General features: G+C 54.1%; 3 protein-coding genes and 1 long non-coding RNA gene across 10 annotated transcripts; 2 read left to right on the forward strand and 2 right to left on the reverse strand.

Moving 5' to 3' along the window:
• Positions 1-7,025: 7,025 nt before the first annotated feature.
• TSKS (testis specific serine kinase substrate) lies at positions 7,026-20,322 on the reverse strand. 5 transcript variants are annotated; one of them, XM_088027206.1, is made up of 12 exons: positions 20,153-20,322; positions 19,538-19,763; positions 12,461-12,588; positions 12,280-12,373; positions 11,995-12,078; positions 11,572-11,655; positions 10,738-11,024; positions 10,007-10,201; positions 9,399-9,572; positions 8,554-8,689; positions 7,302-7,501; positions 7,026-7,205 (listed from the first exon to the last, which is right to left on the reverse strand). In XM_088027206.1, exons 1-12 carry the CDS (start codon positions 20,320-20,322, stop codon positions 7,049-7,051), a joined length of 1,935 nt encoding a protein of 644 aa, XP_087883332.1. In that variant the 3' UTR covers positions 7,026-7,048. The 5 variants fall into 5 exon arrangements, 3 of the variants coding, with proteins under 3 accessions (XP_087883332.1, XP_087883331.1, XP_027947415.2); XM_088027205.1 differs by lacking the exon at positions 12,461-12,588 and adding an exon at positions 8,837-8,923 and having other exon boundaries at positions 12,280-12,375; positions 20,081-20,322; XM_028091614.2 differs by lacking the exon at positions 12,461-12,588 and having other exon boundaries at positions 7,334-7,458; positions 12,280-12,375.
• Positions 10,030-13,466, forward strand: LOC114199630 (uncharacterized). Its single transcript, XR_003607325.2, has 3 exons — positions 10,030-10,215; positions 12,329-12,396; positions 13,265-13,466. It is a non-coding gene; the product is annotated as an uncharacterized LOC114199630 (long non-coding RNA).
• A 5,165-nt stretch (positions 20,323-25,487) lies between the features above and the next one.
• On the forward strand, positions 25,488-56,439 carry AP2A1 (adaptor related protein complex 2 subunit alpha 1). Its single transcript, XM_088027731.1, has 23 exons — positions 25,488-25,683; positions 36,501-36,569; positions 37,393-37,535; positions 37,684-37,877; positions 44,180-44,309; positions 44,739-44,840; positions 46,264-46,372; positions 49,593-49,743; positions 50,077-50,245; positions 50,377-50,514; positions 50,664-50,846; positions 51,350-51,447; positions 51,690-51,921; positions 52,029-52,196; positions 52,277-52,440; positions 53,178-53,234; positions 53,342-53,424; positions 53,544-53,632; positions 54,815-54,939; positions 55,031-55,147; positions 55,250-55,319; positions 55,538-55,672; positions 55,998-56,439. The coding sequence occupies exons 1-23, from the start codon at positions 25,617-25,619 to the stop codon at positions 56,073-56,075; spliced, it is 2,871 nt and encodes a 956-aa protein (XP_087883857.1). The 5' UTR covers positions 25,488-25,616; the 3' UTR covers positions 56,076-56,439.
• On the reverse strand, positions 56,363-60,708 carry FUZ (fuzzy planar cell polarity protein). Of its 3 annotated transcripts, none has more exons than XM_028091420.2 (11): positions 60,378-60,708; positions 59,993-60,114; positions 59,613-59,697; positions 59,426-59,494; positions 59,126-59,230; positions 58,159-58,356; positions 57,933-58,028; positions 57,494-57,600; positions 57,354-57,418; positions 57,198-57,272; positions 56,363-56,698 (listed from the first exon to the last, which is right to left on the reverse strand). In XM_028091420.2, the coding sequence occupies exons 1-11, from the start codon at positions 60,486-60,488 to the stop codon at positions 56,475-56,477; spliced, it is 1,257 nt and encodes a 418-aa protein (XP_027947221.1). In that variant the 5' UTR covers positions 60,489-60,708; the 3' UTR covers positions 56,363-56,474. The 3 variants fall into 3 exon arrangements, 2 of the variants coding, with proteins under 2 accessions (XP_027947221.1, XP_027947220.1); XM_028091419.2 differs by having other exon boundaries at positions 58,159-58,518; XR_003607306.2 differs by lacking the exon at positions 57,494-57,600 and having other exon boundaries at positions 56,614-56,698; positions 58,159-58,518.
• Between the last annotated feature and the right edge of the window lie 240 nt (positions 60,709-60,948).

Below are 60,948 nucleotides of genomic sequence, written 5' to 3' on the forward strand. Positions count from 1 at the left end.
CCCTCCACCCTCTTGTGCTCTCTGTCTCTCATTCTCTCTCTCAAATAAATAAATAAAATCTTAAGAATAAATAAATAAATAAAAGTATATTTGGGCCTTAGGGGTATGGAAATGGATTACTCATAGTCACTGGTCCTTGGCACACGCTACTGTTATGTGTGCCAGTTACTAAGCTATTATCTCTTGGCTTCAAATCCATTCCCCGGTTCTGAGCTTTGTGCAACTGGGATGGCCACTCTTCCTCTTTGCCCATGGGTTGCCGTTGGACACTGCCGATAGGGGGCGCCAGAGAGACTCTGGAAGCCTGGAGGAAGCAGAAGGGACTGTGCTCCTTCCTGTTTGCTCTCTGCTTCTTTCCTGTCCCTTGCTTGTTCCCATCAGCATCAGCATTACCCAGCACAGCTACTTCACCCTGGGGCGAGGCAGTTCCTTCCTGTAGCAGCTGCTGGATAGAGTTTGCAGTTTTTCCAAATCTTGGACACCCTTCAGAGACCAACACCATTTCACCAGCATGCTTTGCAAGAAGGTCCCAGCCCTTAGCGGTCCTCTGAGCTCAGACCTGCCTGCACTACCGAGCAGTGCCCCCTCCTCATTACCTGAATACATCAATCGCCAATGGACCCCTCATCCAGGTCTTTAGTTTCAATAATTCTAAATTTTATCTTCTGTTTTTTCTGTCCCAGGGGCTGTACCATTGGGTTCTCTCCTTGCCTTTCCGTTACCTGCTTTACCAATCCTTTATACCTAAATAACATTTATTTATCTGAAATCATCTCTGTTACAATCACTGGTATGATCTGTCTCCCAAGTATACCTTGACTGGCACCCATATTTGCAACAGGAAGCAGATTCTCAAAGGTAGGATTTTTTTTTTAAACACTTTTATTTATTTATTTGAGAGAGAGAGAGAATGAGAGATAGAGAGCACGAGAGGGAAGAGGGTCAGAGGGAGAAGCAGGCTTCCCGCCGAGCAGGGAGCCCGATGCGGGGCTCGATCCCAGCGACCCTGGGACCACGACCTGAGCCGAAGGCAGTCGCTTAACCAACTGAGCCACCCAGGCGTCACCGTCCTACTTTTCTGCCCTGGCTACCAACTCATTTCTCCACTCCCCTTTGTGGCAGAGGTCATCAAAAGAGTGATCTGTACCTATCATCACTAAATCTTTGCCCCCCATCCTTTCTTAAGCGCAGATTACCTGGGGCGCCTAACGGGCTCAGTCAGTAGAATGTACAATTCTTGATCTCGGAGTTGTGAGTTTGAGCCCCACATTGGGTGTACAGGTTACTTAAAAATAAAATCTTTAAAACAAAACAAAACAAAAACAGAGGTTCCCAACCCCCCCCCCCCCGCCCCACTATCCAAAAGTTCATTTTACGCGACTTCACTTTTACCAAAGACCCACATTGGTACCTACTGACGCTAATCAAAAGACATTCAAAGAGGGTTTTCACTCTTACAAAATGCTAATTGCCTCTATGTTTTACGCCATTTCTGCTCATGAAAGGCTTCACATGAACGCTCTACTTTCAGATAGCAAGGGGAATCTATACACTCTTCCAGACCTTCCCCACCACCACTCCACTGAAACTACTTTTTTCAAAAAATTTTTTAAAGAGTTTATTTATTTATTTGAGAGAGAATGAGGGAGAGAGAGAGAGATCAAGAGCATGGGGGAAGAGTAGAGGGAGAAGCAGACTCCCTGCCAAGCAGGTAGCCTGAGGCAGGACTCGATCCCAGGACCCGGAGATCATGACCTGAGCCAAAGGTAGATGCTTAACTGACTGAGCCACCCAGGCGCCCCTGAAACTACTTTTGTTGCTCAATCCTATGATTGGTTTCTTGGTGCTCACCTTAGCTGGCCTGCAGAAGTATTTGATTACTCTTTCCTTAATGGTAACTTTCTTTTTTAGAAATTTAAAAGATTTTTATTTATTTATTTGAGAGAGAGAGAGAGAGAGAGAGAGAGTAAGCATGGGGTGGGGGAGGGGCAGAAGGAGAATGAGAATCTCAGGCCGACTCCCTCCCCACTGAGCAAGGAGCCAGATCCGGGGCTTGAACTCATGACCCATGAGACCATGACCTGAGCCAAAATCAAGAGTTGGACACTTAACCAACTGAGCCACCCAGGTGCCCCTGATAACTTTCTTCCCTGGCCGCCAGGACATTAGCTTTGGGTTATCTTCCTGCTTCACTGGTTATTCCTTTTCAGTCTTCACTGATAAGTTCCCCTTATCCCAGGCTTCTGAATTTTGGAGTGCTCCAGGGCTGAGGTTTTTGTTGTCTTTCTTATTTAAAAAAAGTGTAGATTGCTTTTTTCCCAATAGTTTTATTTAACTGCTACCTCTATGTCAATAGTTTCCAGATTTATATATCCCAGCCTCTCTGCTTAACCCAAGATCCAGCAGCCAGGGCGCCTGGGTGGCTCAGTTGGTTAAGCATCTGCCTTTAGGTTGGGTCATGATCCCGGGGTCCTGGGATCGAGCCCATGTCTGGCTCCCCATTCAGCGGGGGAGCCTGCTTCTCTCTCTTCCTCTGTCTCTGCCCCTTCTCCCCACTCATGCTCTCTCTCTCAAGTAAATAAAAAAAACAAAATCTTCTAAAAAAAGACTCAATAGCCTACTCAGTGTCTCCTTTTGGATGTCTAGTAAGCATCTCAAACAACATTCACACACCAGTTCTTGTTTGACATCTCATCTATTTCTTTACCTTTTTCATTATCTGCCCTGTACCTCAAGAGGGTGACCCTAGAGGCTCTATTCCCCAGCCCTCCACACCAGCCAGCTTCCGCTGGCTTCAAACAGCGAGAGGCCCTGGCAGGAGAGAGACTGATGTGATGGAGAGATGACAGGACTTTTCTTCTACTCTCTCTCTGCTTCAGGGTGCTTCTCTTGAAGTGGCCGCAGCTCTTACTAGACAGACCTGCTGTGGTTCCTGTTCCATCAGGTGACCTTGGTCCCTGGATATCATCGCTTCCTCCATTCGCCCTTCCAGCCTAGGAGTGGTTGTGGCTTCCTCCCGATGCTGATCTCGGGCTTCCCTCGCCATCCCCTTTTGGCCCCTCAGGTCTTCCATCACCTATGCATCCAACCCCTACGTAAATGTTCAAAGTAGCTGCTGTTTATTGGTTCGTTCTTGATTGCTGTGGTTGTTCTTGGTGTCCAGAGTGGCTTCAGGAAACAGATCCCCCAACTGGGATTCTGGGATTAGGTTGTTCACCCGTGTGAGCTTTAATGAGATAATATCTTTGCAGGTGGAAAAGGGGAGTACAGTCACCTCCAGAATACGTCATCTCTAGGAAGAATGTAGAAGAGGCTTGGGGGTAGACGAATGTGTTGCAATGCAAACAGTTCTTCCACTCATTAACCACGTATCCTTATGTAAATAACATCCTCTCTGGACTTTCTTTTTTTTTAATTTTTTTTTAAGATTTTATTTTTAAGTAATCTCTACACACACAACACAGGGCTCAAACTTACAGCCGTGAGATCCATCGTCACATGCTTTACTGACTGAGCCAGCCAGGCGCCCCTTTGGCCTTACTTCTTCCTCTGTATCTTAGTCAGTTCTGGTTGAGATAACAAAATACGATGGGCCTGGTGGCTTAAATAACAGACATTTATTTCTCACAGTTTGGAGGCTGGGAAGTCCAAGATCAAACTACAGGCAGATTTGATGTCTGCTTTCTGGTTTGCAGACGGTTGCCTTCTTACTGTATCCTCACATGGTACAGAGGGGAGAGAGAGAGGGAGAGAGGAGAGATTGTGTCTCTTCTTAAAAGGGCAGTGGTCCCTGGGCACCTGGCTGGCTCTGTCAGAGGAACGTGCAACTCTTGATCTCAGGGTGGTTGTGGGTTTGAGACCCAAGTTGGGTATAGAGATTGCTTAAAATTAGAATCTTTAACAAATAAAAAAAATAATAAATTTAAAAATACATAAATAAGTAGAGGTACCAACCCCATCATGGGGTTTCACCCTTATGGCCTCATCTAAACCTCCCAATGGCACCATCTCCAAATGCCATCACACTGGGGATTAGGGCTTCAACATACGAATTTTGGTAGATACGAGCATGTAGTTTGTAGCACCCTGTAAAATAAGAATATTCATTCTCTGAAAGTTTTTTTTTTAAAGATTTTTATTTATTTATTCATGAGAGACAGAGAGAGAGAGAGAGAAGCAGAGGGAGAAGCAGGCTCCCCGCTGAGCAGGGAGCCCGATGCGGGACTCGATGCCAGGACCCTGGGATCATGACCTGAGCCGAAGGCAGATGCTTAACCATCTGAGCCACCCAGGCGCCCCATTCTCTGAAAGTTTTTAGACCCCCTAGTTCCCATGATGTTGTGGGTACAAATGAAGCCACATTAATAAATCTCAAATCTGCAAGCACTGAATGCATAAATCAACTGGGGAGAAGTAACATCTTTATAGTAATATCTTATAAGCCATGAATATAACTCCCCATTTATCAAGGTCCTTAACTTTTCTCAATTATGTGTTAGTTTTCTGTAGACATCATGACATACCTTTTGTTAAATTAAAAGATTTTATTCATTTATTTTAGAGAGAGAGCACGAGGCGGGGGGGGGAAGAGCAGCAGGGGAGGGAGAAGAAGGGGGGAAAGAATCTCAAGCAGACCCCACACTGAGTGTGGAGCTGGATGTGGGGCTCGATCTCATGACCCTGAGATCATGACCTGAGCTGAAACCAAGAGTCAGACAATTAACTGACTGAGCCACCCAGCCACCCCAGATTCCTAGAATTTTTTTTTTTTGCTTTATGTTACCTAGAAAGAGTACCTTAAAAATTTTTTTTTTCATTTTCTAACTTTTTATCACTGGTATACAGAAATACATTGATTTTTTTTTAAGTTTGCCTTTTGAAAAAAGATTTATTTATTTTAGAGAGTGGGAGAGAGGTAGAGGGAATGAGAGAGAATCTCAAGCAGACTCCCCACTGAGTGAAGAGCCAGACACAGGGCTCAATCCCATGACCTTGAGATCATAACCTGAGCCGAAGGCAGACGCTCAACCGACTGAGCCACCCAGGCACCCTATTTCACGATAATTCATTATACCCTTTTAATTTGTGAACTTTTCTGTTTATATTATACTTCAATTAAAAGTTTAAAAATAGTATTACTGTGGTGGTTTAAAATATGTCCACAAATTGACATGCTTTCCAAAATATATCTGCAGGGGCACCTGGCTGGCTGGCTCAGTCAGTGAAGTGTGGGATTCTTGATCTTGGGGTTGTAAGTTTGAGCCCCACATTGGGTGTAGAGATTACTTTAAAAAATAAAATAAAATATATATTTTTAAGATTTTATTTATTTGAGAGAGAGCACAAGTGGGTGAGGGGCAGAGGGAGAGGGAGAAGCAGACTCCCTGCTGAGCGGGGAGCCCAACACGGGGCTTGATCCCCAGATCCCGAGATCGACCTGAGCCAAAGGCAGATGCTTAACCAACTGAGCCACCCAGGCACCCCATAAAATACAATCTTTTATTTATTTATTTATTTATTTATTTGAGAGAGAGAGAATGAGAGATAGAGAGCACGAGAGGGAAGAGGATCAGAGGGAGAAGCAGACTCCCTGCTGAGCAGGGAGCCTGATGTGGGACTCGATCCCAGGACTCCAGGATCATGACCTGAGCCGAAGGCAGTCGCTTAACCAACTGAGCCACCCAGGCGCCCAAATAAAATCTTTTTTTTAAGTGTCTGCAAATTCTTTGACATGCCCCTTGAGTATGATTAGGGCTTAGTGACTCAATTCTAATGAATATAAAAAGGGGAAATGATAGTATGCAACTACAGAAACTAGGTCATCAAAGGCACTGTAGCTTCCTGCTTGTTCTCTCTGAGACTGCTTGCTCTTGGGGCAGTTAGCTGCTATGAGAAACTGAGGCCTCCAGCCAACAGACAGCAAGGAACTAAGGCCTCCAAACAAGAGCCATGTTGAGTGTGCCATCTTGAAAGTACAACTTCCAGCCATAGCCAAGTCTTCAAATGACTATGCCCCAGCTGATATACTGATTGCAATCTCATGAGGACCTTGAACCCAAACCATCTGGCTAAGCCACTCCCAGATTCCTGACCCTCACTAATTGTGTGAGATAATATATGTTTATTGTTTTAGCAGCTAAGTTTAGGGAGGGATAATTTTTTACACAGCAGTGGACAATATAATTATCTGGTAAAAAAAAAAATCACTCTAGGGGCATCTGACAGCATGTGACTTTTTTTTAAAGATTTATTTATTTGAGAGAACATGAGCGGGAGGGGCAGAGGGAGAGGCAGAGAGAATCTCAAGCAGACTGCGCTGAGCTCGAAGCCTGGCACAGGGCTCGATCCCATGACCCTGAGATCACGACCTGAACTGAAACCAAGAGTTGGATGCTTAACGGAGTGTACCACCCAGGTGCCCCAAGAGCATGTGTGTCTTGATCTTGGGGTTGTGAGTTTAAGCCCCACCTTGGGTATAGAGATTACTTAAATATATTACTTAAATATTAAATTTAATATATAATGTCATATATAAATTTAATAATTTATAACATAATTTACTACATAATATATATGAATATTATATAATATATAAATCACTCTAAAAACATTTGGATTGAGGCGCCTGGGTGGCTCAGTCGTTAAGCGCCTGCCTTCAGCTCAGGTCATGATCCCAGGGTCCTGGGATTGAGCCCCGCATCAGGCTCCCTGCTCAGCGGGAAGCCTGCTTCTCCCTCTCCCACTCCCCCTGCTTGTGTTCCCTCTCTCGCTGTGTCTCCCTCTGTCAAATAAATAAAATCTTAAAAAATAAATACATAAAAACATCTGGATTGACAGACCCAAACTGTACCACACAACCTTATTTCTACCCCCTCTTGACTTTTCAAAGAACTGTACCATTATCAGCGCCTCTCTAGAAACCAGGACACCCCATTGGCCGAGGATTGAGTCATAACGAGCAGAGGCTGGTGCGTGGTGTGTGTGCACTTTACCAGTCCCCCTTTGGTGCCAAAAACGGGACAGGATTCATGCCAGCATGAGAGGCCATTTATTGTTCAGGGGTTGGGCCCCCACGTTTTGGGGGAGTCCCCCCGCCACTTCCTCCCCCCATTGTCCCCGTGGACCCCTCAAGTGGCAGGTTGCTGAGTTGATCGTGGAGGGAGCACATCTTCAAGTGTAGATAGTCCAGAGCGGCCACCTTCTCCCTGTAAGACAGAGAGTGGGGAGCTGGGGCTGATGAGGCCAGATGCCATGGGACTGGAGTGAAGAGGGTGACTCAGGCCCTTTCCCCAAGACCTCACCCTCCTCCCATGCCCTCAGCCTCCTTCCTCACTCCGGCTTCATCTTGTCCGTCAGCAGCAGGTTCTTGGCCCGCAAGGCTTCGTCTTGGGCCAGCCGAAGGGTGGAGCTCAGGGCCTCTGCCCTGACGTGTTTGGCCAAGGCCTGGCGCTCCAGCTCCTGGGGAGAGGAGTGTAGGCACGGCTGGGCTTGCCGGACTGGGCTGGGGGTGGAGGGGGAGCTGGATCGCAGAGGGCAAGGGGCATGGGGCCCATGGGGCCCATGTTCCTCCCCCAGGGCATCCCATCATACTTCGGGGCCTGCGACTGACCCCAGCATCCCACAATGTGCTGGCTTTTCCAAATTGCCATTGTGTGCTAATCCTGTGTCTGTCCTACTGCGTGTCCCCTAATGTACTGGCTTTCTATGTCCCAGCAAGCACTAAATCAGCACCTAACATGGCCCCTAATGCCCATGAACCGTCATGCGTTTGATATATGTCTGGGCCCCAGTACCCCGTCATATCCCATTATGTGGTGAACTCCTACATAGCCTCATTCGTAAGACCCCACATCTCTTTATCCATTAGACCAGCATCTCAGTTAACAATAGTAGGCCACAGAGCCCTGGTTCCTTATATTCCCCAGCGTGCCAGGCATCATGTCCTCTCATGTGTCAGTCCTATAGCTCTGCCACGTCAGTGTCTGCTCACTTGCTGCATACTTGGACCCCATCATACATGAGGCCAGTACCCCATAATACATTAGATATCTATGTTTCAGAATGTACACAGGCCTCAAGTCCCATCAGCTACTGGGCGTGAGCCTGGGATGCAATGCCTCGTGAAGAGCTATCGCTCCAGTTCCCATAATGCATTAGCTTCTGATGACCTCTCTTTGCTGGGTTCCCTGTCTAACCTCAGTGATCCCATATTGCCTCTCTTAAGGTCTATAGAAAATCAGGCTTATATTCCGTGAGCTATAGACTGGTGTCTATTTCCTGCACCCCACAGTGCACCAGATCCAATGTGTCATCGCGCTTTGGGCCCAAGGCCAACACCCCGGGTTCCATAGTGATTGACCTATGACTTACCACTACACTGCTTCCCCATCCCCCCACCCCAATGCATCAGAGCCAAGTGTGTCCCCAAACACCTGCTGCCCACAGCTTACTGCTTCCCGTCCTGCCACACACCAACAGTATCCTTGTGGCCGGGGCTCCCCTCCCGCTCCCCTGACAGAAAAGTGGGCCATGATGGCCTATGGTTCCTGGTACCAGAATCTTCTTGTGTAGCCTCTGGCAGCTGGGGCAGGCGGGAGCCAGGCCCCTCTGCTTCACCTCGTCCACTAGTGGGGTCAGTGCTCGCTCCAGCAGCTGCTGCAGAGACTCTGTGGACAGCTGTGACCCCTGGCTGAGGGAGGGGCCGTCACCAGGTGTAAGAAGCCTAGTACCAACTCCATTCACAGATGCCCTGCTCCCAGCCGCCCCGCCGCCACCCAGATCCTGCCTCCACTATGCACCCATGCAACCTTCCCGCCATGCACTGGGGCCAACCTACAGTGAGTGCATCAGGTTTCCTTTGTTTTCACAGTGTGAGTTCCTACAATGCCTGGGGATTCCCACTCCCAAAGGGTACCAGACAGCCCTTGGTTCATGAAAAAAAAAAAAAAAAACATTTCCCACAATGAACTAGTTAAACGTGATCCCATATTGTACTGGAAGTCCCTCACTTCCCAATACAGACCAAGCTCGGTACCCCTTGGTTCTCCAACGCACCAAGGTCTCACCTTTCCCACAATGCACGGAGAAACCCTGCCTCCCACCAAGTACCACATCCCAACCTTCCCACAATGTACTGGAAATCCAGGATGCTCGAAATGTATCAAAACTTGTGTTCCAGAAGACACTGACTTCACTTTGTAGGGAGGGGGAAAAGTCTGGCTGCCATAACGCAGCAGAACTAGCCTGTCCTAAAATGCATGGGGATATCCTATAACCTAAAGTGAACTCCGCGCCCCACCCCCCACCTCCACCCCCTACTCTTGGCCAGTGCCCCATCTTCAATGTGCTGTCAACATGACCCAGAAAGCACCAGGCCCCGCCAGGGCCCGTCCCCTTACCTGGCACAGCGGGCACAGGAGCCTTGGGGCGGCCGATCCAGGTTCATGGAGAGGTCAGACCCTCTTCGAGAGCTCTGAAATTGCCGCCCCAGCTCCTCTAGAATAGGTTTCACTGGGCCCAGCCCCTCCAGGTCGCTCCTCAGTGAAGCCACAGACACTGCTGATCGCTCCACCCTGAGGTGTGAGAGTAACCCGTGCTGCGAGGTCGCCTCTCCAACAGTGAAGTCCTCTCCGCACTCCACCCGTTATCAGCCCAGCTCCTCTGTTCGCAACTAGTCTGCAATACTCCCGCCACGCCCGCCCCTCTCTGCTCTGATTGGCCCTTCCTTTGTGTTTTAAGTTCTGGAATGCCCCTCCCTGTTCTCTCATTGGCTTTCCCCGTTCCGGCTTGGCTCCTCCCTTTGTCCTTTTAAGGTATGGAACGAGACCCTTACCTAATCGGCCCCGCCCTTCAGTCCTTATTGGCTATAGCACGCCCCCTACCCTCTAATTAGAGCTTCCTCCTGCCAGTCCACGGTCTCTGCCGCTAGGCCCCAGCTGATTGGCCCATCCCTTTCCTTCAAGGCCCCGCCCCCCACCCCTGGTCGCGCCCTCGCCTTGGTCCTTACAGGGTGCACAGCTCGTCCGCCCGGCCCCGCAGCTCCTGCAGGCCCCGCGCCGCCTGCGCCTGCTCACGCTGCGCCCGCTCCCACTGGCCCAGGAAGCCGTCGAGCCTGCCGCCCAGGCCCCCGAGCAGCCGCAGGGCCTCCTGCACCGCTCCCTCCTCCTGATGCCAGCGGGCAGTCAGCGAGGACACCTCCCTCCTGGAGAGGCAGAGGTAAGGATCCCGTCAAGGCTCAGGTTTGGACACGTCCCCAGCAGCCCCGCCCCGCCCATGGCTCTGGACTCGCCCAGCCCCCAGATTCTCCTGTTCCGTCCATTTCTTGTAATCCTCCCGTGTCCTACAGAACCCTGCCTCTAGCCCCTTATCTGGTGTCCTGGCCCTTCCCCGGTCTTGCCCCCCAGCTCCATATCAGTTCCACCAGACATTGCTTCTTTTAAGGCACCGCTCACCCCAACTTTGTCCCCTTGAAGTTGGAGCCTCCGAGGACCTGTCACCTACCCAAACCCGCCCACCCTACTTTCACCAGACGCGCAGACCTCCCTTTGGCCAACCCTATGCTCAAACTCAGTTCTTTGAAGTCCGGCCTCTCCAGGTCACCATTCCCAACGCACTTCCTCCTAGGCTCTTTGAGGCTCCATCTCCGAGGCCCTGTCCCCTAAGATCTTCGAGGTTCCACCGTCGGACCCACCCATTTTAGCTCCTTGAGGCTTCACACCGCCCCCCTTTCCCACTCGCCTCAGCTCCTCAAGGCCAGCGGAGACCTTCTGTATCTCTTGCTCGCTTATGATGGGGCCCTCCCCTGCCCGGGGCCCCATACCCCAGCCGCCCGGGGCCATGCTGCGTGGTCGTGGGGGTTCGTCGGGGCTCCCTGGAGGGCCAGAGCAGCCAAGGGACTGGGCGGTGGGGCCCAGGCCGTGCCGAGAGAGGCCGGGGTCCAGCTTCTGCTCCAGCTCTTGCAGCTCGGCCTCCTGCCTCCGCGGTGTCTCATCCTGCAGTTGCTGCTGGAGGTAGCGCAGCTTCTCCTGGGCAGGGAAGGAAGGCTGGGTCACAGCGTCTAGCCCCTTGCCTCCCACAGCCACCTCCACCCCCAAAGCTGCCCATTGAATCCCCGAGATTGGAAAGTAAATGGATGTGGAATAGAATATCAGGAAGTCCCGCTTCAAGTCTAAATGGACTCTTGACTGCTGTTACTAGGGAGGCTCGTCCCATTTGAAGCCTAGCTGGAGGCCGATTCACTTTAACCTCCGAATGCCTGCCTCCATGCCTCCATCCAGCCCTCCACCCCGACTCCAGTTCTCCGTGGTGTCAAATTCCAGTCCCTCCTGTTTAGGAAGGACAGTCGAAGCTTTTCCAACATTTTGCTGGGAAGGGAGTGGGAATGTGGGCAGGACAGGCGTCCCTGCTCAAAGTCCGACACGAATCCCTCACCGAATGTGACTGCGTGGAGGAATATGACCATGAATGTGAAGGGGCGAATGTGGTGGTGGGGGTGGCGGGGCGGAAAGTCCCGCCTGAAGTCTACCTCAGGTACCTCGTGCATCTGATCCTCTTTCCCAAAGCCCCCCTCACCTCCAGCAGGGCAGAGTTCTGCTTCAGGACGTTGGTTTTTATTTCAGCATCTTCCACCGACCGGGTCACCTTCCGGCAGTTCTCCTGGGTCAGGACACCAGGGCGGGGGGGCCCTGCCTTCCCATTCCGGTTCCGCCTCCCAACCCCTACCCTCGCTAGTTTAATATAGGCTCCAACCCCTCAGACAAGACACACCCACTTCTTCCCCGGAAGCCTGCCTTCTGCTCATTGATCTGTCCCTCATCCACCTGGTTGCCTTGACCTAAGGGGTGGCTTCCTCCTTAGACCCGCTCCCAGGCTACTTGTCCACTTCCACCTCGCCCCTGTCTATGGCTCCACGCCTCCTCACATTTCTTCCCGCCCTCACTTCTTCCTCCTTCCCCTCCCTGCTCCCCACCCCGCTCTTGCCCACCAGCGACTCACCTTGAGTTGACTACAGTACCCTTCTAGTTCTTCCGCTTCTTGCCGCCTTCTTTCTAGATTCTCGCTCAGCACAGAACACTCACTCTGGCCCACAGAAGGGAGGAGAGGTTAGCCGGGTCACAGGGAATACCCCCTGGGGAGGAGAGGCTGGGCCCGGGGAAGGTCCCTTTCCCTTCTGAGCCTCAACCATCCAACCCGGGCAGTGGGTACCCTGGGTTGGAGGAGAGCTGTAAGAGGGGAACGTGGCTGTGGAGGAAGAAGAGGTGCTGGGGGGGGTCCCCCCACCTGCAGCGTCTGCACGTGCTGGTTAACCCTGGTGGTCTTTTCCTTCAAGCTCGTGATGGAGTCTTTGGCACGGACCAATCCACTGTTGACCCCACTCTGGGGAAAGAAGGAGACAAGGTGGGTCAGTGGGTGTGTGGGAGCAAGAAAAAGGTCCCGAACTGGGAGGCGGCCCGGTTTACACCTCGATTCTGCCCTGGAATGGCTGTGTGACCTCGGGCCAGGGCTGCACCTCTTTGATTCTTGGTATTCCTGCTCCGTAAAACGGGGGGTGGGGTGGGGGGTGGGGGGTGGGGGTGGGCTTGTTTTCTGCTTGGTGGAAAGGAAGGAAGATAAGTAGGATCCAGGAGGGAGTGGGAGGTTGGGTGTGCACTCAGACACGTGGGAGAAGGATGGTCTCAACCAAACAGAGATAAATGCCCCTGGGATCCACAGACATAAATAAGATAAACTCTTAAAACACATGCTGTCTTTCACTCCGGGCACTGGAAAAAAATTTTAAGATAACCCACTTTCCAGATATAAGCACTCACTACGCACCAGGCCAAACACACACATTTTCCCTTTTATTCCTCAAAGCCACACCTCTTGAGGTTATTTGGCCCATTTTGCAAAGGAGGAAAATGAGACTTAGAGAAGCAAGACCCCTTTACACAACACAAGAGATGGCCTTGTCGGAATTGAAACCCAGAGCCTTTGTTTTAAACCATGACACCACACAGCCTCTGATCATCCCCACCTTATATCGCCAGCAAATGCTCTGTGACTCATGCCAAGCAAACGATGGCTCAAGGGGGCTGCATGTGGCAGGATCCACTCTCTGCTCTTTCACGTTTATGGAGGAGTTAGCCAGGCATATGAGTATCCTGCCAAAGACTACATTTCCCAGACTCCCCCGCAAGTAGGTGTGGCCAGATGACAAAGTTTCAGTCAATGGGATGTGAGTAGCAATGATGCAGGCAATTTCTAAGTCATGCCTTTATTAAAGGAAAAGAGGGGAAATGTCCCACTTTCTCTCTTCTTACTGGCTGGAATGCAAAGTTGATGGCTAATGGCTGAGCAACCATCTTGGACCAGTTGGAGGACGCAACAAGATAGAAGCCTGAATCCCCAACACTGTGGAGCCCCTGTACTCAAATCCCAATCACTTGTGAAGACTTACAAGTGAGAGAGAACATTTTCCATCTTGACCGCTGCTATTTTGTGTCTTTTCGTTACGGCAGCCAAACTTGTGACTTAATATCTGAACCACCAGAACACGGGAGCCTGTAACTTGCTGCATTTGAAGAGCAAGCCTGCTATGCTTGTTGAGACTTTTATGTGAGACAAACTGTCTTACTTTAGCCAGTTACTTTGGTTTCCTTCAGAGTTGCTGAACCAATAATACACAAAGAGAAAATTTCCTCCATTGTAAGATAGGGACTGAGTCACGTTTCTGGAATGATTGCTCTGCAGAACAGGTATGAAAAGAAATATGGTATTAAGGTGATGTAAGTAAAATAGCAGAACCCCAAAATTCCACCCCCCCATAAAAACAATGAAAAAACTGCCCAAACCTGTAAGAGTCAAGTAATTGAGAAGACACAACCGTCATAAATATATATTCACCAAACGGAGCTTTAAAATGCATGAAAAAGGGGCACCTGGGTGGCTCAAGCAGTTAAGCGTCCAACTCGTGGTTTTGGCTCAGATAATGATCTTATGGGTGGTGAGATCAAGCCCTGTGTCAGGCTCTGCACTCAATGGGGAGTCTGCTTGAAGATTCTCTCCCCTGCCCCCCACCCCTGTGCACACACGCACACGCTCTCTTTCTCTCAAATAAATCTTTAAAAAAAAAAATTTTCTCCCTCTTACTCTGCCCTTCTCCCCGGGTCTGTCTCTCTCTAAAAGAAAATCTTAAAAATAAGTCAATACAGAAAGAAATTTGGGGAACTAACAAATCTAGGGAAACTAAACACACTCATAAACAACCAATGAGTAGAAAAATCAAAGAAAAAATATTAAACAGTTTGGGATAAGGGAAAGTGAAAACACAACATCCAAAAACTTATGGATGCAGTGAAAGCAGTACTTTGAGGGAAATTTAGAGCTCTAAACACCGTCAAAAAGGAAGAAAGAACTCAGAGCCAATAACCTAACTTTCCTCCTTAAGCAACTAGAAAAAGAAGAGCAAGACAAACCCAAAGCTAGCAGAAGGAAGCAATAAAGACTGGAGTGCACAAACACTGAAATCGAGAATAGATGAAATCAACAAAACTGGAAGTTGGTTTTTGAAAAGATTAACACAACTGACGGATCTATAGCAAGACTGACCACGGAAGAGAAGACTCAAATTAATAAAATCAGGAAGGAAAGAGGGGACATTGCTACCAAGATAGGGAAAGAAAAAGGACTCTAAGAGAATACTATGAACAGGGCACCTGGCTGGCTCAGTCAGTGGAGTGTGCAACTCTTGATCTGGTGGTTGTGAGTTCAAGCCCCCATGTTGGGTATAGAGATTGCTTAAAAAGAAAATATTTTATTTTATTTTTTTTTATTTTAGAGAGAGAGAGCACAGTGGGGAGAGGAGCAGAGAGAGAGGGACAAGCAGACTCCGTGTTGAGCATGGAGCCCGACGTGGGCCTCGATCCCACAACCCTGAGATCATGACCTGAGCCAAAATCAAGAGTTGGACGCTTAACCGACTGAGCCACCCAGGCACCCCAAAATATTTTTTTAAAAAGGGACTACTATGAACACTTGTGTACCATCAGATTTGATTATTTTGATGAAACAAGGAAATTCCTAGAAACACACAAACCATTAAAAGAGATTCAAAGAGAACTCGGACATCTGAATAGACCATTAAGTAAAGAAATTGAGTTAGTTCCAACAAAGAAAAGCCCAGTACCAGATGGCTTCACTAGTGAATTCTACCAGTCATTTAGGAAAGAACTGCTATCAATGCAACTCCAACTCTTCAAAAACAAAATTAGAAGAGGAGGGCTCAGTTCCTAACTCATTCTATGTGGTCAGTGTTACCCTAGTACCAGAACCAAAGACATTCCAAGAAAATAAAACGAGAACCCAATATCCCTTCTGAATACAGCCACAAAATCCTCAACAAAAGACTAGCAAACCAAATCCAGCAGCATAAAAACAAGAATTTACACCATGACCAAGTAGGATTTATCCTATGAACGCAAGTTTGGTTAACATATGAAAATAAATGTTTATTTTTATTTTTTTTAAAGATTTCATTTATTTGAAAGAGAGAGAGAGATAGTGAGAGAGAGAACACAAGCAGGGGGAGTGGGAGAGGGAGAAGCAGGCTCCCCGCTGAGCAGGGAGCCTAATGCGGGGCTCGATCCCAGGACCCTGGGATCATGACCTGAGCCGAAGGGAGACGCTTAACGACTGAGCTACCCAGGCACCCGAAAATAAATTTTTAAATCCATATGAAAATCAATGTAATATATCAATAGAATAAAAGAAAACACACATAGTCGTGTCAATGGGAAAAGCATTTGACAAAATCCAACACTTTCATAATAAAAACACTCATCAACCGGAAATAGAAGGGGACTTCCTCATCCTGATGAGTGGCTTGTACAAATAACCCCCCACAAAATACTGTGTTTTGAAATATGTCCACAAATTCTTTGACACCCCTTTGAAATGAGGAGCCTTATCCCCCTCACTTGAGTGTGAGCTGGACTTAGTGACTCTCACACCTAGTAAACAGAATCAGGCAGAAGTGATGGTGTGTGATTTAAGAGAAGAGTTCATAAAAGGAACTGTGGCTTCCTGCTTGCCCTCTCTTGCTCTGGGGAGTAAGTATGCCATGTCATAAGCAGCCACTTGTGGGGAAGCCCATGGGGCCAGGAAATGAGTCTGCCACTAAGAGCCGTGTGAATGTGGATGAGCAACCTCCAGCCCCAGTCAAGCCTTCAGATGACTGCAGCCCCTACCGAAAGTTTGACTCCAACCTCCTGAGGGATCCTGAGCCAGAACCACCCAGCCAAGCCATTTCAGGTTGGTTGGTTGAAGTTTGGGGATAATTTGTTTCACAGTGATAGCTAACCAATACACAAAGTGATCTTTTTAACCGAAGACCCAGAGGGTCTTGAGTTTCTTGTAGCCATTCTGGGAAACAAGGAAAGCAGGTCCTGGGGTCAACTCAGTTCTCCCACTTAGTACTTGTAGGACCTCAGGGAGGGGGCTTCACCTCTCTGTGCCTCTCTTACCCTCCCTGTCACATGGAGATGAGGCTAATAGCTAACCTCCCAGGGCTGCTGTTGGAAGGAAAACAGGCTGGCTCAGAAAGGCTCTTAGTCAACACTTCTTGAGAAGGGGTAGTTTGGGTCCCTGGAAGTGATTTTCCGCTTCACTGAGAGTAGATCAGGGTGGTGAAGGCAGAGCCTGTCAGCCCTGGCTGAGAAGTGAATGGCATGATGGTGAGGGGGGAGCCAGAGAGGGGGACAAATCCCTCCATGGCCACCTGTAGGCTGTATCTCAGCAATCTAACACCCCACTCTGAGCCTGCTTCAGTTTCCTTTCTCATAAAATGGGAATGATGATACCTTGGCTCAGATGGCAGTGAGGAAGGGTCAACAAGATGGTATGATCGATAAGGCAAGCTCAGTGATTAGTGTCAGAGTTGTTAAAAATAATGACAGCAGGGCAGGAATTCCAGGAAAGGGCTTAGCACCAAGATTTTACAGCAGCTTCCAGGAATTCTGCAGAGAGCAAGAGAAGTCCCAAGCAGAGGTCAAAAGCCCTGCCCCGTGCATCTTTGCTTTGATTCACTGACCTTCTCAAAAAGCAATACCACCATCTCAGTTCCTCCTCTGGCCTCATAAATGTGTCAAAGCTTAAGACAGGAGCCAAAGCCGTCTGCTTCGTGTTCTCCTGCTGTTCTCTGTCCAGTCTGGGACTTGTCATCTCAACCACGGTCCCCAGGCATCCAGTTCTCTTCCCTCTCTCTAGTTCTCTGTCCCATGTCTCTCTGGATCTTTGTACCCCTCCCTCTGGTCTCTGCCTCGCCTCCCAGGTCTTTGTATCCCCCCCCCGCCCCGGTCTCTACCCCCCTCTCCCTGGGTTTCTGCCCCCTCCTCTCTGCCCGTCTCCAGCGTTCTCTCCTGATGTGGCTCAGGTGCCGACTGCCAGGATGGGCTCTTGCTGTCCACACTCTCCCTGCTCTGCACATACGCCTGGGTGTTAGCCATCATTACTTTTCCATTTCACAGAGAAGGAACCTGAACCCCCTTGGAGACTGATGCATCCCGGCAGCCCCAAAGCGAGCTCTCCCCTGGGTGTCACGATCCACTGGGGAACATGACTCAGAAACAGCTCTGGTGGGAGGCAGACTTCTGCAGGTACTGTCTGAGCAATGCTCACAGAGAGGGAGGACACTGTTCTGGCGGGGGGGAGATGTCTCTCTGCCCTATTCTCTCCATCTGGCCCTTCTATCCTGGATCCTAGCACAGTCTCCTGTCCCGCCTCCCTGCCTCCCTGCCTCCAGCCTCCGTCTTCCAAACATCCCCACACTAGCTGCAGAAGAGTCTTCTAGGGAAAGGAAGGACCTTTGCTCTTACATCACCTGGCTTCTAGTCCTCTCCCTGTCTCTCACAGGCTCTCCTACCTTGCAAAGATCACTCCAACTCTCTGTGTCTGTTATTTTTGTTTTCATCTTAAAACTGGTAATTACGCCAGTTCCCTGGCAGAACTTCCAAGGGAAGAAAAAGAGACCCTCACCACGGGGACGTGACACAGTGTCTGGCACATGGTGTGTGCTTAGTAAATGCGACTGGGGTCAAAACTCCCAAACTGCCCAGGAACCCTCAGTGGCCCCCATTGCCCTCAGGCATGCACCCACATTTCTCAGCCCGTATGGCCTCTGCCTTCCCCACTCAAGCCTTGTCTCTCTCACACACCACACTCCAGCCCCAGAGACCAGTTTGTAGTTACTCCCATTCTCCAGGCTCTTTTAAACCCCTGTCCTTTTGCACTTAACTGTTCCAGCTAGCTAGAACACCATTCCTTGTCCTCTGCTTGGGGAATGCCTGCCTTATCTTCAAGATCCAGACTATGTGTTGCCTTTTCTGGAAAGCCTCCCTTGGTCATGGCCAACTGGGCCAAGGCCACCCTCTTTAGTGCTCCCACAGTGATCTCTGCTGCCCCCCAGAAGCACCCAGGGTGCCCCCCCAACTCCTAAGTCTGCCTCCACTCCTTATAAGCTGCGTGACCTTGGCTGTGCTATTCAACCTTTCTTAGGCCTCAATATCTTCGTCTGTGAAATGGGGATAAATAAAAAACAATAAGCAACACTTCTTCTGGTCTCACTGCCGGCTACTGTGCTAAATAAACATTTTACATGAAGGAACGCCACTTCATTGTCATGACAACCTCATGAAGTGGGTGTGGTTACATCCAGAACTCTGTCTTGCTCCATTTCCTGCTCCTACACCAGGGCCCGGCGCATCGTAGGTATTCAAGACATATTTGTCGGAGGAACAAACATATGCATTTCTGTGTTACAGATAGGGAAACTGAGGCTCCCAGAACATAGAAAGTGCTCAGTAAATGCTACTGAATCTTATTAGCATCGTTATGACCATGGTTATTTTTCGTGTAATTCTCAGAGTCGGTGTCAAGTCCAGTTCAGGGCCTGGCTCAGCGGAAGCCTGGCTGCAATAGAGGTTGGCAGGGAAGGTAAAGGATCAAACCGTAGCACTCCATGCTCTAGCCAGGAATTCTCTAAGTTCCCCCTAGATCTTGCTCACCTCCCAGTTTTGCCTCAGATGCTTAGGTGATCCCCTCAGAGAACTCTGACTGCACCATCAAAGCCCAGGTCCCACACTGCTTCCTCCAGGAAGCATTCTCTGATACTCCCAGCCTGGTTTGAGTGGCCCTTCTCTGGGACACCCAGTGTTACCTCAATTATGGAAATTTATCACCCCAGTCTGTCTCTGTCACCCCCACCAGACCAGGACCTCCCCAAGTTTGGGAACCTGGCCTGACTCCTATCTATGGCCCCAGCCTCACCCAGGACCTGTGGAAAGGAGTGGATGAACTAAAGACCAATTCCTAGGCAACGAGCATCATTCCACCCAGGATGGAACTGAGCCATGGCTGGCCGTTCAGGGAGAAGGAGGCAGTCCCTGAGGGTCACCAGAACCTTCTCATTCCAAGGCAAGAAGACACCCCTCCCCCCCCCATCCTCAGTATTTGCCCACCACCAGGGTGAAGACCCTCGTCTTCCCCAGCCAGGGCCCCTCACCAGTATTTCCGTGATGTCTGGGTCATCTGAAGCCCAGGGTGGGGTGGGGGAGACAGGGGGCACCGGCAGCGCAAGCAGGCCGCTGTCTTCCGTAGTTGAGTCGGTCCCTGAGGAGTCCACGGGCTCCGTGGCAGCCAGGTTGAGCAGTGACACGTTGGTGCAGGCTGAGGACCGTTTGAGGTTCAGGCACCAGTGCATTGGCCCGTGGGACATCCGAGGCTCCACCCTGGGGAGGAGAAGCAGGCAGGGGGCTCAAGGTGCAGGCCCTGGGGCTACGGCCCCTCCCGCCTCCCTGTCTCCACACCCCTTGCTCTGACTCCTACCTCACCACCCACTTTCTTCTTCCTCTGTCCCCCCTGCCTAATGCCTTCTTCCTTCTCCAGCCATTAGTCCTCCCTCCTTCTCCTGAGTTATGCCTTCCCCACGGATCTTTTCCTCCCTCTCTTCATCCCCACTACCTTCTTTCTGTCTGCCTCCCACGCTCTGCTGCCACGCTCTTGTCTGCCCTTCCTCTGCTTCCCCTCCCCTTCCTCCAGCACCCACGGTGCGACTCGTGCTCTGTTGGAGGCAGTGATGAGCGCCAGGACCGTCCCTGACAGGGTGCGACAAACCCACCCGTGGAACGACACAGCCTTCTTTTTCTTCGTGATCCCCTTGGCTGGGGTGGTCACCCCCCCAGGAGCCTCGGGGACCAGCTGGGAGCGGCTCTCGACCCCTGCAGGGGGGTCCCCAGCCTCATGGATCTCTTGGGACTGCCAGATTGTCTTCACCACCACGCTCGCCATGGCGTGTGGGGGGCCCCTGCTCCCAGGGGCTCCTTTCTCTGAGACTCTCCACCCACTCTGACTGGGGACCCTCAAAGTCCCTGTCCCCACAGCCTGCCTCATAAAGGACCCAACCACTAGGCCCCAGGAAGGGGGGGTGCGTAGGAGTAGAAAAAGGTATTGGCTAGCGCATTCCCCCAAGGGGTTTCTGGGAACACCTACTAGTTCTTTTTTTTTTTTTAATATTTATTTATTTGACAGAGAAAGAGAGAGAGAGAGAGAGCACAGGCAGGTGGAGCGTTAGGCAGAGGGAGAGGGAGAAGCAGGCTCCCTGCTGAGCAGGGAGCTCAACAGGGTGCTCGATCCCAGGACCCTGGGATTATGACCTGAGCCGAAGGCGGATGCTTAACGTACTGAGCCACCTAGGTGCCCCAAACACCTCCTAGTTCTACCAAATATGTCCCTTCCATTAGAATTGCAATGCATGTATTCATTCTAGTCCAGAACTTACAATGGATGGGCCCGCTGGTTCTTGGGAGGAGTTTAACTTCCCTTCCCCTGAGACTGTGGGGTCACCCAACCCCCATTCCCCCAGTCATACTTGATTCTTCATGCAATATCCTAGACTTGGCACTTTCTGGGACCTGGGGAGAACATGGCGAATGAGGATTGAGTCCCAGTGCTGGAGGATCCAACATTTTGGGTTGGGGGCGGGGAGCAGGCAGGCAACCGACAGAAACAAACCGAAACACCAGATGTTGGTAAGTGATACAAGGAGAGTCAACACCAGGGGATGGTGGTGCTGTGCTCGTGGAAGCCCATCGATTTGCCCACTTGGAATGTGAGCCTTCTATTGCATGTGGCTCTTGCCTAACTAAACAGACATTGAACTATAGTCAATGATAGGCATTTTGAAGCATTTGGGGTTGTAGCTGTTTCCTGGGGCTGCCATAACAAAGTCCCACAGACTAAACAATAGACATTTATTGTCTCCCAGTTCCGGAGGCCAGGAGTCCAAGATCAAGGTGTCGGCAGGTGGCTTCCATCTGAAGCTGTGTGGGGGCATCTGTTCCAAGCCTCTCTCCTTGCTTCTGGTAGCTCAGGCATGACTTGGCTTATAGATGTTCATTTCCTATGTCTTCACCTTGTCTTCTGTCTGTCTATGTCTATCTCTGCATCTAAGCTTCCCCCATTTTAAGGACATGGTCTTGGGGGCGCCTGGGTCAGTTAAGCACTTGACTTCGACTCAGGTCATGATTTCAGGGCCCTGGGATTGAGGTCCGCTTTGGGCTCCACGTTCAACAGGGAGTCTGCTTCTCCCTGCGCCCCCCCCCCCTGCTCGTGCACATGGGCTCTCTCACTAAAATAAATACATAAAATCTTAAAAAAAATAATAAGGACATGGTTGTGGTGCCTGGCTGGCTCAGTAGGAGAAGCATGTGACTCTTGATCTCAGGGTCATGAGTTTGAGCCCCATGTTGGGTGTAGGGATTACGTAAATGCATGAATAAATAAACTTAAGAAAAAATAAGGACATGGTCATCTTGGATTAGGGCCCGCTCACATCACCTCAACTTAACCTGATCATCTACAAAGACCCTATGTCAAAATAGTCAAATTCACAAGTCCTGCGGGTTTAGGACTTCGACATGGAGACAGGATGATGTTAGGACGCAACTCAACCCACAACAGAGATGAGCTGCATTGATGTCTGGAACTTATTTTTTGTATGCATCAAAACACAAAATGGACCGATGGAAGGAAGGAAGGCCAGATGGAGAAATATGTGCTAGATCAAGTGGAGTACGATGTTAATAACAGAACAGAGGTCGAGAGGGAGGTTATATGCGTGTTCACTGTACAGATGTTTCAACTCTCTGAATATTTAGAAGTTTCCATAATAAAATATTGAGGTAGAAACTTGGTGATGGGCATGAAATGGTCTGATGAGGACAGCTTGCTTTAAAATAATCCAGTAGGGGGGTGCCTGGGAGGCTCAGTCGGTTAAGCCTCTGCCTTCGGATCAGGTCATGATCCCAGGGACCTGGGATCAAGCCCCACATCCGACTCCCTGCCCAGCGGGGAGCCTGCTTCTCCCTCTCTCTCTGCCTGCTGCTCTGCCTACTTGTGTTCTCTTTCTTTGACAAATAAATAAAATCTTAAAAAAAAAAGAAAAAAAATTAAAAGTGCCCTGGTGTGTGGGGGGGATGGACTGTGCGTGGCCAGGATGGAAGCAGGGAGAGTCGTGAGGGACATCACTGCAAGATTCCGGGTAAGAGATGTTGGTGATGGTGGTCTGCATGGGGTGAGAGAGTGATGACAGGGGGAGCTGGCTGGCTTCAGATGTGTTCTACCCTTAGTTTGGGGTGAAGGACAGGGAGGACTTCTGGCAAGAGTGCCTGGGGGAATGATGGAGGGCCCATTTGCCCAAATGGGAAGACTGGGGATGAATCCAGTTTTTCTGGAGAAAATCAAGAGTTGGTTTGCTGAGGCCAGATTCTTAGAAGTTATTGCTGGTTCAATCCATGAGATCCTTGAGGGCCCCTGGGGTTTCCTCTTAATGCTCCATCTTAAAGCCAAAAAGGGTCTGCTCAAAGCTCACTGGACTCCCCAAATGTGGACTTGTTCGTAGTCTGGTCTTAAAACCTAACAGTGGGTAAGCCTCTGAGCCCCTGAACCCCATCGCGATCTTGCTCAAATCAGCCCTGTAATTGTTTTTAATTTTTTAAAAAAGATTTTATTTATTTATTTGGCAGGGAGAGACAGAGCGAGAGAGGGAACACAGCGGGGGGAGTGGGAGAGGGAGAAGCAGGCTTCCCGCTGAGCAGGGAGCCCGATGCGGGGCTCGATCCCAGGACCCTGGGATCATGACCTGAGCCAAAGGCAGACCCTTAAGGACTGAGCCACCCAGGCGCCCCTGTTTTTAATTTTTTTTTCTCTCCTATAATTCTATGCTGTCCAAGTTCACAACCATGATCAATGGCCTGTGGCTACTAAGTGCTACAATGTGGTGAGTCTCAACCAAGATGTGCGATAAGTAGAAAACACAGATTTCAAAGATTTAGGAAAATTAGGGACACCTGGGGGGCTCAGTCAGTTAAGCGTCTGCCTTTGGCTCGGGTCATGATCCCAGGATCCTGGGATCGAGTCCCGCATCGGGGTCCCTGCTTGGCGAGGAGCCTGCTTCTCCCTCTGGCCCTCCCCCTTTCGTGTACTCTCTCTTTCTCATTCTCGCTCTCTCAAATAAATAAATCTTTAAGAAAATAAAATAAATAAAACAGCTGAGCATGTCCTTCCTCCTAGAACCCAAAATGATTTCCCCAAGGCCCAGGGAAACCCAAATGGACAACTGATCCATTAAACCCGGAAGGCACGCCTCAGCTCTTGTCCTGGTCCCCATCCGGTCCCTACCCTCCCCACTCCGGGATTCAGAGTGGAAGTTCACAGGATCCAGGACACTCCCTTAAGGCTCGTTCCAATACTAGACTTCTGAGATTAGAAAAGTGATGTGGGGGGGCGCCTGGGTGGCTCAGATGGTTAAGCGTCTGCCTTCGGCTCAGGTCATGATCCCAGGGTCCTGGGATCGAGTCCCACATCGGGCTCCCTGCTCCTTGGGAGCCTGCTTCTCCCTCTGCCTCTCTCTCTCTCTCTCCGTCTCTCATGAATAAATAAATAAAATCTTAGAAAAGTGATGTGGCGTTTAGTCCCTCTAAATGACAGAAATGGACTCAAGTTCCCTTTGCCCCAAATTTCTCAATAGCCGGGGGCATCATAGTTCCTGAGGCTTTGCCTTCCCCAAAATCAGTCAATCAAAGAGGGTCTCGGGGTGCTAAGGGTGGTGGTCCGGCCAAACCAAATAGATTCATCTATTCCTTCTTTTTAACCAGCGTTCTTCAGTACCAGGTCCCATTTTTTTTTTTTTAAGATTTTATTTATTCATTTGAGACACAGAGATAGAGCGAAAGAGAGAGAGAGAGAGAGAGAACATGAGCAGGGTGAGAAGCAGAGGGAGAGGGAGAAGCAGGCTCCCCACCGGGCCAGGAGCCCGATGTGGGGCTCCATGTGGGGCTCCATGTGGGGCCCCATGTGGGGCCATATCCCAGGACGCTGGGATCACGACCTGAGCCAAAGGCAGACGCCTAACCATCTGAGCCACTCAGGTGCCCTACCAGGTCCCATTCTTGCTCAGGAGGACCTCCAAGTTTGGTGGAGGAGCGATTCACGATTTTGATTTGACAACTGTAGTATGCCGTTATGGTTGCCAAAAAACAAAACAAAAAACACTGTATATTGGAAAGTGGTTAAAAAACAAAATATAGTTTAAACCCCCGCTCTGTTAGTCTGAGCTGTGTGACCTTGGGCAAGTCATGCAACCTCTCTCGACCTCAAGTTTAAGGTCTGCCTAATGGGGCTAGATTTAAATTACTGTTTCCTCGGTTCTGAGAAATTAGGTTTCGATATCTCAGCCGCTAGACATGGGAGGGGGAGGGGTAAGAGAAGACTTCCTGTAAGATTTAAGGAGTCGGGGATGGAAGAGTGGAGAGAGAAAGGGAAACAGGGGGACGCTTGCGCAGTAAACACCTCACATTTTTCTTGCCCCTCCCCACCACTTCTCTGCAGCAGGGAATTGCAGGCGACGCTCCACCTATCCTAGCCCAGCTGAGTGACAACCCCCGTTTCCCTTCCTTCTCTACCTATGATTGCTCTTCTCCCGCCCCCACAACGGCCCAGTCGGGGGCGGGAATAGGGCAAATCTGACGAATCTGCGGCGCCTGCGTGGGCGATCTGCCCGCTCATTGGTCATGATCAACGCAAGTCCCGCCCGCCCGAGCCCACTCCTCCGCCTTCCTTCATGTCAATCCCTTCCTTCGCCGGATCCAATTAGCATCGGACCCGGCCGCACGGAGGGGGCGGTCCCACCGCACGTACCCGAACTCCTCCCGCCTCTCGGGCAACGCCCCTTCCCCCCCCTTCCTACGAACGGAAATAGCGGGCCACTGGGCCAATCGTAGCGGCGTGCCTTTGTCCAGCGACCAATGAGAGAGGAAGCGGGGGGTGAGCCCGAGTCTGAGCGGCAGTAATCCGAGCCAATGGGAGGCTGATAGCTCAGGATGGCGGACGGGAGGGGAGGGGCCGGGGGCGGAGCCGCGGCCTGCCGCCCGCCCGCCCGCCCGCCCGCCCGCCCGCCAGCCCTCCCCCCTGGCCGGCTCGGCTCCTCCGCGCTGCTTGGGGTCCTTTCCTCCCGGTCCCCGCCTGCCAGCCCCCGCCGCGCTGTGTCCTGCCCGGCCAGGCCTGGAGCCGACACCACCGCCATCATGCCGGCCGTCTCCAAGGGCGATGGGATGCGGGGGCTCGCGGTGTTCATCTCCGACATCCGGAACTGTGAGAGCGCGGCCGGGAGACACTGGAGGGAGGGGGAGCGTGGAATTGAGGGGCTCGAGGGTTACAGAGGGGCCCGGGGCATAGAAAGCCATTACGGTCGTAGAGGGAGAGGATAGAGAGGCTCCGGGGGGAACTTTAGGGTGGGGGGAATGGAGGGACTTAGGGTGTCATAGAGAGCCTCTTGAGGTGACGACACGGAGTGGCTAGAGGCGTCCGGGAGGTTCTTAAAGGAGAGGAGGCTAGTACAGTCTCGGGGCTGGGGACATAGAGGTATCCCCTGGGAATGATAGAAAGGCTTGGGGAACCTAGTAGCGACGGGGTTAGAGAAATCCCTGATGTCGATAGAAAGGGAAGGAGGTGCATGGGTGCGGGGGTACCCTGTGGAGCGATAGAGTGGGAGAGAGCCAGAGGGGACCGGGAGAACCTAAAACACAGGAAGCATAATGGGGCCAGGCTTTGAGGGCATGGCTGAGGGGGTGTCAGAGAAGGGAAGGGGCCAGGTAGGTCACTGAGGCTCCTGGCTAGTGCACAGAGAGGGCCTGGGAGTAATAGAAAGTTCCGGGGGGTTGGGGAGGAGAGATGGGAAGGTGGGGGACTATAGCCGGACCCTGATGAGGGACAGAGGGGTTCTAGGATGGAGGATGGCTTAGGAGACATGGAGGGCAGTGGAGAGTGGGCTAGAAGGGTCGCTAAGGGGAGAGGAGGAGTCAAGGAATACAGAGGAGAGGTGCTGCAGGTGGAGGGTCTTGGGAAAACCTGAGACAGGAAGCTGGAGGCCTGGAAAGAAGAGGTTATAAAGTGGGGGTTTGGGGAATGTGCCAGAAGGGGGAAAGCCCGGAGCTCAAAGAAGGGACCAGGGAGCCTTAGGTATTTGCGGGGAAGAGATCTGGAAAGCTGGGGGTTGGGGAAGCCTGGTCCCAGAGAGAGGTCAGAGGTCAGGGATCACGCCAATCTGAATCTGGAGCCCTCTCCCATCTGACCACATCAATATGGGGACAGTGATCATCAGCAGGAAGGATTGTCGTGACGAGGAGAGACCTGGTGCCAAGTCAGCTCCCAACTCCTGGGAGTGGGTGTTGGTGTTTCGAGCTGCCAAGAGCTTCAGAAGCTATATCCGCATGGGCTCTAGGGTCAGCAAGACCTGGGTTTGAGTTTGGGCACTGTCACTCCCTAGCCATGTGACCTTGAATGGGGGACTTCACCTCTTGATTTCCTCATCTGTCAGGAGGGACTGCCGATTGCACCTTCCTGATGAGGTTGTTGTGATAATGTATGTGACTGAGGCCTTCTGCACATTCCAGGCACTGGACGGTCTTGGCTGTTGTTTTTGTCATTCGCTGGATTCGACACATGGCCTCTGTTAGATGCCCAGAGATTATCTTAGAATTTAGTAGGTCTGAAAGGACCTGGCACGTAGTAGGTGCTCAGTGAACAAGAGGGGTGGAAGCCGTTGGGTATCAGGTGGAGGAGAGATGTTATGGTTTTTATGGAAAGAGGTGAGCAAGGAGGGGCTGTGGGTTAGGTGGGGGGCCAGCTGTTAGGGAGTAGGTGTGCCTTGCCCCTGATGCCTACCAGCAATGTGAAGCAGTGTGACTCTGGGCAAGTCATTTAACCTCTCTGAGGCTCAGTTTTCTCTCTCTTTCTTTTTTTTTTTAAGATTTATTTATTTAGATCACGAGTGGGAGGGGCAGAGGCAGAGGGGGAGGGAGAGAGAGAATCTCAAGCGACCCTGCACTGAGCACAGACCCTGACGCGGGACTCAGTCTCACAACCCTGAGGTCATGACCCGAGCGGAAATCAGGAATCAGGAGTTGGCTGTTCAACCCAGGCACCCCTGAGCCTCAGAGTTCTTGTCTGCAAACTCCCCTGATAATAGCGTCTTGTCTCTGAAGGTTCATTCATTCATTCAACAAATAGTTTTTGATCACTACTTTTTGACACTGTACCCTGGGCTGGGCTACAAGAGTGAACAAGAATCCCTGGCTTGGGAACACCCAGGTCATGAGGGACATAGAAAATAAACACAGAACTACAATAAATGATACCATGTCAGAGGGTGACTGGTAGTGTGAAGGAAAGGAAGGAAGGAAAGATGAGGGATCAGGATTGAGATGGTGCTTGGGTAGGCCCTCACCAAGGAGGTGACATGTGAGTAGATATTTTGAGTTAAGTGAGGGAACAGGCCCTGCAGATTTTGGAGGGAAGGGCGGTCCAGGCAGAGGAATGGTATGTTCAAAGGTCCTGGGGTTGCAGCGTGTTTGGCGTGTGTTCCGGTAAGAGCCAGGGGACCCGTGTGGCTGGAGCTGAGGTGGAGAGGGCAGGAGATGAGGACAGAGAGGGGACAGGGATGGTGAAGGGCTTTATGGGCCTTAGAGAGCACTCTGGCCTTTCTCTGGGTGAAATGAGAGCGGCAGGAAGGTTTAGAGCACAGGAGGGACGTGAGCTGATTGATGTTTTAAAATAATTTCTCTGCTGGGGCGCCTGGGTGGCTCAGTCATTAAACGTCTGCCTTCGGCTCAGGTCATGGTCCCAGGGTCCTGAGATCGAGCCCCCTGTTGGGCTCCACGCTCAGCGGGGAGTCTGCTTCTTCCTCTCCCTCTGCCCCACCCCCTGCTTGTGCTCTGTCTCTCTCTCTCTCAGATAAATAAATAACATGTTTAAAAAGCCAGGGCAGGGGGGTGCATCCTGGGTCATCCTCAGTCAGTTAAGCTTCTGACTTTGGCTCAGGTCATGATCCTGGAGTCCCGAGACAAGTCCTGTGTGAGGCTCCCTGCTCAGCAGGGAGTCTGCTTCTCCCTCTGCCTCAGCTCCTACCCCCTGCTTGTGCTCTCTCTCTCAAATAAAATTAAACAAAAACAAAAACAAAAAAAACACTGGGAAAAAAAAAAAAGAATGACACACGCTACAACATGGATGAACTGTGGCGAAAGCCTCGTTCTAAGTGAAAGGAGCCAGACACAAAAGGCCACATACATGATTTCATTTGTATGAGATGTCCAGAACAGGCAAATCCATAGGGATAGAAAGTAGGTTAGTGGCCACCTAGGGCTGGGTAAGGGGTGGTGGAATGTGGAGAGACTGCCAGTGAGTGTAGGGTTTCTTTTTGGGGTGATGAGAATGTTCTGGAAGTAGATCATGATGATTGTTGCACGAAACTGTGGATATCCCGAAGACCACCGAATTGCACACTTTAGAATGGTGAACTTCATGGTATGTGAATTGTATCTCAATTTTTTGTTGTAAGCGGAAAAAAACTTGTAGCTGTCCTAAGTCCAGTGAAAGAGAAGGCCACAGTGTTGAGAGAATGAAGACTCTGTCTGGTTGTATTGCTCAGACAATGCAGCAGAGTTTGCCAGGCCAGGGGAGGTGGGGAAGAGCTGCAAAGGCAGAGGGACAGCCATGCAAAGGTCCTGAGGCCCAGCGGAGACTGAGCTGAGGCCTATGTGCCTGGTGCACAGGAGGTTGGGGTGGGATCTGATGTCAGGCGGGTGGGCAGAGGCCAGGTTGGTGTTTGTCCTGAAAACACTAGGGAGGGTTTCAAGCAGGAGCGAGGGAAAAGAAGGCCTGAAAGATGTGGGTGAGCCAGCGCTCAGAGATGAGCAGGTGGAGGAAGGGGAGGGTTGTGGAGACATCTCGCTGGAGAATATGAAGGCATAGTGGAGTTCAGAGGGAAGACTGTAGAAGGAGGTGAAAAGCAGGCTTTGAGAAGGAGGGCAAGGAAGGGCAAATTCTGCAGATAAGAAGGGGAAAGGTTTGGGCTGAGCCCAGCCTGAGGGCATGGTCCTGTGCTGTCTTGAGTGGGGAATCTGCTTCCTAATCACTTAATCTGACCGGGAGCTTCCAGGGCCCAGGCTGGGGCTGTCTGGCTGTCTCCTCTCTAGGGCCCCAGCCCCCCGCAGGCCTGAGGAGAGTTTGCGAGGGAGTGAACAGGAAGGGGGGTGCTGGGTTGCCAAAGTGCCCTGAGCTCGTCCATTGGGGTACATCCTACTCCGAATTGGGACCCATTCCTTTTGTGACTTCTCCCCCAGGCCCGCGACATCCCTGCCTGGGTCCCCAGGTCGGCGGACAGTGGGACCTGGCCCACGGGAATCCTCAGGAGACGTTTGCCAGTTGCAAGAATAAGTGAATGAATGAATGAATGAATGAGCAAACAAACCAGTCTTTACTGATGCGCACTGATTGAGTGCTAGGCACTGCTCTAAGTAATGGGATTGCCAACAGTGAACAAAAGTCCCTCTCAGTGGTGCTCATATTCTAAGGGGAAACGGATCAGTACACAAGTAAATATATAGTATTCAGATGTACAGACAGGTGGTAGGGGCGGGGGGAGTTGAGAGGAAATAAAGCAGGAAAGGGGTATGGGGACAAAGTTAGGGCTAGTGCTGTTCTGTAAGCTGGTCAGAGAGTCTCTTGCTGAAAAGGTGACATTGGAGCAAAGAATCAAATTTGGTGGGTGAATTAGGCCTGCACAGATCTGGAGGAGGACATTCTTGGCAGTCTGTGCAAAGGCCCTGAGGCAGGACTGTGCTAAGAGGAATTTGAGGAGGCGGAGCAGGAAGAGGAGGCCGCTGATGACGGGGAGGGTAGGAGTTGTGGTCAGAGAGGGAACTAGTGGATTTCTAGGGCCTGGAGGATGACAGTGAGGACTTCGCTTTTAGTCTGATGGGAGCCATGGAGGGATTTGGAGAACAAGAAGGGACAGGATCCCTCTGGCCGCTGTGGAGAGACCAAAAAGAATGAGTCTCACTTCAGTGGTTCCCCAACATTAGTGTGCCCCTGGGGGGCCCCCCCCACCCTGCCCCAGGCCCTGCACTTTAAGGAACGGGCTTTAGGTTGTGAGTGTCCACTAGGTGCTGATGACAGACAGCCCCAGGTCTGGCCTCACCCCCTTCTGTGTCATGTAGTGCACCCGCTCCACAGTCTGCATTCAGCATCTCCCCTGTGCCAGGACTGTTCTGATGCCCCCTGGGAATGAAGCAGCCACACCTCGCTGCCCTGGGGGTGCTGCATTCTGATCCTGACCGGAGGCCAGACCGGAGGGTTGACGAATCAGCACGTGCACCCTTCCCTTCACCCTTAAGGTGGCAGGCCGCCGCTCAGGGATGGTCTTCGTGGCTGCGTTCATTTTGCAGCTGGTTGTTCCAGGAGACTATTTTCTCTCTCAAGGGTGGTGATGACTTTGATAGCATGAGCACCATCTAACCCAGCAAGCCGGATATAGAAGCTTAAATTCTCCAGTAGCCGCATTATGAAAGTAAAACCGGTGAAATCAATTTGAATCTATTTTATTTACACTAGTACATTCACCATCTTATTTGTGTAATCAATATTTTCACAAATTATTCATGAGACAGTTTATGTGCCTTTCTCAATGAAGCCGCATTTTCATTGGAAACACTTGCTCTGTATTTAAGAGTTCGCAAACTTAAGGAGTTAAAAAAGCAGATTCGCAAAGTACTTGGGTTGTTCCAAACATACCTTGCGGTGACTGAACTGAGAATTGGTTTTTAATTTTAAATTTATGGAAGATACAAATTTCATCCCTCAGTAGCACCAACTGTGTGTCAGGTGCCTAGGAGCCCCCTGTGGCCCGTGGCTCCTGCATTGGCCAGTGCAGGGCCATTGTGTTCTGGATTTTATAGTGGTCCAGAGTTAATAGGCATCAGCTTCCAGAACTCTCTTTGAGTACTCTGGGCTGTTGGGACTCCTGTGGGAGACACAGCACGGGGGGCGGGGGGGGTCGGTCCTAGAAGAGAGCAACATTTGTCACCTTGCCCTGAGGTAGGGCAGGTCCTTGCTCAGCCATTCCTTGCCCTAGCCTGCAGCAAGCCCTCTTTTCTACCCGCATGCTCCTCACAACCACAGCTACCAGCAGAAGGGGGCCTGCAGCCTCCCATGGCTCCCCAGCCCTCTGAGAAAAACCAGAAGAGGTCTGGGGCCTGCCTGCTGTGCTAGTTTCCGGGCCTTTGCACGGCCTGGAGCACATTTCCCCTTATTTCTGCTTGGTCCAGTGCCGCTCCGAATGTTGATCCTCAAATCCCGGGAGCTGTGTACCAGGAAGACTTCCCCCCCTGGTCTGATTCCAGCCTCCCAGCCCCCATCACATTTGCCTCTGTCAAAGTACTTGCTTGTCCCTGTCAGCCTCCTTTCCGATCCAGGAGCTCCCCCAGTGCAGGGCTTGTGTGACTCATCCCTGAGCCTGGCCCAGGGAATGTTTGAGGATAAGAAATCCCTTTAAAATGCCCAGACATGCTTGCATGCCTCCCGTGATGGTGAGCTCATCCCCCTATCGCTGGCTGGCCCTGAGTTCCTTCCATTAGACCAGTTCTGTCCCAGCTGCCCTCAGCCTCTTGCTTCCATGTGTTATCCTCAGTAACACCCATGTACTATCTCTGGACACCCAGGCTATTACTTGCCTCTAGATCTCTGCAGAGACTGTGCCCTCTGCTGGGATGCCCTCCCTCAAGGCTACAGCCCCTTCTCTTCTGGAGACCTGATGCTTTCTTCTCTCTGTGAATTCTTTTTTTTTTTTTTTTTAAGATTATTTATTTATTTATTTGAGAGAGCACAAGCAGGGGTTGGGGGGAGCAGCAGAGGGAGAGAGAAAAGCGGACTCCCCACTGAGCAGGGAACCCGACGCAGGACTCAATCCCAGGACCGTGGGATCATGACCTCAGCCGAAGGCAGACGCTTCGCCGACTGAGCCACCCAGGCACCCCTCTGAATTCCTTTTTTTTTTTTTAAGATTTTATTTATTTGACAGAGAGAGACACAACGAGAGAAGGAACACAAGCAGGGGGAGTGGGAGAGGGAGAAGCAGGCTTCCCGCGGAGCAGGGAGCCCGATGTGGGGCTCGATCCCAGGATCCTGGGATCATGACCTGAGCCGAAGGCAGAGGCTTAACCGACTGAGCCACCCAGGCGCCCCTGGATTCTTTTTTTTTTTTTTTAAGATTTTATTTATTTGACAGAGGGAGACACAGTGAGAGAGGAAACACAAGCAGGGGGAGTGGGAGAGGGAGAAGCAGGCCGCCCGCGGAGCAGGGAGCCCGATGCGGGGCTCGATCCCAGGACCCTGGGATCATGACCCGAGCCAAAGGCAGACACTTAATGACTGAGCCACCCAGGCGCCCCCCCCCCGAATTCTTTTTTGTAGTAAAGTGAATTAGTTGTGCAGGAAGCAATATCAAATAGGTATGGACAATTAAAGACTTTTTTTAAGATTTTATTTATTTGTCAGAGAGAGAGGGAGAGAGGGAGAGATCGAGCACAAGCAGGGGGAGCGGCAAGCAGAAGGAGAAGCAGGGTCCCTGTGTAGCAAGGACCCCGATGCGGGACTCGATCCCGGAACCCTGGAATCATGACCTGAGCTGAAGGTAGCCGCTTAGCTGACTGAGCCACTCAGGCGTCCTTAATTAAAGACTCTTTAAAGACAAAATATACACACACATACATATATTCTCTAAATATTCCTTAAATTGTCCCTATCTGCTTGATAATAGTCTTTTGCATAGCTGATTGCTTCTCTATGAACATATACGTAATTTCGTATGCAAGTATAATAACTCACGTCTGTAATCGTACACATACGGAGATAGTGTATGTATGTAAAAGCCCATAGATCCTGAGTGTCAGGCTTGATGAACGTTTCCTGACTGAACACGGTTGCAGAATCGGCCCCCGGCGACAGACGCGACATCCCCGACTCCTCAGCACCCTCCTTGTGCACCCTCCCAGGCCCCTGTCCTCCCTGCCAAGGATAACCTTGGCTCCATCATCCAACACCATAGGTTAGTTTGCCTGCATCTTGAAGCTTTTAATGTGGTTTAAACGAAATCCAGAGAGTGCTCTAGCCTCACATTCAGTTGCTGTTCACATGTCTGTGTCTCTGCAATGAAGTTTAAGCAGGTGCTATGGTCCATTTGTAATAGAGGATTTTTTTTTTTTTGGTCTGGTCCCTACACGACAGTTTTAAGGCGAGCGCTTGAAGCAGTTGTGGCCATCCTCAGGAATAGACCAGAGCGTGCACACTGGTTCCCAGGGCCCGCCTTGCACCCTTGCCTGTCCTGGGCTGGCCCCCAGAGGGAGGCGCTGCCATGTCCCATGTCCCAACCCCCACCCCACCCCACCCCCGCCACCACCCTCACGCAGGCCGTCCTCAGCAGTGTGGCTTCCTTCTGGCCGTCCTCACCCGGTGAACTGCTCCTGAACCCTCCTCACCTTTCAGAGCCCTCCTCAAATGTCCCCTCCTCCTGGCCGCCACCACTGAGGCCCCCGGTAGCCTGTCTCTGTGCCTCTCACTCAGGTGTGGGGACAGGGCTCATTGCCTGTACCTTCTCAGGCCAGGAACCCCTGGGGGCAGATCAGAAGTGCTGGGTTGCGTGGATTCTGGGTGCCCAGCGTCACCCCCACTAGGGCCTGGCCCATGGGGCTTGGGAAATGTGTCATTAATAAAAGATCAGGTGGCCTCTGGGGCCACACAGGCCAATTCAAGCTCATCCCTGAGGAACTGGCCCTTCCTGGCCTGGGTCCCAGAGACCCTCTCCCACCCCCATCCCCGGGCCCTCCACCCCCTTCCTGAGGACGGAGAGCTGGTCACTCTGCACACTCTGCACAGGCCCCTGTTCACATCTTCCTGCCTTTTCTGCGCTTGGCACTTGGTAGGCCCTTGGAATATGGACTTGCTACCCAGAAAAGTGGCAAATGGTGGCCCTGCCCTCTAGGGGCTCCTTGTGTGATCTGGGGGACAGGGGCAGACCCCGACACCCACAGCAGGTGCTCTGCTGGAGGGGACACACACCACGTGGGAACCACATGTGTGGTTTTAACTTTAACCGTAGCCACATTGTTTGTAAATGGAGAAAGCAACTGGAAAACTTAATTTGACTAACATGTTTCCATAATCTAATACACCAAAATGTTGTCGTTTCGACACGTCATCAGTGTTTTTAAGTTTTCGATGAGATATTTTACGTTCTTTTTTTCCCCTCCTTGGTTTTCCAAATCCAACGTGTCTTTGCCGCCTAAACCCCATCTCAGTTCGGGGCAGCCATATTTCAGGTGCTCCACAGCTGGCTGGCTGGTGGCTGCTGTATCGGACAGTGCAGCTCAGGGCCCGCTTGGCACCGGTCAGAAGGTACTAATCAGAGGGGGCTTCCTGGAGGAGAAGCTTGTGGCAGCTTCCCTGGAAGTTGGGAGTTGGAGGTGAGGCAGGATTTCTAAAGACGAGGAGAGCTCATACCCTCGCCTGTTTGCTCATTTGTTCATTGCACACGGCCTCCCAGGTGCCTGGCCACATGCTCGGGGATGCAGGTGACATGGCCATGGGTCTGAGCAGGCCTCTGCCCTTCAGATGACCAGACATTTTTTAAGCGCTTGCTGTATGCCAGGCACTGTGCTAGAAGCTCCCTTGTGATGCTTGTAATCTGAAGTGGGAGCCAAGGTTGGACAGTAAATTAAATAAAATAGTTACAGGGTGTGAAATGTACCAGGGAGGACTTTTTTTCTTTCTTTTAATGGTGGAAACAAGTATAAGGCATTGGCTTGAAAGAACTCGTCAGAAAAGGCCTCTTGGAGGAGGTGACAAGAGCTGAGACCCAAGTGACAAGGAGATAACTTGAGAAATGGGCCCAGGTGGAGGGTGCAGCACCTACGAGGCCCTCCCTGAGATAGGAAGGAACGCGGAGTGTCCGTGGAGGTGGTGGAGGCCAGGGGGCCAGAACACACAGTGATGTAGGGAGAGGGGGGTGATGGTGGGGTGGCCAGGGCAGGGCCAGAGGGCTTGGTAGCCATGGTGTGGGCTCCCCCCGAACAGGGAGGTGGAGAGGTCAGAAAAGAGGCCGCTGCAGTGTTCTGGGTGAGAAGGTTGCGGTGATGGTCCCGGTGTTCTGAAGGTCAAGCCGAGGGGACATGGGGGCGGCCGGAGTGAGGGGGTGGAGCGCCCGGGGTTCTGTTTGGACGAGAGTGAGCCGGTCAAGGACGAGATGGTGAAGTCGGGCTCCAGTGGAAGTGGGGGGCGTGGGGAGGGACACAGCAAGCTGGGAGGGTGCCTGAGACCTGGTCACCATCCAGTCAGATCGCCCTGGTGGAGGTGTCTGGGCATCAAAGAGCACCGGGGGCCCAGGACCCGGCCCGTGCGGTCAGGGAAATCCCTCTAGACTCATCCCTTAAGTAGATCTTGTCAGAAGTGTAGGAATGTCGCAGATGAGTTCGGGAGAGGTTGGCAGCCAGGAGATGGAAGAAGTGGGTCTGTGGGCCTAGCGGCCGAGGCCTGAAGGATGTAAGGAGGGATAGGAAGAGAGGGGGCGAGTTCACCCAAAGGTCTGGCCTGGCGACTTCATAACGCTGGAGAGGGTCAGTGGGGATGTCGTAGGGGTGAGAGTCCTGGGGGACAGCTAGAAGGCAGCTGAGCTCTTCCTTCCTGCCTCCCTCCCTCCCTCCCTCCCTCCCTCCCTTGACACATATTTCTTGCCAGGCCAGTTCTGGGGGCTGGTGGTGGAGGCGTAACCAGAGCTGTGGGTGGAGACAGGAGCCCCCAGGGCCAGTACAGTTCAGGGACCACAGTGAGAGGAGGAAGGAGGGAGCAAGTCAGGGATCACCTGATAGTGTGTGCCAGCCATCTCTGGGTTGGAAAGACCAATGAGCCATGGTTGTCACCTCTGTGAAGCTCCCAGCTAGAGATGGGGCCCAGGCTTGGCCTCAGCCCCAGGGTGGAGGGAGTATGCCCTTCCAGCTGGGAGAGGCCTTGCCAAGGAAAGACAGCACAGGTAGTTCAACTGTCTGGGACCCTGATCACCTGCCCCGCCTTCTCCTCCCCAGGTAAGAGCAAAGAGGCAGAGATTAAGAGAATCAACAAGGAACTGGCCAATATCCGCTCGAAGTTCAAAGGTAGGCTGGGGGCCTGGAGTCCTGGGTCAGAGGGAGGAGGAGCTGGGGGCCTGGACCCCTGGGTCTGAGGGAGGAGGGGCTGGGGGCCTGGAGTCCTGGGTCAGAGGGAGGAGGAGTTGGGGGCCTGGACCCCTGGGCCTGAGGGAGGAAGGGCTGGGGGCCTGGAGTCCTGGGTCAGAGGGAGGAGGGGCTGGGGGCCCGGACCCCTGGGCCTGAGGGAGGAGGGGCTGGGGGCCTGGAGTCCTGGGGCTGAGGGAGGAGGGGCTGGGGGCCTGGAGTCCTGGGTCTGAGGGAGGAGGAACTGGGGCCCTGGACCCCTGGGTCTGAGGGAGGAGGGGCTGGGGGCCTGGAGTCCTGGGTCAGAGGGAGGAGGAGTTGGGGGCCTGGACCCCTGGGCCTGAGGGAGGAAGGGCTGGGGGCCTGGAGTCCTGGATCTGAGGGAGGAGGAACTGGGGCCCTTGACCCCTGGGTCTGAGGGAGGAGGGGCTGGGGGCCTGGAGTCCTGGGGCTGAGGGAGGAGGAACTGGGGCCCTGGACCCCTGGGTCTGAGGGAGGAGGGGCTGGGGGCCTGGAGTCCTGGGTCTGAGGGAGGAGGAACTGGGGGCCTGGACCCCTGGGTCGGAGGGAGGAGGGGCTGGGAGCCTGGACTCCTGGGTCTGAAGGAAGAGGGTCTGGGGGCAGGACTCCTGGGTCTGAGGGAGGAGGGGCTGGGGGCAGGACCCCTGGGTCTGAGGGAGGAGGGGCTGGGAACTGGGATACTTGAGACTTACAGGTATGATCCTTCCTCATTCTGTCTCCCCTTTCCTCCTTCCTCTGGCCCTAGGGGACAAAGCCTTGGATGGCTACAGTAAGAAAAAATATGTGTGTAAACTGCTGTTCATCTTCCTGCTTGGCCACGACATTGACTTTGGGCACATGGAGGCCGTGAACCTGCTCAGCTCCAACAAGTACACGGAGAAGCAGATAGTGAGTCTGGGGAGGAAGGGCCGGGGGCCTGCACTCCTGGGTCCGAGGGAGGATGGGGCTGGACGTACAGACTCCAGGGTGGGAGGATTGGGGCCTACGACCCATTAACCACAAGGCCCCCAGCCCCCTAACCTCCTCTCTCACCCAGGGTTACCTCTTCATCTCGGTTCTGGTGAACTCAAACTCCGAGCTGATCCGGCTCATCAACAATGCCATCAAGAACGACCTGGCCAGCCGCAACCCGACCTTCATGTGCCTGGCCCTGCACTGCATCGCCAATGTGGGCAGCCGTGAGATGGGCGAGGCCTTTGCTGCTGACATCCCACGCATCCTGGTGGCTGGGTGAGGCACTGGGGACCCAGGTGGGGTGGGGTTTGGGATGGAATAGACGAGGCCTAGCCAAGCGCGAGGGTCAGAAGATTGCGTCACCTGCCCAAGGTCTGTAGCCAGGATGTGGGGATAATACGGGGCTTAGATTCTGTTGGCAGCCCTGTGGTTCTTTCTCCTCTCTCCGACCCGACTCAGTGGTGTGACGCAGCCCCCAGAAGATCCAATGGGGTGTCTGTCGGATTAACTGACCTTGAAGATCTAGTATAAAAGAGGTGATAACCGTAAGTTCTGGCAACAGCCCTCTGGAACTTCTGCATCTTGAGTCATTCACTCAAACATTTGTTGAGCATCTGTTGTGTGCAAAGTGTTGTGCCGATTGCTAGGAATATAGTCATGACCAGAAATGGACATGGTCATTGTCTTGCCAAGCATTCATGGTCCAGAGTGGGAAATAAACATCGACTGAATAATTGCAGGGTGAAATATACAGTTCCTCTTGGAACCATGACGTGGGGCACAGGAGCCCATAAGGACATTTAGTTGGATGCCTGACCTAGTCTGGGGGATCAGGGAGAGCTTCCAAGAGGAAGCGGCATCAGGCTGAGACCTGGGTGAGGAGGAGTCGGCTGTGGGGAGGGCAAAGGCATGGAAGGCACTGGGGCCAGCCTGTGTGATCATCCTGAGGCAGGAGGTCATTCATCAAATATTTTTTGAGTACCTGCAGTGTGCTGGGCACTCTCATGGGTTTGGGGAGGCAGGAGAGAGAAGCAAGGACTATTGTGCCCACCGTCAGGAAGCTTACATCTTACAGGAAGCTTACATGAGAGGATACCCAAAGAGCAAACATATACATAAAAAGTAAGATGAGTTCAGATACGAATAAATGCTATGAAGAAAACAAAACTGGGTAGTGGGGGGCAACGGGGTGAGAGGTGGTAGAAGCTACTTGAATACACTCATCAGGGAGGGTCTCTCCAAGAAGGTGACTTGTAATTGAGACTGGAATGATGAGAAGATAGTTATTTTAAAATGTTGGAGAGTGTCCCAAGCAAAAGGAGCAACAAGTGCAAAGGCCCTGAGGCATGAGCTTTCTATATTCAAGGAAACAAGAGATACTCTGTGGCTGGAAGGCAGTGAACAAGAGACAGAGTAAGGGGAGTTTGGATTTTATCGTAGTTGAAATGGGAGGAGTTGGTGTGTTTTAAGTAGGCACGTGACATGATTGGCTTCGTATTATTTATTTATTTATTTTTAAAGATTTTATTTATTTATTTAATTGACAGAGGGGGAACACAAGCAGGGGAAGTGAGAGAGGGAGAAGCAGGCTTCCCGCCAAGCAGGGAGCCTGATCCAGGGCTCGATCCCAGGACCCTGGGATCATGACCTGAGCTGAAGGCAGTCGCTTAACCGGCTGAGCCACCCAGGTGCCCTGGCTTTGTATTTTTAAAAGATCACTCAGCTTGGTATGGGAGAAGGCATGACTTATATTTCTGGCAACATGGTGGACTAGATTCCTGACTAACGCTCTCACTGAAACCTAACAATATAGGATAAAAGAGGAAAGAAAGTATTCTTCAGTGTATTCATGAGCTAGTGAGAGAATTAGGAGCATACAGGCTGCAAGCTAAGAGGGGCCTGGCACCTGGGGAGATGGGCAGAGGGCCAAAGCCAGATTTTGCTTAGAGGGTGAACCTAGATATTGGTTTGGGGGCCCTGCAGCCTCTGGGAACAGGATACAAAGCTTGTCTGAGGAGAGGCTCCAGAAACCACACTTCAAAGTGAGGGTGACCTAGAAATAAATCCCCTTGGGGACTATAAGCAAAATTACCTGTTTCAAACCTTGGCACAGAGCAGCAGCCCACACACTGGTTTTCAGCCTGATTTTTCCCTACCTGGGTTAATCTACAAATTCTTTTTTTTTTTTTTTTTTTGAAGATTTTATTTATTTATTTGACAGAGAGATAGACAGAGGAGCACAAGCAGAGGGAATGGCAGAGGGAGAAGCAGGCTCTGCACTGAGCAGGGAGTCCGATGCGGGACTCAATCCCAGGACCCTGGGATCATGACCTGAGCCGGAGGCAGACGCTTAACCGTCTGAGCCACCCAGGCACCCTAAGCTACAAATTCTTAAGCCAAACTTTAGTTGAAAGTGATTTAAGCTGGTAGTAGCCCAGTGCCTGACAGAAGCAAACAAGCCTTTTCTGGAGAAGCCTGCCTTCACCACAGATGAAGCTCTAAGTTACCTGAGTAACGCTCAGTCAAAAATCACTAAACACAGGCCACACAACACCATGAGGGAGAACCAGCAGAAAGGAAACTGAGCGTAACAGTTGAATTGGAATATTCATATATGATGTAAAATAAATATGTTTAATATGTTTCAGTAACTGAGAAAACTTAAAAATAGAAGTGTAAGCAGATTTGAAAAAGAAATGGAGAAATTTATTTAAGCGGTCTGGCTTAGCAGCAGGATAGACAGAGCCAAAGCAGAGTAGTAAACAGGAGGTAGAACTGAAGAAAGGAATGAGAATGCAGCCCAGAGAAACAGAGATGGAACATTCCAAGAGAGATTAAGAGTCATGGAAGATGGAGAAGGTCTAACGTAACACTATTTAGGGCTTTAGAGGGACGCCTGGCTGGCTCAGTCAGTAGGATGGGCGACTCTTGATCTCAGGGTCGTGAGTTCAAGTCCCATTTTGGGTGTAGGGATTACTCAAAAAACTTTTTAGAGCTCTAGGAAGAGAGAATGTGATAGAGGCGTTGTTTGAACGGATAACGCCTGAGAATATTCCAGAACCAGTGAAAGAGGCTGATCCTCGGAATCAAGTAGCTCAGGTAGAACTGGAGACTGGGGTGGGGATGGCGGCAGGGAGACCACTGAGACGTCCGCTGCCGTCCAGGTCAGAGCTGACAGTGGCTGGGACCAGGGTTGTAGCCGTAGAGGTCGTCACTGGGTACGTTTCAGGAGAGAAGCCGACGGGGCAGATTACAGGGGGTGGGAAAGCAAGAGAGGGTGAGCTCGAATGGGCGGATGATGAAGCCTGGGGAGAAGCAGGGAAGTGAGAGGCACGCCCTGAGCCAGGTTTGGCCACGCTGGATATGAGGTGCCTGGTGGACATGTGGGCAGAAACGTCCAGTAGGCGGCTGGACGGCAGGGAGTTGGGGCCGCAGAGGGAGTGTGGGAGAGACGGGCACAGAGTGCTAAAAATAGAACTCGAGCCACACACACTCTCCACAGTTCTGGTCGCCACATCAGACAAAGTAAAAACAAACGGGTGAAACTTCTTTTAATATTTTAATTTAACCCGGTCCATCTAAAATATTTTCATTTTGACACTGGATCAACGTGAAAATTGTCCAGTGATTGTTCATGTCATCACCACATGTGAGTGTAACGTACACACACGTTATCTCTCAGTTTGGATTGGCCTCGAGTCCCGCGTCCAGTAGCCATGTGTGGCTGGGGCCACCATACGGGACAGCGTGGGATGGATGGTAATAAAGCCGCAGCCGGAGGAAGTCCCTCGGGGAAGACATGAGAAGGGATGAGAAGTGACCTGAGGCTAAGCCGCGGGGTGGCCCAGGGTGTCCAGGTCTGGCCAGGGAGATGGGAGGGAAATGCAGAGTGGGCTGTGGCTCGGAACCCGAAGAAACTCCGAGGACAGAGTGGTCAGTCGTGGCAAAGCTGCCGGCCACCCTGAGCAGGGAGAAGCCAAGAAGGAGGCCAGTGTGACAGACTCATCTGAGCAGAGGTGACACCCAGTTTCACACCAGGGAATGGATGCTGAGGGCTTGTGCCCTGCCAGAATCGGGGGCCAGGCTGGGGTTGTCTGAGCGCTCTGCTGGCCTCTCGACACCTGAAACTTGGCCTTGATGGTGACTGGGGCACAGAGCAATATATATTCTTTTTAGGTAGATTTTTTTTTTTTTTAATTATGATAAAATTCACATGACATCAAGTTCACTGTGTCAACAGTTTACAGTGTACAATTCAATGGTCTTTAGTATGTTCACAGTGTTGTGCAGCCACCACCACTAATCACCCCAAAAAGAAGCCCATACTCATTAGTAGCTCACTCCCCATTGCCTTTCCCTCTAGCTCCAGACAGCCACTCATCTGCTTTGTGTTTTGTCGGTTTTGCCTATTCTGGACATTACAGATAAATGGAAGCCTGCGATACGTGGCCTTTTGTGTCTGGCTTTTCACTCGGCATAACGTTTTCGAGGTTCTTCCATGTTGTATGGAGCTGTACTTCTGTCCTTTTTTATGGCCTGGTAATAATATTCTGCTGTCTGGAGGGACTGTGTTTTAGTTATCCACTCATCAGAAAAGTTCCTTTTGACTCTTGTGAGTGATGTACAAATACATCGTGTGAACTTTGTTTTCAGTTCTTATGGGTAGATGCCTGTGCGTGGAATTGCTGGGTCATGTGGTATCACAGATTTTTTTTTTTTTTTAAGAAAGGAAATAGTTGAATTCCCCCGTCCCGTCCCCCACATCATCTCCATCTTCCCCTCCCTCCCCGTGCCCTGCATTCGATGGTCATTATTCCCACGTACCTCCCTGTCCTTTTGTACTTGGGCACACGCCCTGCGTTCCGTAGTTTACCTAAATAGTTGCTCAGTCTCTGGTTAAGTTAACCAAGGTGATAAATAGCCCTTATTCCTCCATTTGGTGTACGGTGGGCGTTTCCTCACCCATAGCTGGAGGTGAGGGTAGGGGTCACCTCCCTCAAGGGCTGGAGAAACACCTAGAACAGAGCATGGCCCAGGGTCAGGACTCGTGCCATGAGCTGTGACGATGGTGAAGACCATTAATGCGGCACCATTCCGCTGGTCTCGGACAGACCTTCCACTCGTTTTGGTTTTAAGTTGATGACGGTCAGTCAGCAAACGTTCTCGCACCGTCACCTTCAACACGCACGCCTGCCCACCCCCAGGGTGGGTGTCCAGGAGCAGCCTCGCTGGGCTTGGTCCACACCACTCCCAGCGGCACGCCAACCCGGGGTAGCCCCGCTCCTCTTCTGAGGGCCTGTCCCCGCGTCTGCTCGAGGGCGGCTGTATCCGAGGCCTGGCTGGCTTGTGTCTGCCTGGCTGGCGGGAGGAAACAGCACTGCCTTGTCGCCACTCGTGTTTCTCCTGCACATCCAGCGAAACGGCTTTTCACCTGGCCTTTGACTTGTGGCGGTCACTCCTCCTGGGACTTCCCTCTGTGTCCTTTGCCCAGGCTCTGGTTGGGTCCTCTCCGGGAAACCCTTGACCTGGAGGCTGCAGCCTGGGTGGTCAGGACAGCTCCCCGTGCCCCCTCTGTGTCCGAGGCCATGCCAGCTTCCGGTCCACAGTGTCCTTTCTTCACCCCCCCAAATCCTCCTGAGGAGGAAACCGCCCATTGGAGAGAATCAGCGGCTCCCCCCGCAGCATGCCCCACCAGTCAGGACCTCAAACCCACGCGTCTGGCCCCGGTTCCTCGGTTTGTCGTGAAGAGATCAATGAGTTCGTCCCGGAGGGTGCCTGGCTCAGTGCTGGTGCTTTTCCTGCTGTCACCCCAGCGTTGGTGCTTCCCTGCTCGTCGCCGGCAGTGGCTCCATCTCCCCCTGGGTAAAAGCAGGGCCGTCGCCATGGCCCTCGATGCCCAGTCTGGCCCCCTGTCCCCTTGCCCAGTCTCCCGGCTTCTCCCCTCCACTGCTCGCTCACTCACGGCAGCCACACACAGGCCCGTGGCCGCCTCGGGGCCTCCACACAGGCTGTGCCTTCTCCCTGGGATGTTTCGGGCAGAGATTTTTGGGGTTTTCTCATTAAACTCAGTTTTCCATTCACCTGCCACCTCATCAGAGAGGCCTTCTTGCAAAACAGCGTGCCTAGTGCTCCTTGCACCTGCGCTCATTGGCGCCATAGCACTGAAGCCGGACAGGGTCTGGTGTGTGTGCTGGGATATGGGCTGGCTGGCTAGAAGGTAAGCTCTGTGAGGACAGACATTTGGACCAGTCTGTCCACCCCTCTATCCACAGCGCCTCCAGCAGAGCCTGCTGCCCAGAGGCGCTCAGGAAAGTGCTTGGTAAATGAATGAAGGTGCACAGGCAGGCTTGACACTTTGTGTAGTTCTGCCAGTCACCCAAAGGTTACTGAGATGGAACCCATTTTGCAGATTAAAAAACCTGAGGCTTGGTGGGTGATGAGGCAGACTGGATCCCTGGTCTCTCTGGCTCTCTCCACCTGCTGCTAGCCGCCCTTCCTGGGAGGAGTGGTAGAAGAGGGAAGGTCTCTGTGGGGCTGGGGTCGCGCTGACCTCCCCCCACCCAATTGTGTCCCCACAGGGACAGCATGGACAGCGTGAAACAGAGCGCGGCCCTGTGCCTACTACGGCTGTACAAGGCCTCACCCGACTTAGTGCCCATGGGCGAGTGGACGGCCCGGGTGGTGCACCTGCTCAACGACCAGCACATGGTGAGCCCTGGGCCTGGCGCCCAGAGACCCCGGGCTGCTGCCTCCCAGAGCCACCCCCACCAATTCACCCAGAGACCCTTCTGCCTTGGACGCTCATGTGGAAGCCCAGGGAGTGTCCCACCCCCGCCCTGATTCCCACCTGGATGCCCAGGGCCCCCCACCTCTGTCCCTGCCTTTATTCAGGCACCTAGAGATCTTGGGCCAGTGTCCTGAGTACCTGTCACCCCCCCCCAAGTATCCAGAAACCCCCATGTCCACCCCTGATTACCCCCCCCCAGCCCCGACTGCCCAGGGATCGTGTCCGTTGTCCCCAACACCCATCACCCACCCAGCCCTTGAGTCTCTGCTTTCAGATCTGCAGCCTGGACACTTGTCTCCAGGCTGACCCTCCCCCCACAGCCCTGACCCGCCACTTGTCTGCCTCTGCAGGGTGTGGTCACGGCCGCTGTCAGTCTCATCACCTGTCTCTGCAAGAAGAACCCGGACGACTTCAAGACGTGCATCTCCCTGGCTGTGTCTCGCCTGAGCCGGGTGGGTGTGGTCTTGTCATAGGCTGTGGGAGATGGCCCTGGCATCTCTGTCCCCTGGAACGCCTCCCTGGTCCCCCTCACTCTCCTTCAGAGGCAGCCCCGCACAGTGGTTATGAACTCAGCCTCTGAGCTGGGCTCATCCTGGCTCTGCCACTTCCTGGCTGTGTGGCCCCAGACAAGTGGCTTCACTTCTCTGGGCCTCACTGATGCCATCTGTTCAATGGGGGCGATGCCAGTGCCCAGCTCACAGTGTAGCTGCTGGCAATCAGTCTGTATGATGTCAGTATGGGCCTGGGTGTCATGAGCACCCAGCAGGTGAGGGGGGCTGTCCTGATCTCCCCCTTACCTCACTGTCTCTTGCTTCCTCCTGCATTCCCTGCTGTTCCTCCTGCGCCTCTTTCTCAAACCTTTCCCTTCTGTCCTTCCTTCTGCTCCTCTTACCACCTTCGCCCCTTGGGAACAAACCCTGAGGCCGCCTGTGTACCAGGCTCTGGGGACACAGATGAGTCAGACCTGAGCCCTCCAGGAGCTCCCTGTCCTGTTCGGGGGGAGGGAGATGCGGCAGGGCAGGCCGACTGGCAAAGCTTTTCATAAAACGGATGATCTGGGATGTCACGGAGGTAGTACGGGGCATTGTAGACCCCAAAGGAGGCACTTACCCCAGCCTGGAAGTCTAGGAAGGCTTCCTGGCAGAGGTGATTCCTGAATGGAGACTCGGAGTGAGTATAAACACTTCCTGGGAGGGTCAGGAGAGGCCTGGATTCGCAAGCAAAAAGAACAAACCCCAGCTCATTCAGTCGCTTTGTCGTCCATTCACCATACAGCTGAATGCTCCTGCGTGCCGGGCTGGTCGGGGAGACGCGGACAGGGACCCTGGGGGCCGGCACACGCCATCGTGGCCATGGTACATGGGAATGCTTCCTGGAGGAGGGATTCCCCAGCTTCAGCAGGAGTTTTGCATAAGGAAAAAAGTCCCGCACTCTCCTGCTAAGTCCCCACCTCTTTCCCGAGCCTTTCTTACGTCCGATCTTGCACTAGGCCTAGGAACCCAGAAAAGGGTCAGAGCCAGTTCCTAACCCCTGAGCTGCTTCCAGCTGTGGGGCGACCGCTACAGCGACACAAGTCTGCAGTGAGCTGGTGTGATCTGTGTTCTGTGGAGGAGCCCAGAGCGTTGCGAGGCTCCTGCTTGGAGTAAGGGGCTCACAGAAGGGACTCGGGTTGGCAGAGACTTCCCCTCCTGACAGCAGCATTACATGCAAAAGTCGGGAGCCCTGGCTTAGGTCGCTCGCTGTGTGCTCCAGGCCTCCTCACTCCCCTCCCCGGGCCTCAGATTCCTGCACGCCCTTCGGAATACAGTGTGGCTCTGCCCTGCCCCTGCCCCATGCCCTTCCCTGTCCATGCCTCACCCCCTCTTCCGCCCCCAGATCGTCTCCTCGGCCTCCACCGACCTCCAGGACTACACCTACTACTTCGTCCCGGCGCCCTGGCTCTCGGTGAAACTCCTGCGACTGTTACAGTGCTACCCACCGCCAGGTACCGCCGAGCCCACCCGGCCTGGGGCCTGGGGCCTGTCAGGGTTTCTGTGAGGCTGTAGGTGTTGGGGGGCAGCGCAAAGAATCAGACAGATCATCGTGCTTCATGGATCTGCTGTGGGCCAGGGTCCCTGTGAAGCCACGCTTGTGTTTGCTCCAGCCCTGTAACATAGGGGCTTTTGTCACACCTGCCTTATAGACGACAAAACCAAGGCTGGGGGAGGGGAGGTCCTTGCCCAGGGTCCCCGAGATCCCCAGCAGATCAAGGGATGATTCCAGGCTGTGCTGTTTGAATGAGCATAGCTCTGTGCGAGATTTTCATGACCTTATTGCTCAAGGTCACAGCCATTCGTGGGGATGATGAGCCTAGCGTGAGCCAGGTAACACACCGGGGGTGTCTGTGCCCTCCCGACAGGGCTAGTGAGGGGGAGCCATCCCTGTAATATGCAGACAGGGAGCCTGAGGCTTGGAGATGAGACGTCACGTTTCCAGACCCAGGCAGCGACTAAGAGATGGAGCCTGATGCCAGCATCTGGCTCCAAGTCCCTCCCTCTACCCCATAGGCCCGGGCTCCCCCTGAGCTCCCATTTCCTCAGCCGTCTGACCTCACAGAGCAGTTTGGAGGGACCCCGTGCTGAGGTGCTCAGCGCACAGTAGGTGATTGATAAACCAGCTCCCTTCAAGTTCAGCCAGGGTACCGAGCACCTGCTGTGGTCAGGGACTGAGGTGTGGCCCTGAGTGTTCACAGGCACCTGTGCACGAGTGTGTGTGTGTGTGTGCACACGTGCGTATCTGTGAACGCATGACTGCGTGTGCACGTCTGTGTGTGCACGTGTGCCAGTGTGTGTGCACGTGCACACACTAATGGACTGTATAATGGAAGTGACACCAGAGGCCCTTCCCAGCCTGTGAAAGCCAGCGGTGAATTTTGTCACGTGGCCTCGGGAGAGCCTTGTTCCCCTTCTGGGCCTCTTTCTTATCCTGTAGGGAAGAGCTCAGGCACATCTCTCAGCTCACTTCCATCCCACGAGTCCCGCCTCATCATTTTGGGTTGTGCCCAGAGCAGGCACCTCGCCTACTCTCAGCCTCTGCGTCAGGAATTATAGCTGTGGCCCCGAGCAAACAGTGCTGGCCCAGCGAGGCCACCTCCGATTTATCTACGAGAAATTTTTCCGATGCTGTATGATGAAAAATTCTCTAACGCCCAGACAAGTAGAGCGCACCCATCATCCAGACTTCACATTTTGCTGTGCATGCATGCTCTCAGTTTGCTTTTTTTCTGAAGTATTTAAAAATGAGTTAGAGACATCATGATGTTTTCATCTTTGAATACCTTGTTGCACATTTCTAAAAACTATGGGCGCTTTTATTCACAGCAGCAATTCTGTGGTCATGCTTGAAGCTCACAACAGCTCCCCAGTGGTCTCGAAGATCCACTGTGGATTTTCCTAATTAGCCCTGAAATACTCACAGGCTGTTCAGACTGGGATCCAATCAAGATACAAGTATTTTTTTAATGTTTTTTTTTTTTAAAGATTTATTTACTTATTTTAGAGGGAGCAGGGGGAGGGGCAGAAGGAGAGAGAGAGAGAGAGAGAGAAGCCGACTCCCTGCTGAGTGCGGACCCCAATGCAGGGCTTGATATCATGACCCCGAGACCATGACCTGAGCTGAAATCAAGAGGCAAACGCCTAACCAACTGAGCCATCCAGGCACCCCTCAAGATACAAGTATTGAGGGAGGCTTGGCTGGCTCAGTCAGTGGAGCACCCATCTCTTGATCTCAGGGTCACGGGTTCGATCCCCACATTGGGCACAGAGATTAGTTAAAAATAAAAATTAAAGAAAAAAGAAGAAGAAAAAGAAAGATACAAGTGTCGAATTTAATTATTTCTCATAAAGCTCTGTCTTAATCTGGAAGAATTGCCCCTTTATTCTGTGCCATTGGCTTTCACCCCACTTTTTTTTTTTTAAAGATTTTATTTATTTATTTTGACAGAGAGAGAGAGAGACAGTGAGAGAGGGAACACAAGCAAGGGGAGAGGGAGAAGCAGGCTTCCCGCTGAGCAGGGAGCCCGATGCGGGGCTCGATCCCAGGACCCTGGGATCATGACCTGAGCCGAAGGCAGACGCTTAACGACTGAGCCACCCAGGCGCCCCTCACCCCACCTTTTTATTATGAAAAATTTCAAACAGATCACTTGCAAGAACAGTGTCATGAACACGCAAGGCCCCTGAGACCCCGCGGAGACCATGAGTGCTGCTCTTGGCACCCCGGTTGGCTTGCTGTCTCAGACACACACTTACTTGCTCACTTACTTGACATAAGTTGCAGACATCATAATGCTCCGCCCACCTAAAATACACCCACACACATTTCATGAGACGCAAGAATACTGCACAAAACCACAGTGCCCTTGTCACACCTGAGAAGAGTCAAGATCACAGTGTCATCTGCTGTCCAGGCACCGTCCACACCCCGCTCACTGTCCACAGCTTTATTTTTATGGCTTAAACAAAATACAGTACAATTGAGGGCCACGACTTAGATTTCATTATGTCTTTGTCCCTTTTGGGGGGTCTGGAATAGTCCTCCCAACCCCCCACCCCACTACCTGTTTTTGAAGAAACTGGAACAGTTTGGCGTTACAAGCGTGTCCCGTATTCTGGATTTGGCTCAGAGCTGCCTTGTGTCCTGTAGTTTCTCCCTCTACCCCGAGAGCCGCCTGATACATCCGGGTGTGACATTTTCCTCTAGAACACTTGACAGCCGTTCTAGGCACATGTTGTTACCTCGCACCCCACGGAATGGCAGTTATGGGTGTTGGTGTGAGCCCCTGGTTGGCGTGTATCTGTCTCAGGTGCTCAGACTGCTCCTCGGGGAGACCCAGGTTTCACAGCGTCTCTGGGGAAGGTTTCTTTGCTCTGTGAGAAACCTAAAGGGTATCAGTGCTGCAGAAGGGGAAACTGAGGCTCACAGGTGGGAGTCAGCACTGAGCAGGACAAGAGCCGAGGTCTGGAGTGTTCTCTTCTGTTGGCCTGCTGCCGCCTCCCCCAGTCACCGAGAGACCGAGGATGAGCTTGAAGGATCAGAGACCCCAGCCCACAGCTGCAGGGCCCACACTTCCTGTGGAAGATGAGAGCCCTGGGGTGGCCCCTTGCCCCGCACATGGGCAGGGCTGACAGAGAGCTTATCCTGGAACATGCCCTCCATTTCCCCAGAGGATGCTGCCGTGAAGGGGCGGCTGGTGGAGTGTCTGGAGACCGTGCTCAACAAGGCCCAGGAGCCCCCCAAGTCCAAGAAGGTCCAGCACTCCAACGCCAAGAACGCCATCCTCTTCGAGACCATCAGCCTCATCATCCACTATGACAGGTGCCTGCCTTGGGGGGGCGCTGGGGCCTGGGGACCTGGACTCCTGCATCCTAGGAGAATAGTGCTGGGAATCGTGACTGCGAGATAGGAGGACAGTGAAGCTGTGAACTGTTACCTCCCCAGAGTGGTGCTGGACCCCTCCTGGAAAAAGCAGAATTCCCGACTCTCTTCACTTGGGCCCAACGGCCCAGATGTCTGGGTGGCCAGGAATGGTCGTGATGGGAATGGAGGGCAAGAGTTAAGACCCAGGTCGTGAAGGTGGTGTGGGATGGGTCAGCTGGGCCCACGTCCTCCACCTTCTCACGTCCCCCCGTTTCTGCTGCTTGTTGGCAGTGAGCCCAACCTCCTGGTGCGGGCCTGTAACCAGCTGGGCCAGTTCCTGCAGCACCGGGAGACCAACCTGCGCTACCTGGCCCTGGAGAGCATGTGCACGCTGGCCAGCTCCGAGTTCTCCCACGAGGCGGTCAAGACCCACATCGACACCGTCATCAACGCCCTCAAGGTATGCCACTTTGGAGCCTGCCCCAGGCCAGGCGCTGTGCGCTGGCCTGTGTCTCTGCTCCCTCGGAGAGGTGCAGGGCTCAGAGGCCATTGCAGAGCCTAGGACATACTGCATCTGCTCTCCTCCCTCAGACGGAGCGGGACGTCAGTGTACGACAGCGGGCTGCTGACCTCCTCTATGCCATGTGTGATCGGAGCAACGCCAAGCAGATCGTGTCAGAAATGCTTCGGTACCTGGAGACGGCTGACTATGCCATCCGTGAAGAGATTGTAAGTTCCGGGAGGAGCTGAGCACCTGGACTTCTGGGTCTGAGGGAGGAGGGGCTGGGGGCCGAGCCCCGTGGGGTCTCCACATGGGGACGGTGGTGAGCCCAGATCTGGTTATTTCGGTTTGACTGTCCTCCCTCCCCGGCTGGCAGGTTCTGAAGGTGGCCATCCTGGCCGAGAAGTACGCAGTAGACTATAGCTGGTACGTGGACACCATCCTCAACCTCATCCGCATTGCGGGCGACTACGTGAGCGAGGAGGTGTGGTACCGTGTGCTGCAGATCGTCACCAACCGCGATGACGTCCAGGGCTACGCTGCCAAGACCGTCTTTGAGGTCAGCACCCCCACCTCACCCCCACTTCACCCCCACAGCGGGACAATGAGGCAGAGCCAGGACAGCTGGGGCTGTGGGGCCAGCCCACTGTGGCCACCGTCCTGCTCCCTCCTCCTCAGAGCAGTGCCTTGGCCTCCCTGGGCCACCAAGGGACCCGGGGGCCGGGTCCTCACAGGCCAGCGTGAGGGTCAGCAGGCCGTGGGTGTGGGCCGTCCAGTGCGTAGTCACTGATCTGCCTGTCCCGGTGGTTTCCCACTCCTTCTGCCCCAGGAAAGGGGGCCTCGTGCCGCCGATTTTACCACCTGTGTGAGCAGAGGCCAGTCACTTGACTGGTCCGTGCCTCAGTTTCCCCACCTATTATTCCACCCACATCATAGCATTCATGAGAGTTCCACAGGTTAATGGGCGTCACAGGCTGAGCCCTGCACCTGGCACCCCTGAGCAATCCTAAGTCAGGGCACACCGCTCCCTGCTGCCCTCACCCGCCCTGTCCCTGCCTCCAGGCGCTCCAGGCCCCCGCCTGCCATGAGAACATGGTGAAGGTCGGCGGCTACATCCTCGGGGAGTTTGGGAATCTGATTGCTGGGGACCCCCGCTCCAGGTGAGGTGGTAAACACATGCACTTCTGAAGGGTGCGGGGCTGGGGGTGACGGGGCCCCCGGGGATCCTCTCAGCCCCTCACACAACCATCCAGTTGTTGCAAGACAACGCAGCTCCCAGGAGCCTCCAGGAGCTCCTAGGACAGAGCATTGCAATGGCCACCGCCCTGGGTGGCCTCTGCCGGGGTGGCACTCCCGGGAGGAGGCAGGGGAGCCACATGCTGATGCCCCCCGCCCTCCCCAGCCCCCCGGTGCAGTTCTCTCTGCTGCACTCCAAGTTCCACCTGTGCAGCGTGGCCACCCGGGCCCTGCTGCTCTCCACCTACATCAAGTTCATCAACCTCTTCCCGGAGACCAAGGCCACCATCCAGGGCGTGCTGCGGGCCGGCTCCCAGCTGCGCAACGCTGACGTGGAGCTGCAGCAGCGCGCCGTCGAATACCTCACGCTCAGCTCAGTGGCCAGCACGGATGTCCTGGTCAGCGCTGCGGCCCCCGCGTGCCCCTCCTCCACCCCTGCACCTGGGCCGCCCTCTCCCCTGCCACCAAGCTGCCCCCGACCTGCTCTCGCCCTCTGACCCCACAGGCCACAGTGCTGGAGGAGATGCCGCCCTTCCCAGAGCGAGAGTCGTCCATCCTGGCCAAGCTGAAGCGCAAGAAGGGGCCCGGGGCCGGCAGCGCCCTGGATGATGGCCGGAGGGACCCCAGCAGCAATGACATCAATGGGGGCGTGGAGCCCACCCCTAGCACTGTGGTGAGTCCCAGGGGCTGGGCCATCGGGGCTGGGGCTGCTGGGTGCTGCCCCTTCTCACCTCCTCCTGCACCTCCCTGCAGTCGACGCCCTCGCCCTCTGCCGACCTCCTGGGGCTGCGGGCAGCCCCTCCCCCAGCCGCACCCCCAGCGACCTCGGGTGCAGGGAACCTCCTGGTGGATGTCTTCTCCGACGGCCCGGCTGCCCAGCCCAGCCTGGGGCCCACCCCCGAGGAGGCCTTCCTCAGGTACCGCCGGCCCGGGCCCCTGGGCTGACCCTTCTCCATCTGCCCCCTCACAGCCCCCTCCTCCCTCCCTGTCCCTGTGCCTCTGTCGCCGTGGCTGCCACTTCCCCTGGCCTCCTCTCTCCCTCTGGCCACTCTGGACTCTTGGCTGACCCTGGCCACCCTGTGTTGTCCTTCCCCCATCGCCACGTCTCAGCCTGCTTTTCCTTCTCTCTCTCCCTCCTCCCTCTTTCTCTCCCCCCCACCCCCCCTCCCCGCCCTCTGCTGCCTCTCTGGGATTGGCTGCCTGCCACGCCTGTCTTCTCTTGTCTGCTCTGGGATTGGATGGCCCAGCGAGCTGGAGCCGCCTGCCCCTGAGAGCCCCATGGCTTTGCTGGCTGACCCAGCTCCAGCTGCTGAGTAAGGGGTGGCCTCAGGGTTGGGGGGGGCAGATCTGTGTCCCTAGGGAGGGTTAGGGGACTTCAAGCTCTTATCAAGGGGTTCCTGACGAGCTGCAGAGGCAAAGATTTGGAGGGGAGTGAAAGTCGGGGCCCCTCTGACATGGGGCAGGGGTGGTGGCACACACCAGGGTCCTGTTCCCATTACAGGCAGTCGCCAGTCTGATTCTGGGGTTCTTTGTGGGAATTTGGGTCTGTGGATTCTGGGGTTCTGTCCTTTGAGGGGTTACTGTCTTCCACCTTTAGCTTGGGTCTTCTCTAGCCCCCCAACTTCTTCCCATCTCACTGCTTTCCCCACTGCAGCCCAGGTCCTGAGGACATCGGGCCGCCCATCCCAGAAGCCGATGAGCTGCTGAATAAGTGAGTCATGGGAAAGATCAGGGAGGGAATGGGGACAGGTGGCGAGCACTGAGACGGGCCCAGACAGGCACCCCGGGCATCCTGAGCTCCCTGCCGCCCCCACCCAGGTTCGTGTGCAAGAATAATGGGGTCCTGTTTGAGAACCAGCTGTTGCAGATTGGAGTCAAGTCGGAGTTCCGGCAGAACTTGGGTGCGTCCAGAGGGGGGTGGTGTGGGGATAGGGTTTCGGGGACACCTGGGTTTGGGTGGCATCTGGAGAGGAGGTTGAAGGAAGTCAGACGGAGCCCTGCCCTTCCCCACCCTCTGCAGGCCGCATGTATCTCTTCTATGGCAACAAGACGTCCGTGCAGTTCCAGAACTTCTCACCCACTGTCGTCCACCCTGGAGACCTCCAGACTCATATCCTCCCGGCCTGGCCCAGCCCCCTCGCCCGAACCCTGACCCTCCCGGTCTGCCTTCCTGGCCACTGGGACGCAGATGGACCCAGGTCCAGACCCCTGTTCAGTCTTCTTGAGAACCTGCGTTACTTGTTTGAGATTTAGTGTCGTCTGTGAGACAGGGGTGGGCCTCTTCTCCCCAGGATGGCCTGAGGACAGTGAGGTGATGGGATAGGTGTGCCTCAGTTTGTCCCTGTCAGGCCTCTTCCGTGCCCTGACCTTGCCCTCCCACGGGGCTTCACACCCACGATTCCAGTGCCTTCTGCATTCAAGAGCCAGGCCTGCAGGTCTGGATGCTGAGCAGGGCCTTCTGTGTGATCTGAGCCAGTCACTTGACCTCTCTGAGCCTTCCTGTTCCCTGTCTGAAGTGCAGATCCTCTTCCCTCTTATAGCAGTGTTGTGAAGGTCAGTGTAGTTGGAAAACTCTGGAAGGGTGGCTGGCATAGAGGAAGGTGTCAGTTCTCCTTTCCCTGTCATTTCACGCCCACAAAATGACAGGGGCTAGGCGCCAAAGCTTTGAGGACCTTTTCAGTTCTCAGCCTCCTTCAGCCAGCCTTCATCAACATCTCCAGAACCCTAGGCGGGCTCAGCTCTGTGCTGGGCATGGGTGGGGGACAGGGGCGGGAGATGCCTAAGACCCCGTCCTTGCCAACTTGAAGGTAGATGTGATAACGCTGCCGCCATTTTTGGTGCCCTGACCATGTGCCAGACACACGGACAAGTGAGCGTGCTGAATTATTTCACTGAATGCTGAGGACACTGTGTCCATTTTGCAGCTGAGGCTAAGAGGTAAAGTAGCTTGCCCAGAGTCCCCGAGGTGGTAAGATCCAGGATTCAAACTCGAGTCAGCCATCCCAGCCCCGGAAGGGCTTCTGCCCTAATATGGTGCGACATGTGCCATAATGGAGGTCCCTGAGCCCACCATGAAAGGCCAGAGTAGGCACCCAGGGCGGGTGGCCGGAGGTCTCACTTAAGAAGGGCTTTGAAGTTTGGGCCTTGCAGGATGCGCCCGGGATGGCAGGCCCGGCTCCTCAGTGGCCTGCAGGCTGGGGTTCGGAACCAGCCAGGGGGTTCATGGCCACGACCGCGGCGGGGGGTAGCGGGGGCGCCGCCTCGTTCTGGCTTCCTTGACCCCGGCGGCTACAGCTAGCAGTGCAGACCAAGCGCGTGGCCGCACAGGTGGACGGCGGGGCGCAGGTGCAGCAGGTGCTCAACATCGAGTGTCTGCGGGACTTCCTGACGCCCCCGCTCCTGTCCGTGCGCTTCCGGTGAGTCGGGCGGGGCCCTGCCGAGCGGCCGCGGTCTCCTAAATGGGGGCCGGGCTCTGATGGAGCCTCCTTGCTCCCGTCCCCATGCCAGGTACGGGGGCGCCCCCCAGTCCCTCACCCTGAAGCTCCCGGTGACCATCAACAAGTTCTTCCAGCCCACGGAGATGGCGGCCCAGGATTTCTTCCAGCGTTGGAAGCAGCTGAGCCTGTGAGCAGCGAGGGGGGGCTGAGCCGCAGCTGCGCTTGGGGGGGGTGGGGGGGTGGCGCGGGGCCTTCCAAGCACCTGACCCGAACCTTTCCCCACCTCCAGCCCCCAACAGGAGGCGCAGAAAATCTTCAAAGCCAACCACCCCATGGATGCAGAAGTCACTAAGGCAAAAGTGAGTGACCACTGGGTGAGACAGGAGAGGGGTCCCTGGACTCCCAGCCCAGGCCGACCTATCCCTAACTGGGGTTTGGGGAGCGGTACCCATTGTTCCGTGCCTCTGCTTTCCCATCTGTAAAAGGGGAACTGCAAGGGTTTCGGGGGAGCCCCGGTTTGCTACTGCCCGGTGGCTCCCAGATCTGGCACCCTCTGACGGCTGCCCTTCTTCCCCAGCTCCTGGGGTTTGGCTCTGCTCTCCTGGACAATGTGGACCCCAACCCTGAGAACTTTGTGGGGGCTGGAATCATCCAGACTAAAGCCCTGCAGGTGGGCTGTCTGCTCCGGCTGGAGCCCAACGCCCAGGCTCAGGTGAGTGGTGGTCTGGGAGGCGCCCCTGAGACTGACAGGTTACCCCCTGCCTCAGTGTGTTCCTTTTTAATCCTGCCCTTCTGCTCTTTGTCCCCGTGTCCTCTGTCTACTGTCTTCCTCGCCACATCCTCGCGACCCTTCTGGGTCTCACTTTTACCCTTCACCCTTTCCCTCCTGTTGTTTTTATTCCTGCCTCCTGTCCCCTCCATCACCTTTCTGATCCCTTTCTCCCTTTTTCTCCTTTATCTCCCTGTATCATCCTCTCCCGGGCTCTCTGTCCGCTCTGCCTCCTCCCTGAGTCTGCACCGCCATGTCCCCCTCCCAGATGTACCGGCTGACCCTGCGCACCAGCAAGGAACCCGTCTCCCGTCACCTGTGTGAGCTGCTGGCCCAGCAGTTCTGAGCCCTGGACTCTGCCCCCCGGGGATGTGGCCGGCGCCGGGCAGCCCCTAGGACTGAGGCAGCTTTGGTGGATGGGGCAGCGAGGGGACCTCCACTGGTGACAGGGAAGACCCCCAGGGGTGGGGGGACGCCTGGAACCTTCCTCCGGCCTTTTGTATTTTTATTTTTGTTCATCTGCTGCTGTTTACATTCTGGGGGGTAAGGGGGAGCCCCCTCCCTCCCTTTCCCCCTTAAGCACAGAGGGGAGAGGGGCCAGGGAAGTGGGCGCCTCCTCCCCTCCCACCCCACCCCATCGTAGCCCCTCCTGCCCCCTCCCCATCCAGGGGCTGTGTATTATTGTGAGCGAATAAACAGAGAGACGCTAAGAGCTGTGTGTGTGGGACCGGCTCACGGCCAGGGGTCAGAGGAGTGGGGTGAGGGCATGCAGAGTGTGGGTGGCCAAGCCCCGCAGCGCGTGGGTGGGACTCTGGGCGGACAGCAGTAGCAGCCGCCGGGGCCCCGACTGCAGAGCCACCAGCCGCCATCCCGTGCCTGGCCCCTCGGGCCCGGACACCAGGTAGCAGGCTCTCGGCACCTGGCTCCTCTGGGCCGCATCCTCCACCTTCTCCTCTGGTGACCCCGGCTCTGGAGGAAGGACAGGAAGGGCGAAGGTGACCAGTGGGGCCCAGACAACTAGAATGCCAACCTGCAGGAGCAACACCACACCCCGGGCCTAAGTCTGACTCCTTGACGGGCAAGGGCCTCATGGCTCCAGCTGGCTGTCAGTTGCCTGAAGGACATGGACCTTCTCCCCCTTCTTCCCAGCCAGCCTCCATCCCCGCCCCCCCCTCCTGGGGATGCTCTTTGCAGCCCTGGACTGTCCGCTTAGCAACACAGATCACAGACACGCAGGTATGCTGACCAGGTACTCCAGGCACAGCCCTTGGAACCCCACTTTACATGGGGGAGGTGGAGTCACGCAGCTAGGAGGGGCTAGTCCTCTGGCCCTCCTTTGTCTCCTTAGGGCCTCAACTTTTCCTTCCTCGTCTAGGCTCTGTGGGACAACCCCCATCAGTGTGGATGCCCCCGTCCTCCCTTGTGTGAGCGGAGACTCAGTGTCCTAGAGTGCGCAAAGGGGGCACACCTGGTGGGAAGTGTGAGGCGGTGACCAAGGTGTAGAAGGCGCGCAGGAGGCGCCGACGATGCTCAGGAGAAGGCTCTGGTGGGGGCGGGGAGAGAGGTTGACAGAGAGCCCCTCCTGGGCCCAAGCTCCTCCCGGCCTCACCCTCCTCTCAGTCACCTTGATCCGCAGAGGGCTCCACCGTGAAGAGGCAACGTTTCAGTTCCAGGTGGAGAAGCAGCAGCCTGTGAGAAGGGGGCTGTCATGGCCAGGGCAGAGGGGATGAGGACCCCCAACCCACACCCCCGTCCAAGCCCTACCCGAGGATGTCCATGTGCAGGGGGAAGCCAGCGGGCAGCGCTCGGGGTCCCAGCGGCACGCAGGCCCGCAGCGGGTCTAGCACTGGCTGCCACCAGCGGTCCAAAAGCTGAGGCGAGGCCGGTGGGCGAGGTCAGGGGCGGGTACCAGGGAAGGGGGCGTGGCCAGGGAGGAGAGGAGGGGCCCACGAGGGCGGGAGACCGAGGGGACCAAGAAAAGGGAGAAGCCTGGAAGGATGGAATGAGAGCGGTAGAGGGACCGGGCTGGCGGGAAGGTGATTGGAACGCAGTCCGCGGGGGGCGGGCCCTGGTGGAGGGACGGGGCTGACGAGGGGCGGGCCAAGAGTGGAGAACGCCGGCAGGGCGGGGTGGTGTGAGAAGGGCCGCGGCTGGCGGGCAGAGGGTGTCACAGGGGAAAAGCGGGGACATGGGCCGGATTCACCTGTGGATCCAGCTGGCTGAGGGGAGGGCGCGGCCCGCAGAGCAGACACAGCTCCAAGCCCGGCAGCAGCGTCAGGGTCAGAAGCCGGTGCGGGACCTGAAGGGGGGCGCAGCATGGGCTGGCCGGAGCTCCGCCCCTTCCCACCGAAGCCCCGCCTCCTCGCGTCCCGGCCTCTAGGCCCTCGGCTCCCACCTGTCCCAGGCGCCCCGACCCCCCTCCAACTCACCGTGGGACTCCCGTGCGGCAGGTACACCGGGTAGTCTCGAGCGGCCTGAGGCGGCAGGGACCCCACCAGCCAGGGGAGCAGCACGGCCTCCGGCGTCCCCAGCCGCCACCAGCTCTCTGTTGCTGCCACCACCCGGCCCGACACGACCAGGCTGCCAAAGGCCGTGCCCGCCGCTTCGGCGAACCCAGAGAGGGCTTCCTGGGTCAGGAGACATGAGCAGGGGTTGGCGGTGACTTCCCAGGTGGGCGAGGAGTGTGAAGAGACGGGCGTCCAATTCCAAGTTTGCCTAGTGGGCATGCTCACGTGCCTCACCCTCCCCGGGCCTTCACCTTCACAGGCAGGTACCATCCCCGAGTCACACTGTAAAGTTAAACAGGTAGGGTGGCCGCTCCCTAGCCTGACACGTGTTACTGAAGCTCATGATCACAACAGCCGCAGCTGCGGCTTATTGAATCCTACTGTGTGTCAAGTAGGCGCAATCAACCACCTACTCCAGCTGGGAGAGGTCAAGTCACCTGCTCCTAGTCACGTCATGAGAGGTGGCCACGCCAGGAGAATCAACAAGAGCAGTATTTAAGGAAAGATAGATGGAAATTCACCAGCAAAAGGAACAGCATGTGCCAAGCAAGGAAGTTGGGAAGTTGTTGGGGTTCCGGGGACCCCTGAGGCAGCTGGGTGAAGGTGGACTGTGGAGTTAGCAGAGGTCAGGGTGAGCATGTTGGTGGGCTTCAGATTCCACAGGTCCTCAAACACCAGGCTGGGGGGACGGGAAGCCATGGGAGGGCTGTGAGCTGGAGAGGGGTGGGGGTCAATTCTCGGGGTAGAAAGACCCTTCTGGGGCCAAGTGGGGGTTGGAATGGAAGCCCAAAGGAGGAGAAAAGGTCGAGGCAACAATCCAGGGGTGAGAGGATGAGGGCTGAGCCAGGGCCAGCGACAGGTTTAAGGGTTCCCAATGCATTCTCAGTACCTGCAGGAGAGACCCCTCTGGAGGAACCACGCAGTCCACACACTGGGTCAGGTCCCCGATGAGCTCAGAGTCCCCCAGGAAACTGTCAATGAGGCGGTAACTGGCCTAGCAGGGGGAGGAGGGAGGAGCTTAGGACCCAAGTGGGCCCCAGATCTGCTGCCTCCCCTTCAGAAAACTAGCCCAGCTGGGCCTGGCTCTAGGGTCAGTGACCAGGCTGCCCCAGGGGCTCCTGGGAACTGTAGTTTCCGAATATCAGTGACCTGGGATCCTAACTTCCATGCTCACGTCCTGCAGCCTCACCCTCAACTCCTTCTTCAGTCTCTCTACGTTGCGGATATTGGTCAGTTCTTCGAGTCCTACAAGAAGAACCTAGAAGAACCAAGTAAGAGAGCCGGGGTTGGGTGTGGATCTGGACTCCTGGTGTGAGGGAGAAGGATGCTGAGAGCTCAGATTTCTGGGTTTGGGGAAGAGGGCTGGGGAGTCTCACCATGGCGCCAAACACCATCTGGAGTAGTCTCTCCAGCCTCAGCTCCGAGGTGCCCTCCTCAGATGACAGAACAATGAGGGTGATGCTGTGAGAAAGGAAGGTGAGAAGGAAGAATGAGTCCAGGCCAGGGAAACAGGGCCGTGAGGAGAGTAGAGTCTGCCCTTGATCCTGGATGCCAGCTACATCTTTTGCCAGCCAGCATAACCTGCTTCTCATACGGAGAAACGTAGGGATCGGAGAGGGTAACTGGCTTGTCGAGGATTCCACAGCCAAGTAAACAGCTGGCCTTGGAGAGCTGGTAGGCCTCAGGGTCATCTTCAACGGGGGCCATCACCCAGGCCCTGGCCCTGGCCCTGCCCCAAAAGCTATAGCTTGGAGACCTGTCATGGAAGCTTTTCCACACCACGGTCGTATCCTCCGTCCTTGCAGAGCTCAGCTGCACCTCGAGATTCTGCCCAAACATGTGTACTCCATTGAGGGAACCGATGACAGAGAACGGGAGCTGGGGAAAAGTTGGGAACATTAGACAGGAGCCCCCAGTCCCTTCCACCTTGGAACCCAAATGTCCAGGGCCCCAGCGCCCTCCTCTTTCTATATCCCCTGGCCCCTCCTCCTCTGGGAACCAGGATTATTAGTCCAGTCATTGCACCCTTGGCCCTCTAAACTCAACTCTGAAACTTTTCCAGACCCTCCTCCCTTGACGACCCAGAGTCCAAGGGCCTAGCCCATTTCCATTTTGAAGATCCAGGGGGTCCAGGGCCCCACCTGCTGGCGGGCGGGGGCGCCGCCGCGGCTGCTTCTGCAGAATAAGGGGACTCCGCTGGAGGCCGCAAGGCAAAGCAGATGTACGGTGCCCTTTGTCCCCTCCTCGCCCATCTGGAACCCCTCCAGTCCCCTCGTGGGGGCGGTCAGTGACCACCTTGGAGTATGCCCGTAGTCACACTAAGTCGGGCGGCCGGGCGGCCGTCCGAAGCCGCCAGAGGGAGAGATGGGGAGCTGATTGGAAGAGAAGGAGATTTCCCGCCTTCTTCATCCAACTCAAACCCACCCTCAGTCTCTATTCCAGCACCTCCCCAAACCCCATTAGGTTCTCTTCCGCCTCAACCGGAAGTCACCTGCCCCTAACAAGGATGGCGCCCATCGTACGTGTAAAGCTTCGTAGTTTCCCCCTCATGGTTCGATTCCATTTATTTAAAGAAGAGAATGAAGAGCCCGGCTTGCAAGTAGTGACCGCGCCAAGGCGTTGTCTAGCAAGCATCAGGTAGGCTAGGATGTTTTCCATTCTAAATTGATAAACAGCTGTGCCCCACTCAAAGATGGTGGCGGTGCCGAGACG

This window comes from Eumetopias jubatus, unplaced genomic scaffold (assembly GCF_037043125.1).
Source record: "Eumetopias jubatus isolate StellerSeaLion01/CBP00866 unplaced genomic scaffold, mEumJub1_p1.0 scaffold_10, whole genome shotgun sequence".
Lineage (NCBI taxonomy): Eukaryota > Metazoa > Chordata > Mammalia > Carnivora > Otariidae > Eumetopias > Eumetopias jubatus.

Coding starts and splice junctions, on each gene's coding strand:
- TSKS (XM_088027205.1), bottom strand. CDS start 20,322: ATGGCGAGCGTGGTGGTGAAGACAATCTGGCAGTCCCAAGAGATCCAT. Junction 9,573..10,006: donor GCGGACGAGCTGTGCACCCT/GTAAGGACCAAG, acceptor CTCACACCTCAG/GGTGGAGCGATCAGCAGTGT. Junction 8,924..9,398: donor TCCTGTGCCCGCTGTGCCAG/GTAAGGGGACGG, acceptor TCATGAACCAAG/GGCTGTCTGGTACCCTTTGG.
- AP2A1 (XM_088027731.1), top strand. CDS start 25,617: ATGCCGGCCGTCTCCAAGGGCGATGGGATGCGGGGGCTCGCGGTGTTC. Junction 51,922..52,028: donor TGGCCAGCACGGATGTCCTG/GTCAGCGCTGCG, acceptor CTGACCCCACAG/GCCACAGTGCTGGAGGAGAT. Junction 55,320..55,537: donor CAGAAGTCACTAAGGCAAAA/GTGAGTGACCAC, acceptor CTTCTTCCCCAG/CTCCTGGGGTTTGGCTCTGC.
- FUZ (XM_028091419.2), bottom strand. CDS start 60,488: ATGGGCGAGGAGGGGACAAAGGGCACCGTACATCTGCTTTGCCTTGCG. Junction 58,029..58,158: donor TGCCGCACGGGAGTCCCACG/GTGAGTTGGAGG, acceptor GCCCCCCTTCAG/GTCCCGCACCGGCTTCTGAC. Junction 57,273..57,353: donor GGAGCCCTCTGCGGATCAAG/GTGACTGAGAGG, acceptor CGCCCCCACCAG/AGCCTTCTCCTGAGCATCGT.